A 61,402-nucleotide genomic window follows, 5' to 3' on the forward strand; every position below is an offset into this window, starting at 1 on the left:
ATACAAGAAAGAACTTGTCTCCATTTAGATTCAAACCAGTTATTATGGAGGTCTATAGGGCAAACTGTGAGCCAGATGTAAAGAAATTCGAGCACTACAGTTCTACCTAAAATTTGTGCTAGTGGTATCATTCACAAGAACGATGAAAGCTCCACAAAGGAACCATTCAGTTCAGAGGACAATACTACATAAAAACTTAACACATGCATGTAAGTGACTAGTCTGAAAATAAGGGAGGTTTTTAGTAGCTTGCTTAAAACTTTCATCAACCAATTACAAAATCTCAAAAAATCGATGTGAAACTAATCAGGTTGCACACAAGAAATACTGGCACACCAAACGATGGATATAAGGAGGCTTGTTGACATTATCAACGTCTAGAAGGGACTGAAACGAACACAAATAAAAGTGGCAAGAATGAAAATTGGATAGGAAAACATCCCATTATGTGGCAACGCATCATACTGCTGGAATGAGAAATAACATCAGAAAACTAATATTTTTGGTGGATGAGTTATTTCATCGAATGTTGAAAGATGTAAGTCGTCCACACAATCAACTCGCCACACATCCAGCTCACATTAACAGTGCAAATGTGGTGAAAAGACGTACTTCCAAGTTTTTCAAATAATAACAACTGTGACGAAACTGCAAGTTGGACAAAAGTAAGCATAGAATGTAACACGACATCCATATTACCAATTAGTGATGCTAGAAACGACACGTATCCCTCTGTATGAACACAGATCTGACTGAATAACAAGATAAACGATGGGAAAAATGTGACGTTTCTCCACTCACAAAACAGAACACAATAAAAATATCGAAGGTTTAGTTAATGTTACAAGAGTGAGTTTCTGGAAAGCCAAATTTATATCCGTCCACCATTGCAATAGTACCTCAGGTATTTCGGCCGATAACTATTTAGTGTACTCTAGTAACTAAGAATAGATCGATGAGTTGAAGCTGGATAGCGGCCCAGAAAGCATCAGAAACAACCAGATTGAAATGTGTGAATAATCTTTGCAATTATGTATAGATCGTTTAACTGCAAGTTAATGACAATCGACTGAGATGGTTGGGCCACGTGTTACATATGCCCGAACACCGACTACCATGATGCGCAATGCTGACTAGTGTTGCGGATGGTTGGAAGAAAGTTAGGGGCGGCCAAACCAAAACGTGGCATCAGTGCATGAAGTCACTAACTTCTAGTCTGAGCCATGTTGGTAGATGCAGATTATTTGGTTTGGGGTCAGCGTGACTGTCATAACCAATGGTTGGAGAGTCTTGGTGACATGGCTCAGAATCGGTCACAATGGCGTCGGTGTATACACTCTCTGTCTTAAACTAAGAGATTAAAATCTCTTCATATCTTTCTTTCTAGGAACTAATTCTTTCTTCCTGTACTATATACTTATTGTAATCTTTCTTTTATATATTACCACCACTGAATTAACTACTTTTATGAATCCGGTAACCATCTTGTTGTGTTAACGAGGTATGGCAATTTGGACCGATGCATATATGTGCCTGGTCCTACGTTGTAGCTGACTGACCGACCAATGACAATCATTGGTAAGTATATTAATCGGTCGTGTAATCTGAAATCCTTGTTACCTGTTAATTGTCGGTTTCACCTAAAAATCTTGTTAGTATTTGTTAGTAAACTATTTCCACATTCAGGTCTTTCCTATACAATTTCTTGTCTTGTGATCTGTCAAAAAGTTTGATATTTACTAGTAGTAACAAGAGGTTGATTAATGGCATCCAAAATATATGGCTACCGCATGTCTTATGACCGGATTAGAGAGGAGGATTAGTCATATGGTCAGCAACCCATCCTGTGGAAAACAAGCTACAAAATTTCTAACCAGAAACAAATTGTTTAAACCCTCTGACCTTTGTTGTGGGAGTTGGAGAGTATTCATTCGAAAGTAGAACGACACCTGGTGGTGAAACCGAGATTATTCGAACGTCATAGGACTGCTGTTCATTCTATCAACCAGAGCAAGCAATAACATAAATATATGGTAAGTACGGCAAATGAGAGAAAATATTAGGGCTGATCAGAATTCCAAGTGAAGTTGTCAAAGCGTTCGAATACTTCACACCCTATACATAGTTCAGGTGTTGACTCAGGACATTTCTGAAACAACGACTAGTATTTACAGGTAGAAAAACACATCCCAAACATCGTGGAATGGCTGATCAGTGCAATCAAAAGACAGGAACACAACAATAATTAATGTAGGTATATGGAATGTTCAGACAATGTGGAAGATCGAGAGGACTAATCAAATAGCTATGGAAATGAAGAGATACAACTTGACGGTACTACAAATCAGTGAAACTCATTGGAACCAAGCTCGACAGAAAACACGATCGATTCCGGAGAGATGTTGCTGTACTCTGGTTATGAGAAAGAAAGTGCTCCACACACTCAGGCAGTTGCTCTGATGCCGTCCGAACAAGCACGAAAAGCACTCATTGGATGGGAATCTCATGCATCCAGAATCACCAAGGCATCCTTCAATACAAATAAGGAGGCGATCACAACGAATCTCATCCAATGTTATGCACCCACCAATTATAGCAACGACAACGACAGCGATAAAGATCATTTCTACGAGAGGCTGCAATCAATCATAGCTAAGTGCCCAACAAACGACCTGACCATCCTGATGAGAGACATGAGCTCCAAAGTCGGAATGGACAACAACGGTTATGAAGATATGATCGGACGACATGGACTGACTGGGAGAAACGAACGACAATCCAGAGAAATTTGCAAATCTATGTACATTTAACAAATCGATTATAGGCAGCACAATATTTCCACACAAAGCTACATGGATCTCACCGGACAACACCACGGAGAACCAGATAGAACACATTTGCATCAGTAAAACATTCAGACGGTCAATGGGAGACTTGAAAACAAAGAGAGGAGCTGATATAACTCCAGGTCACCACAATCACCACCACGTGATTGTAGCCAAGATCAAACTGAAGCTAAACAAGCATCGGAAAATTGCGGAAACAGTATTATTAAGGTTCAATACAAACTCAAAGAAGATTATCAGAACTATGTGATATATTATCGCAATACATTTCGAAAAATCTAATCACACATACTTTTTAAGAACATTTATATATGAAAATAAAAGGTCAAGTAGACTGGAAATGAAGTAAGAAGAGACAAGGATAATAATAATAATAATAATAATAATGAGTGAACATAATTTGAAACCTATTCACTCTGGATAGTGAGTTAATATTACTAGGGTAGGTTTAAGGTGAGAACAAACTGTTTTTGAATACACAAAGGGGATTTGAGTTTTCGTATGGCTTAGGCTTAAATAAACCTTAGTATACACCCTTTTACACTTTTATACAACCCCACAAAAGCCGAGTTTAGGTCAATCTCATGGCCCATTTCAATTATATGTTTAGCAATTGAGGATGATGGATGCTCATACTCTGCTCTTATTGGGTCACTTGATTGTATTTGTTCCTGCAACCATTTTGGTACATGTTCACACACTAATTTTCAGATCACGATTGCTTCTCCCTATGTATGTGTGACCACACACATTTAAATTGGTAAACACAGTGGGATGTGATACAATCGTTTTCATGTCTTTTAGGTTTTGGATGAAGCATGCACCTTGTTTTTTTCTTTGAGAATGACCTTTGCTGCGCAATACGTTTTGTTGATGACTGATTTAAGCCTTTGTTTCAGTAAAAGGCTATTTGAATAACCTCTGAATGGTAAGGTGATATAGATAGGCTTTTTCTCTACCAAGGCTGCAGTAGGTCTCACTGTGCCATGGAAAGAAATGAGGACATGTACTGCTTATTGAATAAATTTAACACTCTCCAAAGCCATATCAGTCTCTCATGTGAAATGAAGAACGATCAGCTTCCCTTCCTAGATATACTTCTGAGTAGATGAGATGGCTCAGTCAAACGATCCATTTTTAGAAAAGCAACGTGGACAGGTCAATACCTACCCTGGTAATATTGACTTATTATCCAGAGTGATGACTAGGTTTCAAATTATGTTCACTCTTATTATTATCCTTGTCTCTTCTTACCCCATTTCCAGTCTACTTGACCTTTAATTTTCATATATAAATGTTCTTAACAAGTATATGTGTGATTAGATTGTTCGAAATGTATTGCGCTAATATATCACATAGTTCTGATAATCTTCGTCTTATTACATTATAAAATTTATCAAACGGACTAATTGATTAAAACTCAAAGAACTCTAGATAGCTCTCAACAACAGGTTCCAAGTCTTACAGGATCTACTCAAAGAAGAAGAAGAAAATACTATGGAGAACAACTGGAAAGGGATCAAAGTAACGCCAACTTCAATGTGTCAGGAAGTGCTGCACCACAACAAGCAGTATCATGAGGAATGGATCTCTATGGAACTCCTGTCTTGGATTCAAGAAAAGAAGAACAAAAACAATGCAATTAATAACAGTCGAAGAAGAACGGAGATGGTCAGGGCACAAGCTGAGTACACAAAGCAAACAAACAGGTGAAGAGGAGCATTAGAGTCGACAGGAAGAAATACATGGAACACCTAACAACGACGGTGGAAAAAGCTATAACACAAGCAAATATCAGAAAACCATATGGCGCAACCAAGAAACAAGCAGGGAAATAGAGTAAACCAGAGAGACTGATTAAGGACAAATAAGACAAGGCAGGAACAGATGGGTAGAACACGTTGACGAACTCTTGAATAGAACAGCTCCAATGAACACAACGGACATCGGGGCAACACATACACACATTCCTACAACTGTCACTCCACCGACGATCGAAGAAATCAGGATGATCGGTCATCAAACAAATCAACTGTGGGAAAACATCAACAGCAGCAGAAGCAGTCGAACCTGACAATTTACCAACTGAATCATTCAAGTCACACGTTGAAGTAACCACAAACATGTTCCATGTTCCATTCAGGAGGATTTGGGAGGAGGAACAAGTGACGACATACTGATAGACAGACAGACACTGGAAAGAAGGATATCTCATCAGGATACCAAGGAAAGGAGATCTCAGCAAGTGTGAGAACTGCACAGGCATCACACTAGTATCGGTACCAAGAAACGTTTTCAACAGTGTTGCCGAACCAGATGAAAGATTCAGTAAACGACCAGCTTCGAGATCAATAGACCGGATTCCGTGTACATAGGTAGTGCACAGACATTACGGATCATCGTTGAACAATCAATTGAATGGAACTCGTCACTATACACCAACTTCATTGATTATGAGAAATCATTCGAGGGTGGATAGGAAAACCTTATGGAACCTTCTTCCACACTATAATGTACCAGGGAAAATCATCAACACCATACGGAATTAATACGATGGACTACACTGCAAAGTTGTGTATGAAGGACAGCTCACAAACCAATTACAAGTCAGGACCGGAGTCAAACAAGGCTGCTTACTTCCTCCCTTTCTCTTTCCTCTGATGGTTGACTGGATTATGAAGACCTCGACATCTCAGAGGAAGCACGGAACACAGTGGACAGCTCATATGCAACTAGACGATTCGGAATTCGCAAATGACATGGTTCTTCTGTCCCCCCCCCCACACACACACCAACAAATGCAGGTGAGTACAGTCAGTGTGACAGCAGCCTCTACGTCAGTAGACCTCAACATACACAAGGGAAAAATCAAGATCGCCAAATACAACACGGAGATTACCAACCCAATCACACTTCATGGAGAGACTCTGGAAGAGGTGGAAGCTTTCGCTTATCTGGGCAGTATCGTCGATAAACAAGGAGGATCTGGTGCGGACGTAAAGGTAAGGATTGGCAAAGCAAGGACAGCATTCCTACAGTTGAGGGACATATGGGAATCAAAACAACTGTCAACCAATATCAAAATGAGAATCTTTAATACGAACGTCAACACAATTCTACTATATGCAGCTGAAACATGGAGAACTACTACAACCATCAATATAAAAAGGGAACATGTATTCACTCAATATCTTTTGACCGGATACCATCAGACGAAGAGGAAATTAGTAAAAGATGCTGAAGGTGGATGGGACATACATTGTGGGAGTCATCAAACTGCATTACGAGGCAGGCTCTGACTTGGAATCCCGAAGGGAAACGGAAAAAAGGAATTTTGAGCAACACTGTGCCGGGAATGAGACAGACATCAAAGTGATGATCAGCAACTGGAAAGAATTGTCCTTAAATGCCCGATGTCGTGGAAACTTTGGTCTGACCTTCGTCAGTCGGTTAGGTCCTCACGTTTAAGAATAATCTTCTTCAATGTGTAGTGAGGTTCCTAAACAATACTAGTAAGCAGACTAGTTGTGACGTACCTTTTGAATTCACGTAGTACTGCTTTCTTTACTGTGAGGAATTGTGTACATGATCCTGTAACGCCGCGTCGTGGAAATCGGCTTCTGCGTGGAAGCAATAGTAGTAGTATAGCACCTACCCTGCAATTAAGTTTGTTTAGGGTCAGTTTTGTTGGTCCATTTTGTTAGTTGTGTAACAGACAGTCCTATTCGAATGTAAAAGCCTTGACACTTATTTCTCTCTCTAACTTAAATGTTTCCCGCTCAAATATAGCTCGATGTATCACTCGCATTCCCATATATATATATATATATATATATATCGATGAATGACGTCTAAGAAGTTATTTGGAAGTCAAACCACTACAGCAGAACAAGGCTTCGATGTTATCGGGCTGGAATGGCATGAGTTGAAATGTGGGGGTTGAAAGATTCTGAATCATAAATAGCTTAGCCGTCTGTTCCGTCATGATGAAGATAAAATATAGAAATATGTGAGGAAAGATATCCGAAAATATAAAAACAGCATTACAATATGTAAAAATAAAAGTTAGAAAGTGATATATAATGTTACAACAAGGAACAGACTCACACTTTACTGTTTGGTGCGCTAGACCACGTCAGTATCACTACTAAAGATCCCACAGGTATTCAGAGTTTAACAATACCTCTATACGGAACACATTTATTTTCGCAGTATACCAACAAAGTCAAATCAGAAGTCAGAAATGAAGGGGTTCGAAGACATATTTCAAAAGTTATCGATATGTCGAGGAGCGTTCGGTTTAAGCTGGCTGATAGTTGTAAGGGATGAGTAGCACGATGTATCCACCCGGTGTCTGGTGTGGATGCGTGACCAAGCGCCTTCAGCTAAGTGTGTCCACTAAAATAGTGAGATAGCATCAATGCCGAAGACTTACAGAACTATTTATTTTATGAATTTATTTACCGCTACAATTTTCTGAAAATTAAACTTGACTGGTCATTTTGTCGACAATAAACTGAGACATCCTGGGACTCAATCGTGTTGTTTGTGTAATGTCTTCAAGATACATGACCAGGAATTTTCATTAAGATATTGATTAAATAAATATTTCCAAGGATGTCTTGATGTATCAAAAGATTCAGCAAACGTAAATCTTTAGGTTTGTTGCTTTTCTTGTGCAAACTTTATTTTCGATGTAAATCATATTTCCCAACATCAGGATTTATCGGTCAACAATCTAAACGCGTTTATTTATTTTGAACTGATTAAAATGGTATGTCAGTTTATTCACAAATAAGCACGTCTTCAAAAAAATTGTCGGTGATCCAATGTGTCAGTTTACTTGAATTAGTCTGTCCGATTGCTCCCAGAAAGTCATATCAATTAAATTTCTATAAAACGCGAATTTACGTGAGTGATTTTGACTTTTAAAGAGTAACTATGATACCTGATAATATCACATCCTTATGGGATTTAATATAGCCACGTTAAATTAACATAACTGTATTCATTTTGAAATATTGTTGTCAAACGCACTAGCTCAACTCGATTAGTTAACGTGTGCTTATTTCAAATGTCTTATTTCCGAATTTTACCAATATTCCTGTCTGGTTCCCTTTACGTATTTGTCAATCATATCCCATAACTATATTGGCATATCAACACTTGGGACATGCTAGTAAATTGATCATGAGCAGTTTGTATTCATTGCAATACAATGCAGATTAGACCTGTCTATTGTGGCCTTACATTTATTTCCCTAAGATACAACTGGTTAATATTTTATTGCCAGTGCCAATATAAATCCAAATCAATCACAAAGAGGTATAATTCTGGTGTTAATTCAATACGATTATTACTGCAGTCCAGTTGTATCCATTCAGTCCAATTACACTTGATTCATTACCAATATATGCTATGGAATCTAATGACAGATATATATATATATTAAAGGATATTTGTATTCCAGTTCTGAATTAATTCATTTTCTTCGGTTATCGATTATACGGATAACGAATATAGCAATTATTCACTTGTTCAAGATAGCTAAATGTGATAATTAGGAGTATTTGAATTATAGTACAGACTAAGAATCCCAGACATAACGCAATTGGATCAAGAAGTACTAGATATCCACAAACGAATGTACTGTATTTGGAATTCGAAATCAAGCATTCAACAAGTACAAATGAATCGTTAGTTCATACAAACACCACACTAAATCAGCTGCTAATTGCGAAAATATTATTTAGTAAATTTATAAGGCTATTGACTATTGAGATTAAAGAAAGCGTGTGAATGGTGAATAAAGTTCTGATGTATTATTCAAGATTCTAATCACAATTTCTAGAAAACGTCAATCAGAACTACCAGGCTATTAATGTTATTACACAGAATCGATGAACAAGAATCAAAATTCATATATAGCCTTCTCAATGACACTTAAGAATCATAAGAGTAAAGTGAAGAATTATTCATTACACTATGATCATCTTGAATCTATTCATCTGTTAATTACATAAGTAACGCAAACATACTGTTCTAGTCGAACTGTTAGTATATAAGTATTTATTTTCCTACAACGTTTATTCAATCGGCTAGTGGGAATTATTTGGTTGGAATCTATGGAAAGTTCCCTGAGAACACAGTTCAGCCCATTCCTTCTATCTAATATTTGTATTCATTGATTTAAGCTGTCACAACAAAACCATTACTTGAGATAAGAAAGCTTGATCCTAGTACAAATAAGCCCATCGCCAGGAAGTATATTATTTCGTCCAAAGATTAGATATGTAGATGTGTTGATCTGTCAATTATTTATTCTTGAGGAAATCACCGATATAGAGACGTATGATCTGTATGTATTTACATCTTTGAATTACTCTTATGTTAGGTAAACACCACATCAGTCATAATTTCTGTTTGAGATTCATATCATGTTATACTTGGTGAAAATAGTAAGGCTCTAAACGCAGTGACAGTGAAAACTGACTTTTTCGATCACTTATCTTTGTTGTGTTATTCTTCTTGAGAATCCATCATTCCGATCCATACAAACCAGTTCTGATGTAGAAGTGCTTCTTTAAACAAATGTCTATTGTGATTAAGGCTATACAGCTTTTTGGCATAAAATACCTTAGACAATAGGATTCAATATATCAGTTCAATTGACATAAATCATTAGGCCGTGTTTACGTAGGCAATTGTTGAGACCATAACGCAACTTTGAAGATGGTTACATCATTTTAGTAGTGACCGTACCCGGCTTTCGTGTTTGTACGATATTGATATTATTAATGCCATTCTCAATCATTTATTCATTCAAGTTCTTTACTTGTTTCGTATTGTATCGTTCGGTGCTAAGATGTTAAAGACACAATCGGAAGTACGGCCAATGCTAATATTACGATAATAGAACGTCATCTAACTCAATGCTTCAATGTACTTGAGACATCATTATGATAATAGCACATCTCTACCACACTTGCCAGCGGATTTCACGTTAATTTGCAGATCGTTTTGTTACCTAAACTGTTAATTCTGAAGAAACACAACTAGTTTTCGGAGACTACATTATATCTAGTTAACAATCTGAACAATAGAACCATATCAACGGTGAAACAAACCTGAATAACACCATCAACATAAATAACTCCATTGAAACAAGAAAAAATACAACCAAGCTCCTTTCATTTAGTTAGATAAAAAAGTATTCCAAATTGGTCAGTCCTAGTTCAATTTCTATATTTAGCAACATGGTTGATAACTTTTCCAGTTCGTACATTTCATAATAAAATCGACTAGTAACAATTTTCCCCTCCAGAATGCACAAAAAATGTTAGTATATCAAATGACCAGAAGAAATTAATTCTTAATCAAGACAAAAATGAAAAATCTAACTGGTTATGTACATTTACAAAGAGAAAACGTCACGTCCATTTAGTCAAAAGAACTTGAAAAAGTGAATAAACACTAGTTATTAGAAGTTCCTGTGAATTTATTATTAACTAGAAAAAAATTATTTTACGCTTCGGAAAATGAGGTATGATGGAAAAATACATTCTTGTAGATGATACAGCATTGATTTAGAAGTGACGCATGGCAAAACATGCATCAATGCAAGATATATCAACTGAATTCTCGAATTCCGTCAGTAATTCATGAGCATTTATACGTTCTGGTGCACCGATCATAGCCTAATTGCAAGTACGAAAAATAGTCTTTATTTATTCATATTTGAAAGATAAAACAACGCATTACACTAAAATCTGAATAAACTTTTTAGGATATGCGATATGGAAAACGAAATAGCATCTAGAAAAACGTTTCATCTGTGTTCTCACAGGAACAAATAAAAGAAAGTTCCATCAAGGTTCATAGTACCTTAATGAGAAAAAGACTACAGCATCAAAAGATGTAAAAGAGTAGCAATGGAGATACAAAATTCCTGAACATATAGTATACCCAAAGTTGCACTGACAAAATTATTGACATTTAATTACACAAAACAGTATGACTGTACCAGATATTCAACCCTATGTGCAACATGTAGTTAGATAAATTATCGGAGTAAGCATTGTGAATTTTGATGTACTGTCCAAGCGCTTACGATAAATACATAAGTTTTCGAATACTCATAACTGAACATTATCAAGAAACCATCATGAAAATCATGAAATTAAATGGACACAAAGTGGAAAATTACTAAACATCTGACTAATTTTTCTCAATAAGTGATACCCTAATAGAGGGTTTAGTTTCAATACCGTAAGGGAAATTCCAAAGAAGAAAACTACCCAGTGCAAAAGACTAACACCCTAAATTATATTTGCAAACTCAGAATATCCTAATCTGAAAAACAATCTACGTTGATACAATTTCATCCTGCGGTAATTTGGTTCAAAAAGTAATGCTTAAGTAGACATTTGCAAACTAGAATTGATCTACAAGTGAAATGTTTCAAGACCAGCTTAATACGTGGTTACGATTAAGCACGAACTTTTTGATGGACAGCCCATATATTGAGTGAGATAAACAACACACAATAGGTCACTACTTACAAAATTAACAATAAACCCCATGATCAGCATACAACCAGGCAAACCAATTGCACAAGTGAAATTAATGGCCGTTTGCAAGTTCAATCTAAGTGAAGAAGTGGATAGAATCTTTCATTTCCAATATGAGTATATTGCTTGACAAAAAGCAGATAATTTTGAGCTAAAAGCTGGCTATTATTAAGACTGACTCGCTGTAACCTACTCAATACAGATAAGGATCTCAGAAACCACGCTAGCAGATGTTAATTTTAATAACAAATCCAGTCGTTTCACTTCTTACGTGAATCGTACATTACCATAAAAATAATACCTAGTTCTATTAATGTGTGGTTTATCTCCGCATATAAACGATGGTCATTATTTCCTTTCCCATAATAAAGTATGTTCTACAACTCTTCACTTTAAATTAATATTGTGTACAAGGTAAACTATGACTAGACAATATACGAACAGCAATTAAAACATGACCCAAGTAGTGTCTCCCAAACAACCACATACTAACCTTACGCTTTGCAATGTCATCACGCTTTCGAGCTTCAACAAGAAGGCGCTTCTCCTCCTCAATACGGCGCAATTCCTGTTCTTTCCTCCTTTCAGCTTCTAAAGCAAGTTCTTCTTCCTGACGTCGTCTGTCAGCCTCCTCGCGTTCACGAATAGCCTTCTCTTCAGCCGCGCGAGAACTCCATTGAGATTGTCTGCGAGCTTCGCGCATTATTTGAAGAGCCGCGGCCTGTTTTTCTTTTTCCTCGTTTCTACCGGGCTGAGAGTTAGGTAGCAAAATGTCGTTTGCTTCAACAGGATCGGGTAATACATTAACCAATCTAGCAGCCACAACTGTTGAAGAAACCTCAGAAGCTGATGTAGCTGTGCAGCTACTTGTAAAAAGGGGTTTGCCTAACGTACCATCTTCAGAAGATGGCTTTTTGGAAAACCCTGAGATGGCCCACACGGGTTGAGGTAGCTGGTGAGGGGAGTTTGGTTCAGATTCCGTATCTGAAGATTCATTTTGTTCAGTCTTTGGTTCAATACATTTTTCATAAACGACATCATCATTACAATGATCACTTGCAACAGAGTTAAGTGCAGAAAATGTCGGTGGTTGATTGATCGATGTCTTATTTGTCACAGCACCTGAGTTCGGGGATAAAAAAACAGTCGATTTAGAACAACTCTGTAGGCCAGTTGAAGATACCTGGTCATGCGACTGTTTTTGGTCTGAAGCTGCTTCTGAAATTATAGCAAGAACACCAGGAAGGCAGGCCTTAAGATATAATTAAATCAACCTAAACTACCACCCAATGTGCTAACATCAAGAAGACTCTCACTTTAGTAGCAGATAATTTATCAAATGAAAATTACATGCTAAGTACTGTACAAAAATGCATTCAATGATCTTTTTATACACAGGACCACAAACAATTAAAAGAGAATTAGGTACATATTTCTCATGAAAACAACGCCATGTGTTGGAGACATAGTGGTGTATAAGAAGAAACCAAGAATTGATGTACAAAGAATAGGAAAGCCACTGAGGCGAAAAAATCAAGTACTGAATTATTTGGTGCTTGATTGGAATCTTACGACTTCAGTTTGTAAAAAAGTGAAATTCTTGACTTGATGTTAGCACAGTGGCTGGCAGTAAAAAGGTGTGTGTAAGTTTAAAAAAAAGAATGATATACGTTGAGTAAATAAGGATTTAAAGAAATTACAAAATGAAACCATACTGTGGTAAAGTTGTTTAGAAAAAGAAGGAATACTGGATGACAATAAAGAATGCAGCATTCAATTACTGGGAATAAGTTGCAAATGTAGCAATTCATCAGGACTCACTATAAGATTTAGAATCTGAAGAATCAGATTCACTTGAGTCTGAAGTACTCTCGGAATCACTTGAACTGGATGATGATGCGCTCAAACGATTAGTACCATCTGAAAAACAATGAAGTGATATGCATTATCTAAGAAAATCTTGTTATTGAAAAATACCTAACCAACAAACTTTTACTAGCACCGAAACGATTAGAACACAATAAAGTATAAAACAAACGATTAAAATACTTAGTTGATGTATAGAAAAATAGAAGAGATGAGCAATTTGCTACGTTATATCAAAATAGCCGAGTACAAATTAGTGAAGTCGACATACAAGAACTTTGAAAAAAAAAAAAAACTAAACAACTGTCTCATTTACAGCATAGGAAGCTGAAGTAGATATGAAGATTGGTCGAAAATCAACTGATTTAACTTTTAAGTCATTACCGGATTTTTCTGTAACAAAAGCATGGTTATCATTCCTAAACAACATTGTAATAAGTCACTAAAAAGATCACTTCAAGCATAAGCAAAGATAGCTATTTGTCAATATATATTCATTCATACATCATACCGAGGGTCTTTGGAAGATATTATGCAAACCTGTGCTTAATGGCTACGACGTTTGAGAAGATACTAAAGACTGAAAACAATACAAGGTCGGAAATACTAATTCATTAAAATGAATCTGACAGCAAAATAAAGAGCACAATATATCCTCAGTGAAAGTAACTGTTTGAACGTAAAAATACTAATTTCTAAAACAGTTAAGCTATTTAACCAACGTGTCTATGGTAAACCAGTAAACACTGTATATGGCAGTATATAACGGTTATCACGTAACACATATGAAGTTAATTCTTTAAACCTTATAAGATGACAGTAGGAAAATTTGTGAGTACATTTGCGAACACCAAACTAATAGTTCCATTGGACACAAGGAATATAAAATCATCTAGATGTTACCGTATTGACGATTAGTGAATAATTACTCACGAGCATCAACAAGCTAAAACTGTAATAAGTTTCGGCTCAAGATGACAGTAGTAACAGAGTAAGATTGGAAAACTAAGAGATTGATTTAAAAAGCTGAAAATGATAAGGATCAATGGTAATTGTGGTGATAGTGGACTTACGTGACTTTTTCGGATTATGTGCATTATGGTATCCAGGAGCACCTTGAGGAAGTCCTCCAATCTCTCTCAATCGATTTTCCAGCTCTTCCGTTTTTTCTTTCATGCATTCTTCACGAGTCTTGCCTGGTGGGACGCCACTTAACCCCTTCTTCACATATTTCCGGCTCCCGGATTTTGTCTTTTGCAGAACAGATTTTACATACTTCTCTAATTCACGCAAAGTTGTGTGTTGCAGCGTTTCGAAATCAATTTCGATTTCGTCTGGATTACAATCACGGTGCGACGGTTCACGTTGCTGGATGATTTGGACAACTCTACCTAATTTTTCACCAGGAAGCTTATTAATATCTAAACTTAATTGACGTTTCTCATCGTAAGTCATTGGACGAACATTGTTTTCGGACATCTCCTCATCTGTAGCATATCCAGGAACAGGTATAGGTTGGGAATGTGTAGAACTCATATTTACTGTGCTACTACTAACCGGAACACATGGTGTATTTAGAACGGGTGCTGCAGCAGATAGTCCTGTGTAAATAAAACGATGGAAGTTGAATACCCTATCTTGAAATGCATAACATACGAGTGAATGCAAGAACTTTAACGTACATAGCAACATAGAATATGTGGTAGTTGTGACAATAAGTTATTCTCTAGTTGACATTTAATTACTTTGTTAGACAATGATTACAGTTGTGATTATGAGTATTTTTACATTCAATTGAATTATTAAACAGATGGGTTGAGATGAAGCCACAGGTTTGCTTTGACCCAAATAATTTTGGCAACTTAACTAGTACTTCACTGGACAACCGGAGCTTGTACAAATTTCTGCGTGGGTGAGACATACATCTGGCGATCAAGGAGCAGGTATACGGTGCAGCAGATTGCTCTGTTTTAACATACAATTGGGAAGCGTTACCTTTAAGATCAGACGACATCGGAAAGTTACTGGCGCAAGATCATAGATGACCTCAAAGGAATGTTTTTGTGTCGGGGCTACAGAATGAACAAAACCGAGATTAGAAGCAGAGTACTAAGCTATTCCGTTGATGAGGCTGCCAATCTTCATTAACTAAGTGGTAGTCAGAACATCCATCAAGTATGACAAACCAACCCCGACCTTTACCCCTGGTGTTGGATGGGGCAATATTAGATGGGAAGAAAACCAGGTGTGTCCAAACTAAAACAAGGGATCATTCCAAACTACCATGTCACAGTCCGTGTGATTACCGTGACTAATCGTTAAAAACTTTGGATGACATGATTCGGAATCCTTAGCGGTACCGAAAATGAATTTACTTATACTTTTCCTTTGTATCCTGAGTTTCAAAATTAATTTTATTTCTTTTATTCCGCGAATTTATTCGTTTCTTGTTAAGTCATTATCTCTGCCAAACCCATTTTACTATAACAGATACTGCTAGTAATTCTACTATATTAATAATTTGATAATTTCATATTGCTGCGTTGGTGTGATGAAGCAACGTGGACCGATGTACAGTTATCCTAGTTTCTAACTGAAATTAACATCTACTAGATGAGGAAGAAACTGAACAGATGATTTGATGGGTTATGCTAAACACCCTTTGTAGCACTAAATACCTAAATCCAACACCAAAACTTAACATTCAGCTGTCAGTTGATTTTACAATCACTCAGTAATATTGGAAAAACTATGATCTTATTTTATCTTCCCTCAAGGTCCATTCAGAATACCAGACCATTATTGAGTGCCCAACCAGTAATCAAAGTGATTTTAGTGGGCAAACTCTAGATAAACATTTTGCAAGTGACGAGTTAACGATCCACTTTTCTAGATTGAAATCCAACTCTTTCAGCAACTGCACGGCATAAATTAGACTAGGTGTGAGCTAAATGATTGTTGTTAGCCTAAAGAAATGAAAATTGAATGTTCTCAACTTCTGATCGTTTTTGTTGGTTATATCTTCAGCAAACCATTGGAAGTTATCTTAACATCATTTAACTAGAAGTAATGTGGACATGATTAAACAAATTTCACTGATGGTGGGTACGTTTTTTGTCCATTAATTTTTGATAGAACGTCAAGTGACGTGATATGGCGATTTATTTAATAAGTATTCCAACATGGTATAGCAAGTACATCTTTGTATTTAACAATTCAGTAGTCGAGACTGATATAATTGATATTATGACCGTCCAGATGGTAAAAGCTTAGTTTGAGAAGTAAAATAAACTTCTAATAAAAAATTAAGAAGTCTAAAAGTTGATATTGTTGTTTGTTTTCCTTTGGGTCATAAAGGTGATTTATTAAATCCCCTAAACTTGTCTCATCAACTAAGGAATAAAGCGATATTTCTTACTATAATAACCCCCTTGATAATCGTAAACTTTTCTTGTTTATTTGTTGGAAATGATAGGCCCTTAGAAATCACTTGGCAAACATCTCATCTTTGTAATTTTAATTTGTGTTGACACAAAAATCCGAATTAGAGGCACTATTATACTGCAAATGAATGAAGATAATTTATTCGAAATTAAAATCAGTTAAAAACCGATAAGTTAATAGTTAAATTCCTTCTAGATTTTAATGCAAGGACACTGCACACACAAGCGATGACCGTTTTATTGAGTACTACGGATGATTCTTTTCAGTTATCTTTACTTCTTTATTACAGTGACACATTTCTTCAAGTAATATCAAAATGTGAACTATATGTAAGAACATTAATCAATGATTTCGATCCATGTAACAAAGTCGACTTCATAATTAAAAACAATCTAAAATATGTTATTGATTATGCCTAATTCGATGAGTTGTTGCACTTATGGTAAACAATATATCATATTTAACTCCAAGACAACGGTCCATTTTTGAATAATTATGGCCAAACAGGAATTTCCAGGAAAATGTCTTAACTATCGAATCGGAACAATTTCCTTCCCAAATTACTAATGCTTAGGTAGGTATGAATGGTTAAACGTAGGAGGCTAGGTAAAGATGAGAAATCAATTGAATCTTTGTCGACTGAGACAGTTAAGACAGATATTACGTATACCCATCGACCGACTACCTCGACGTGCGATAGTGGCTAATGGAGTAGGTTGCAAACTAGGGTTGAACAAACCAAGACATCGCATCAGTCCATGAAGATATTGACTGTTTTACTGAGCCATGTAGATAGGCGAAGAATAACTGGTTGGGGTCAGAGTGATTATCATAACCCGTGGTTAGAGACTTTGAATAAAACGGCTTAGAATTATTTGCGACGGTACAGGTGCATTCACACTTTGTCTCCTCCTAAACCCTAAGTTTCCAGATTATTTTGTAAAATTCTTTTTATTTCATGAATCCAAACTTTTTTCTCGAATCATATCTTTTGAGTTAGGGCACACAACCACTTCTCTTCAATGTTCCATTCAAGCAATGGGGTTACACAGGGTTGCCCAATCTCACCATTCCTCGTCACATTTGCTATTTATTTATTTATTTTATTTGAACACATAAATATTTGGTACAAATGGGGCACTATATATATATATATATATATATATCACCACACAATAATAATGAGAATGTGAAGATATAAAGAATGTAAGGTGCGTATAAGAAAAAAGAAGTACAACAATGAACAGTAATTAGTGTATGATAGTGAAATAATAATAAGTGGAGGGCCAGTTCAAATAGCAAAAGTACAGCCACAGAAAACTCTTTCACTTACGAAGGTTACGTCTCTTTTTTTGCGAATGCCCTGGTACGGTCGAGTGTGGAGAGTCAGCTCTTCCTCTCGAAATGCTCTCACATGGCCACGTGCATACAACCACTACCAGAGATGTTCTACTCAAGTTTACTAACATCTTAAAAGCACTATCGACAACCACCTCTCTCCTCTGTCCCACTCGAGCAGTGGGGTTAGACAGGGTTGCCCAATCTCATCATTCCCCTTCAACTTTTCCATCTATGACATTCTGGAAACAGCTCTGATGGATGCAAGTAATGGCGGTGTGAATCCGTTGCTGGAGAAAGACTTCTCGACCTTGAGTATGCGGACGATATTGTCTTACTGTGTGATGATGCCCAAGGCATGCAATCCACACTTAATCAGTTGGCAATCAATGTCCGTAGGTACGGTATGTGCTTTGCACCTTCGAAGTGCAAAGTACTTTTACAAGACTGGCAGGATCCTGATCCTGTATTCACCCTGGGTAATGAGCGCATAGAAGTAGTCGAGAGGTTTGTATATCCGGGTAGCTGCATAAGTGCCAGTAATGACGTGTGTAGTCGGATCAATTCACATATAGTGAAAGCCAAAGAGGCTTGTGCCAATCTGGGTAATCTTTGGCGCCTTCGTGATGTTAGTCTGGCTGTATACAACGCGTCGGTGAGAGCAGTTTTGCTCTATGCTTGTGAAACCTGGCCTCTCCGAGTTAAGGATGTTAGACAACTGTGTTTGATCGTCGTTGTCCCCGAAGGATTGCTGACATCCAGTGGCAACACCATGTCAGTAATGCAGAGGTTCGGCATCATGTGTTCGGGCGCAGAGACGATAATGCAATTGGTGTCACCATCTTGAAACACCGACTTCGGTGGCTTGGACATGTTCTCCGAATGTCTTCCCAGAGAATTCCACGTCGTGTATTATTTACCGACTCTGGGACTGGTTGGAAGAAGCGGAGAGGTGGTCAGTGCATGACATGGTGTCGTGGTATGAAAGAAAGCTGCAAAGGACTGGCTTCTGTTGGTCATTCACGACTCTATGTTTGGGATCCTAGAGATGGTGCAACACAGTGGCTAGAGACGTTATCAGATATTACTCAGAATAGAAGGCAGTGGCGATCCTGCTGTAACTTTTATTTACTTTCTTCATAAAAATGGACGTAATTTATTTAACTAGAAGAATCCTTTCTGGTTGTACCTTTGCTTTCCGAACTGGTTCTCCCATTATTATTATTTCACTATCATACATTGATTTCTGTTCGTTATTGTTCGCCTTTTTCTTGTACGCACCTTACATTTTCTATCTCTTCACATTCCCATTGTTATTGTGTGGCACATATATATGTGGTGCCCCCTTGTACCAATGTTTATGTGTTCAAATAGATAAATAATTTGAGCCTCATCTTTTTTGTTAATACTGATACTGTTAATACCTCCACTTGTGTGGTATTTGGTTTAACAATAGCTGTGCTAATTGAATGTAGTAGCTTGAATGGATGCACACATGTGCCAAGTTCGACTTTGCACACGACTGACTGAGTAGAAACTGAATAACAATGCTATTTAACTCACTCCCAGTCCGAAGAAATTTAGGTCAATTCGGAACTGCAACTTTCCGATTGATACTGTCAAAAAACTCCCCTAAACTTACTGTAAAAAGCGATTTACTATAATATTCTGTCTCAGAACAAAACATGATATAAAAACCAGACTGGTCGCAATGAATAATTGTATGTAATGACGAGAAAATGAGGCAGTTTATAGTTAGTTTAATAGTTAGGACCACTAACAGCTTTATAGAACAATACTTAGAATGTAAATGTGAGCCACATAGTAATGTCATTAGCTCAGTCACCTGGTATTTGGGTATGAGCCATACTCTAAGCTTGAGGAATAATTATACAACCCGGTTGCCCAAACTGAAGTAAATGGAGAGGGATTTGAACATGGGACATAGTAGCCCAAAGTCAGACGTCTTAACTATTAAGGAGTCGCTCTAAAATTACTCTATTACCTAAGCTGATAGTAAAGCAAGATTCGAAAATAAGGAGACTACGATCGCTTAAAGGCAAAAGATACAACAAAGTTATGAAACTAAAAGGCTAACAAGTTTACCATAAAAAACAAAGATGTAACTGACCTGATTGTCTGTATTTTGTTTTCGACTGAGATTGTCTGCCTCTCCTAAAAATAAAATAAAAGTTAGTCGAATATAAAGACCTACTTAGTGATATTTACATCTTCTATATCATTCATAGTAGGACGTGGAACAGTCGGAAGGCCAGTTTGAGTAGGGGGTAATGAATTAATATGGGGTGTGTTGTGACCAATAGGTGCTGGGAAAATAGATAGTAAAAAATAGACCTACCTTTTCTGACAGCCATACTTAAGGATGATAAGATAGAATTTAGGTTAGTTGTGCTTTTCAGCAAATCCTCGCTGAAACGCTGAAACTGATTGGTTAACTTCTGATGCTCTTTGATGGCGTTTTGAATTAGCTGATACATATTCTGATCAACAGGACGACCATCAGGGGAGGCAGCAGGATCTGACTCATCATCCGGAACTTTGGCGAAATTTTCATCAAAAATAGCTTGAAGTTGTTTCCCCACTCTAGCAACTTCGCTATCTTCACCATTATACTTATAACAATTATTAAACATCAGTCGAACATCGTCTGCGAAATCGTATTTGGTATGGTACTGACCACTTTCTAATTTTGTTTTTATGGTGCTGAGATCCATTGCTTTTTTGACAACATCGTAGTAATCATGAAGCCCGAGGGCTACGACATCCACTGGTTTTAAGAAAAAATGATTGAGATCCTATAAATAATAGCTCAAAATGCTACAAACGCATACCCGATATCTCTGAGAGGAAATATCCTTCAGAATATTACTGCAAGCTTTCAGTGCTTCGGAAAGTCGCAATCGTTTGCCAACATTACGTTCTTCATATTCACGCTTGGGCTTTTTGATTTGACGGCGGTCGCGAGATAGATCATCATATGATTGGGGAGTCGACGGCAATTCGTCTATCGTAGAATCACTTTTCTTTTTACTAGCCTTTTTGGTAGATGTAGAAGTTACTGATGGCCTGAAAGGTAATGTAGCCTGGTCGACAGAAACAGCTGAGCCATTTAACCCTTCAGTATGGTTGGTTGAAGCAGCTGTATGAATTGTTTCGACAGGATGGACCTGCAAAGGAGCGCCAATAGGACGGATAGACTTTGGGGTTTTTTGTGGACAGATTTCGGTCTCAGGAGTCGGCATAAATTTAAGGCGTTCTCTAGCAATCTGCTCAAGCTTCATTGCCATTGCAACTACATCATCACCTGGCTTGTTGAATATATAACAATTTCGGAACATAGTGAAAAGATCATCGAGACATTCTGAAGAGGAGTGATAAAATTTTAAATTTAGCCGCTGTTTTATCGTCCCAAGGTCCATTGGGTGTTTTATTATTTTGGGATAGTCCTAGGGATTATGCATATCAGAGAAACAGACTTACTGGAAGGTTTAGCCGCTGGTGATCGACTGGTTTTGTAAACGGCCATACAATCTTTTCTTTAAATAGTCGCCCAACAACTTCTTTTTTAATATACTCCAGCTGGTTGGTAGTAATTTTTGAAGAATGAGACTTAGCAGCATGAGGTTCTGATTTAATGGAATTAGAAGAATCGAGATTCGCTTCAGAGCTCATTGCATTGGCGAGAATCTAAAAAAATTCAGATATGATATGTACAACTCTGAAGGAAAAATGAAATATTCTTAAGTATTGTTCCGTACTTCGCCATAGCAACCAAAAACTAATCATCTAACTCCCTAAGCTTCATGTTAATAATGACCAATTTACAAATACTGTTGATATGTATTTTAAAAAAATAGGTCGATTGTGATCACGAAGGCATGTAGACCATTCAGACTTTATGGTAACTTAGTGTTACGATTTTTCGAACAATAAACCTTACTAATCAACGCATTTTTCTACAGGTGTATCCAAACACCAACCCGTATTTTATATGTGACATATATTACTTCATAAGCTGCATTTCTATTACAACTGCCATCATCAAATTACTGAAGTACTTCATGTAAAGAACGTAGACATTGTCTTGAAAGTTCGAAATCACTTACACGGCTTTCGCACACTTAATGTGGTCGTTCGTAATCAATGGAAACTACACATAAATATGTTTAAAATAATCCGTCGTTTACTAGCTTGAGCTCGTGAAAAGAAAACCCGAGAAAACCAAACTGATTCACTTCTCTGTAGGACCTAGAACATAAGCATACTTTTTGATGTCCTTGACAGTGTTCATCTCTGCTGATCGTGAGGTTCTGTAGTAGTGTCTGACACTGAAAGACGTACCAAAGTAAATTAACCTTGCACAGGCTCTCTGCTCGAACGCTAGTGATTGAGTAAGAGCTTATGGTGAACTCTTATAGAAATTAGTTCGAGTGTTGTTCGTCAAGAATGTCCGCTCTCCCTATTTTTACGTCAGGGACATGCTTTTACAGGTAAAACGTCCATCATTTGACTTCCTATGGGTTGATCTACTCCCAGGGGATCCACTTGTTGACTTAGACTGCACAGAAGACATACTTCTGTTTGGCGAATACGCTGATAAAAATGCAGTCTTCTGATCACCTTAAGCAGAGATTCAAGCATTTTTGGGATGTGATCTTCTCCCTTCAAATGCAAAATGTTACCTTAGTTATGGCCTGCGTCATCACCTGAATTAATGGTAGGGAGTGAAGTAGTTGAACTTATAGACCGTTTCATTTATCTTGGAAGTCTCATCATTACTGACAGTCTGGTGTCTGACGAACTCTCAGCACAGGTTCAGAAGGCTAGATTGGCTTTTGCCAACTTGCGTCACTTTTGGCGTAGGTGAGATATCCATCTTCCAACCAAAGAACGAATTCACTGAACATCAGTTTGCTCCGTTCTACTTTACGGATGTGAAACGTGACCATTAAGAATAGAGGATACTCATAGGTTGTCAGTATTTGATCATAGGTGTCTTCGAAGTATTGCTCGTGTATTTTGGGACTACGGAGTAAGCAATGCCTGGGTTAAGAATGGGATGCTTGTTAAAGATGGGAAATCGATTGATGAATTAGTAAATTTTCATCAACTGAGGTGGTTGGACATGTTATGTATACTCGACCACAATCTAACTCGAAGGGTGATGTTCTCTTGTGTAGGAGTAGGCTAGGATAAGGCTAGAGGCGGCATAACCAAACCATGGCATCAATCCATGAAGACATTGAGAATTGGACTGAGTCATGATAATAGGTGTAGATCACCTTTCTGGGGTCCTACTGATCATCGTAGCCGATAGTTAGAGACTTTGAATAGCATGGCTCAAAATCATTCGCGATGGCGCAGATGCATTCATTCTTTGACATGGCATTTAACCGGACTAGATTATATATGAACACGTGATTTTTATTCATGAAAGTAATCAAACAAAAACTTAACGCCAGCAGATACCTGTTTTCATTACCGCGATAAAAGACAAACTTTTCGGTGGAAGTAATTTTTGGACCGACTACCTTATAAATATCATGATTAAACTATGTGAAATGACAACCGATCTTTAATTTGATTACTGGTGTTGCCTGGTAATCAAATACAGGTTTAATTAATCAGTCTTGGACCATACTTTTTGTGTAGTCCAGTGATGTAACATAAATGCTGAAATAGAAGCAGGCGGAGTAGGGATGACAAATGCGATCATACAACTACATTAGAAGTATTTAAACAACTGCTCACTATTGGGACAAGATCAAAACTCAGTGCTCTGTAATTATCATAAAAGACATCCATTTTGGTCATAGTGGTATTGTTAAGGACTTAGATTCTGGATGGTTAGTAAATCATACTTACTTAGTAAACCATAAGTCGGATAAAAAATAACTGCAATGGTTTCAAAAATATGCCCGTTTGAGACTTCAGGTGGAGTTTTAAAGAAACATGGACTGCAGTCAGTGGAAGCAAAATCATAATTCACTGAACTTACTATTAGATCTAAGAAGTATAGAGGAGAACGTGAACTAAGAAGTAGTGGTTTAGATGTAAAAAAAAAATCTAGATACCGAAATTAGCGTCAACTTCACACAAGCGAATTTCTGCACAGATATCGACCTAAAGAGACTTGAATCAATGATGATTGAAGTAAATAAGATTATCAATCTGACAAGTATCCAGCAGGTTACATATCAGATAGCTGATTTTCGCATCGATACTGAAAAAGACCAAAATTGTAAGTCCAATAAATAAAATAAGCTTTGGTTTTTAAGTAATGGAACATAGCCATGTTCATTTTATAATAACCCTAATTATAATTATCTTAGAAGATAACCCTACGCAGATTAATGGGTGGTTGCTCACTGTATTTAAGTTTAGCAATCAAATCACGACCCTGAAGACCACAATAAGTGATAACTCCGAACCAGCAGTCGAAAACGCGAATCGCTTAAACCACTGGGGGTACAGCACAATGGTTTCCTTATCTGGGTTGCGTTAGAACGTATAGTGACCACCGGTTAATAGAGCTGAAAACAAAAAAACTTATGCACTATTAACACGCTTCCCAAGGGTGATGCTATCAAAACATAACTTCAGTCGTTACAGTCTTAGTTCATTTACTATTTTTATAAGGTCGGTAAATTTTATTTAACGAATTGTTGTTAATTGATTTAAAACCCTTTACCAGTTTTATATTTAAACAGCTATCACTAAAAGAACGACTTGTGAATTCAAAAACCAGATGCTTTGTCTAATTTATTTTGACCTTTGAAGAAAGATCGGAGATTAGCCCACTTAAACGAGAATCTAAAATTTGCGTTAACGGTATACACATATACAACCAGGTAGCCAAAATCAAGCAATTTGACATTGGGTCGCAGGTCTTATTTTAAAAAGTGATACCTGTCTGTCAAGAGGTGAGAGTTTGAACACGTGGCCCAATGATCTTGGAGAGCTTTAAACACTCATTTGTTTATCGTTTCAATACTGTGTAGTGATTAGAATAAATGTGTGCTTATTTTAAGTATGGGATATTAAATTAGTCCAAACAAGTTGGCCAACTTGATACTTGGCTATCACTAATAGGAAACCTTTGAAGGTTAAGAACGTAAGTTTATAGAACGTGATTGTAAGCTGGTTAATGTGACTGTTAACTTTTATTAAATGGACTGGTTTGAAAAATATCTTAGGCATCTTTGTCACAACCTATTCCGAATGGCAAAACTGCCCACCGCGTATGACCGGACTGGAGAAAGGCTAGAAGTAACCAAAGGAAACATCATTATGGAGTCACTAAATATTGAACTGAATAGAGTATGGACATAGAAGTCTTACATGAGGTCAGCCTAATAATTGTAATAAACAGTGGGCTCTAGAAAGCATAATTTAAAACCATTCCCAATGGTGAAGATATATTGATTCACAATCGCTGAACCTTGAGTATGTCAACACTATGTGCTTTATAAACTATTTTTCACAATCAGTAACGCATCACTTTCAATGAAACCACTAATTTAACCATTGACTTTTTTAATTTCTTTTTTGCTTAGTGACAACCTGGACTGACCCACATCTTTGTCAGGTTCTGGACGTTTATCACTGATTTCGTTAACGACTAACCAAATTACTTTCACTGACAAGTGTGACTACTGTTGGACATCGTGGTTACAGAACAATGATAACTATGATGGTCTTTAAAATGCATATTCTATTACGTGCACAGCCTTTCGTAACCGTTATTCACCTGTTACTTGTGTTACCTGATTTCCACCTACATTTCATCCAAATAGTAATCAAATAGGTACATTAAAATACGATACAATAAAGTATGTACTTTGATGTATCAAGAATACTTGACTGATAAAAATTTAAAAGTACACGCAATTTCACCAGGAAGTGTAGAAAAACATTGGTTTTATTCTCAGTAATGAAAAGTAAGCTCACCTCAAATGTATTTGTAAGACATAAAAGATTATGTTTTATACGCGCCTTACTAAAACTACCAAACCGTATGTACGCATCAGAAATGAAAATAGGAACCCCGATGCCAATGAATCCAATTTAGGTCACTTATGCTATTAATAGCAAGCAGACTGACACCAGGGAATTCGAATTAGGTTGGGCCAACTGAATACTTCAAATACAATCTATACAACATATTTTAGGTTTTTTTTAAATATAATACTTTTGTTCTTCTTGTGAACTCCCGTTTAATTATCTAACTACATTGGATTAACTCTAGAACTTGGATAACCAGGAGTAGCGACCTACGATAATTCACAGTTTATTGGATTTTACTTCTCCAAGATAGCGATAACAACTGTTTTGCGAGTACCCAGTGGGATAAGGTTTTAAAGTGTTAAAACGCTTAAATCAAACAAGCTTAAAATGGTTTTATGGATAAAAGCATATTTCCCACTTCCTACTCATAGTTTCTGTAAGTAATATTGGTCATTGTTTAAAAACGATGCTACTTTAATTACGACTAAATCCGCTATTAAAAACATACTTAAGTTACATTCAACCCACAAAGTATGAGCAAAGTACCATCTATTTGAAGATTTCACATCACTTGCTATCAGTTTACGGTTCTTCTAACTAACCGAGAAGCCTCGCTAAATTACAAGTTTTCCGACGTTGCGACTCACTAACTCTCTGCTTCGGTTTGGGCACGCAAGCAGTATCACAGCCCTCACACATATCAAATGAGATCTGTGTGGCGCATATGTATTTGAGGTCTCCTTGTGCCAATATTTGTGTTAAAATACATAAATAATAAATAAATTACTAACTAACTACATCCGTACCAAGTCGAGGAACGAATCTTGTAGAAGTTAAAAGTAATATTTAAACGAACAAACACGACATAAGGGCAAACATAATACTGATTAAAACGGTCGGAAAACAAGCCACTACCTGATTTAGAAAGATTCATTGTAATGCATGAAAACACGAAATTACCCGCAATAATACAGTTATTTACTGAGAGTAACCACAAAGCAACTCAATATCCGTATGAGACTAATCATATGCCACAAACTAACAGAAAAAACACATCCGCAGCTTCCAAAACATGTAGTACATGTTAGCGTACATAAATAATGAAACCAGGTTGATTCTCTATACTTTAAATCATTATATCGCATAACGTTAAGTCGATGGTAAACGAGCCGAAATAGTACTACAGATAATGAACTAAATTAGTGTACTTCGAAAGTAACTCTGAATGCTTCGTGACATTTAATTGTGTGAGATGTAGACATGAGAAGAGATGGACTACACTTTATCACGCATAGCGATTTTATCTAGGCATTAGAAGAGCGTGCCACTACATGATCACTCGACATAGGCAGTAATTAACATCGAGCCTGGCAGACATGTGTTCCAAGTTCCTATAACATGTTAGCCCGGGATGAAATTTAAAGGTCGAGTAAAGAAAGACAGGAATATTACAGTAGCGACGGCGAGGAATGAGCGTGGAAGGTGTGGTCCAAGACGGGTGAAGAGACAACTATGAGGGGATGCGGAGATCTAAGAGGGCGAAAAAGTGCGTGAATCTGTACCGTTGGGTTTTTACTACATAAGTAGTGCCGCTGGTCTCAGTGGTTGGTGCGATTCAGGTACGAAATTTGACCATAATCAATCAACTGAATAAACCACACTATTTATATTCTGCAACCCGAAAACACCGTCCTAGACACTTGGTTTCCAATTCGGTACCTCAGGAATCACTCACTGAGCTTTTTACTTTGATTATCATTAGTCCATAACTAAATGCCAGAAAAATTACATGACGAACAATCATAACTTTTAAGATGGTCAAAGACATCCAACTGTTAAAACGCGCAGAGTACCAGCAATGTGTCCTCTGTAGCCCCACCAGAAATATTCAATAAGATACAAACTGATAAATACTTTTTGTTGTGTTGTACAAGCAAACACAAAAATTGGAAGCTTATGGTAGAGTACTTAACATGGGATCCGAACATCCTACAACGAGCATACCTTTAGTCAAAGACATACTCATTATAACTCTAGGCGTCTTCTAGGAACAGCATACAACACGACTTACAGCGAATTTCGCAATGATTCAAACCTGAAGACGGTGTCAGGGAACAGTTAGAAACCCCTCAGTCCGTTGACAGTTAAGTCTGGGGAAAAGTAGCAGACTATAACTGCTTTAACTGGTAGAAAATTTATAAACGAACAGAACACAAAATCAAACAAGTGAATCTACCACACTTACCTACCTAAAAACTAGAAACATAATCCACACAAAAGCCAACAATGGCGAAACGAAAGTAAACCGACCGGACTTAAATCAGGTGGCTAAAACAAAAGAAAAACACAAGATTTAAACTGCATCACTATCATTTGCAACTATTTACATCGACGTTTTACTATTTCACAAATTACTCTTGCTAGTTGGTTTTGAAGACTTACAGAAGCTTGGATGTAGAATGAATTTGATAGCGTGGTCATAGAAGCTTAGCGGTAACAAGAGGTTTTAAAGTTTAATTTTAGTACGAAAATGTGTCAAAACATACTCGCTACATCTTGCACAGCTTTACATACATACACACGAAAAATTACTTGCCTATCTCAAGCTTAATTTTTGAAAGTTCACAGGTCTATCGGGAGCAGTTCAAAGAAATATTATACATGTGATTCCTCAGACACTGAGTTTTTAGTAAAGAGAACAATTATGGAGGCCGTGATTTTATTTGCCTCATCTTATCGTAAATCAGGCGGTGACTAAATTATGTTTGCTCCTGTGGCGGTAAATAAATCCCCAAAATAAATAGCATTAAGTTTTCGACATTGGATGCTGACCATATGTTTTAGTGTACTCATCTAGCTAAAGGCGCTCGGTCAGGCATCCGCACCAGATCACGTGTGGTAACGCCGTGCTCAACATCAACCGCAATCGCTAGCCAGATTAGATCAGAGAATTCCGATATATTGGTCATCGCCAAATATACTCTTCCGATCTCCTCGACTCTGCCTATTGATTTCTCTTGGTGGGAACGAAATACATAAGAAGGTGTTACTGGTAAAAGCGTTGTCAAACACTGGATACCTGTGACATCATCATTGGTGAGACCGACGTGATCTGATACACCTTATTGCAACTGTGAGTCTGTTACTTTTTGGGATTTTTATATATCATTGCCTTATTTTTTATTTTTTTTTAAACATTGTGATTTTTTTCGTGTTTTTTCTTGGATATATATATATTTTCCCCTCGTTCATTATCGTACTTCATACTTCATCATGACTGAACAGACACCTAAAGTACTCAAGCTTAAGACTTTGTCCCCACCTTCGTTTCAACTGATGCCTTTCTGGCCCGACAACATCGAAGCCTGGTTTTGCTACGCAGAAGCCGACTTCTCCGAGCACGGCGTGATCGACACACGTGCACAATTCCTCGCAGTAGTCAAGGCACTACCGCGAGAATTCAACAGGTACGTAACACCTAGTATGTTTACTAGTGATGTTTCCGATCCTTACGAAATCTTAAAACGCTCGATTCTTAAACGAGGAGATCTAACCGATCGACAAAGGTTAGATCAACTCTTCAACAACATCGACCTGCAACACGGTTCTGCGACAGACATGTTGCAGCGGATGAGAGAGGTTGTAGGCCTAAGAACTTTCGACGAAGGTTTATTCAAACAACTCTTCTTGTCAAAACTTCCCCAACAGGTGCAAGCAGTTCTGGTCTCGTTCCAGAACAACGCCTTAGACGAACTAGCTGCATCTGCAGACCGCATTCTAGAAATTACGAAACCTTCTACTCCGAGGTATTTTCAGTCAAAGAAAAACTTCAAACGACTCAGAATGATATAACCGACTTATGTCACACACTCACGCGTTATCTTAGTCTTCGTACCGACCGTAAGAGATCGCGCACACCACGTAGAGGCATTTCACGTAAGCGATCTGTCTCTAGACCACGAGAGACGGATAATCCCGAGTGGTGCCTTCATCATAACCAGTATGGAAAGCTTTCCAGAAATTGCAGAAAACCCTGCAATTTTCCCAACACGAAACCGACTGATTCGAAAAACAATTCGGGAAACTTCCAGGCCGGCACGCGTTAACAGCAACCGTAGCCGGCGAACAAAGCCGTCTGTTATTCGTCACAGATGTGACAACGAGAGTTCGCTACCTCGTCGACACTGGCGCAGAAGTTAGCGTTCTCCCAGCAAATCCTAACGACCGGCTTCAGGAATCGGCTTTAACTTACAGGCGGCAAACGGAAAACCGATCGCTACGTATGGCAAAAGGTACGTTTACCTTAACGTGGGTTTACGCAAACCCATTCACTGGGTCTTCGTTGTTGCAGATGTTTCTATGCCAATCATTGGTATGGATCTTCTACAACACCATAATCTGGTCATCGATACGCGCAAACGGAGACTAGTAGACGGAAACACCAATTTATCCGTTTGCGTAACTTCTTTTACTGGTTGTAGAGTATCCCCAGTCACAATTAAGCATATGATAGACCCACTCTATCAGCCACTTCTCGATAAGTATCCTGGGATACAACAAACGCAACCGAGATTACCGTGTGTAACCAGCAATGTTACACATCACATCACGACTACAGGACCACCTGTATTTTCTAAAGCACGACGACTAGCTCCCGAAAAGCTAAGGTTAGCGAAATACGAATTCGATCACATGATAGACTTAGGGATCATACGACCGTCAAGTAGCCCATATGCATCTCCGTTGCACATGGTCCCTAAAAAGGACAGCAACGATTGGCGTCCAACTGGTGACTATCGGCGATTGAACGCGAAAACCATTCCCGATCGTTACCCGTTGCCTCACATTCACAATTTGACAGCTACCTTGAAAGGTACAACTGTCTTTTCGAAAGTCGACTTGGTTAAAGCGTATAACCAAATCCCTATGGCTACTGACGACATACCGAAAACAGCTATCATAACTCCTTTCGGACTCTATGAATTTTTGCGAATGCCTTTCGGTCTAAGGAATGCTGCTCAAACATTCCAAAGATTCATGGACGACGTTTATCGAGGTCTCAACTTCGTACACGCGTATGTTGATGACTGTCTAATCGCAAGTCCGGACAGAGAAACACATCTCAAGCATCTGGATCTTGTTTTCGAACGACTTCAAAAACATGGCATTACTGTAAACGTTCAGAAATGCCAATTCGGAACCGACTCGTTAGACTTTCTGGGACACACTATCGATGCTCAAGGCATTCGACCTCTTAGGACCAAAGTGGCGGCCATTCTGGATTACCCAGAACCGACCACCGTCAAGCAATTACGCACGTTCAACGGCCTCGTAAGTTTCTATAGACGTTTCATACCGAAATGCGCATTACTTATGAAACCTCTGACCGACCAACTTCGTGGAAATGCGAAATCCATTAATTTGGACAACACCGCACGAAAATCATCCTCCACAGTTAAGGAACTGATTGCTAAAGCGACAATGCTCGCATATCAGGACACCCGAGCACCCATTAGCATCGCAGTAGACGCATCCGACTCAGCAATCGGAGGAGTCTTACAACAATGGGTTAACAACTCCTGGCAACCCTTGGCATTTTTCTCTAGAAGGTTGCTAGACACCGAATCGAGGTACAGCACATTCGGTAGGGAACTCCTAGCTATGTATTGTGCTGTACGGCATTTCCAACACTATATCGAAGGTCGTGAATTCACTCTTTTCACGGACCATAAACCGCTCACTTTCTCGTTAAGCTCTCCTTCTGACAAGTACTCTCCCCGTGAGTCTCGACAACTGGACTACATTTCGCAGTTTACTTCGGATATTCAACACATCTCTGGAGCAAACAATGTAGTTGCAGACGCCTTATCTCGTATAACTTCCTTGAACAGTTTCCAAGGAATCGACCTTCTGAAACTCGCCGAGCTTCAAAAAGAAGACACTGATCTTCAGCACGAGTTATCGTCCACAACCCTTAAACTACGCATCAAACAGATGGGAACGGGTAAAGAAACCTTACTTTGTGACACATCTACAGGTAGGGATCGCCCAATCGTGCCGAAACATTATCGACGCAATGTCTTCAACACATTGCACAAACTTTCTCATCCAGGTGTTCGTGCAACCATCAAGCTTATAGCAGAACGGTTTTGCTGGCCTGGAATGAATAAAGACGTGAGGGAGTGGGCACGCTCCTGTGTAAGCTGCCAAAAATCTAAGGTTATCAGACACAATAAATGTCCCTTAGGCTCGTTTAAAACTCCCGATGCTCGTTTCGACCATGTTCATTTGGATTTGGTAGGACCTTAACCAGATTCAAATGGATACTCTTATCTCTTAACCTGCGTTGACCGTTTCACTCGATGGCCAGAAGCAGTACCTATTAAGGACATCACCGCTGAAACAGTGACCCGCACTTTCGTCGAACGATGGGTAGCAAACTTCGGTTGCCCTTCAACCATCACTACAGACCGCGGACGTCAGTTTGAATCTGATCTTTTCCGTCGTCTGACCACACTTTTAGGAATCACTCGCTTCCGAACGACCGCCTACCATCCACAAGCAAACGGGTTGGTAGAACGTTTTCACCGACAACTGAAAGCTTCGCTATCAGCAGCAAACGTTTCACAGTGGACCGACGCTCTTCCACTCGTCTTACTAGGTATCCGCAATGCAGTGAAAGCTGACATTGGATACACTGCGTCTCAACTCGTTTATGGAACGACACTTTGACTTCCAGGAGAATTCGTGGATCCTTCATCCTCTTCAATGAACATGGATCTAACCTCCTACACGAACAGGCTTACAAACGCAATGCGTTCAGTTAAACCTGCTTCCACTCGACCTCAATCAACTGATGTTTTCGTTCAACCTGACTTACGATATAGTACACGTTTTCGTTCGTCGAGACTCGCATCGACTACCATTCGAATCAGCATACGAAGGACCCTTCAAAGTTCTTCAACGTGAATCTAAGTACTATATAGTCGATAAGAACGGAACCAACGATAGCATCAGCATCGATCGCTTAAAAGCAGCGTATTTAGAAGGAAATCCTATCTACGTGGATTTTCCTTCGGTACAATCGAACGACACGACTCCGACACTTATAATACCTCATCCGACAACCAACACACACGATGATACTTCGACAGTATCCGAAAATAAACTTAAAACGACGCGTTCTGGAAGAAGGGTGAGATTTCCAGAACATTTAAACGACTATTGCACGTAAGGCACTTCTCGACATTTTATATTATTTTAAAAAAAAAACAATTTTAATATGCTTATATATTTTTATTTCTATTTAAAAAAAAATAAATAAACAATTTTTTTAACGCTATTACGTGTTCATGAGTTTATTTTCCATTTTTTTTTCTCTGACATTGTGCTTTTACACACATACGAGTGTATTTCGACATGCACTTACATTTTATTTTTTCTTTTCCAGGACAGCTGGAAAAGAACGATGACGTTTATGAGGATCCGAATTTTTCATTGTACATTTTCTCTTTTTACTATGTTGAACCTCCGTCCCATATAGTAAGGAAAGACGACCAGACGCTGCTACACTTAGTAAGCTATCAGAAGAGTGTTTACCAACGACAAACTCGTTGGGTTTAAACTTCTGGCTGGCCACGTCTTAGGGTCGTCACTGCCCCAATAGGGGGGGAGTGATCTGTAGCGGTAAATAAATCCCCAAAATAAATAGCTCTGTAAGTTTTCGACATTGGATGCTGACCATATATTTTAGTGTACTCATCTAGCTGAAGGCGCTCGGTCAGGCATCCGCACCAGATCACGTGTGGTAACGCCGTGCTCAACATCAACCGCAATCGCTAGCCAGATTAGATCAGAGAATTCCGATATATTGGTCATCGCCAAATATACTCTTCCGATCTCCTCGACTCTGCCTATTGATTTCTCTTGGTGGGAACGAAATACATAAGAAGGTGTTACTGGTAAAAGCGTTGTCAAACACTGAATACCTGTGACATCATCACTCCCATCTCCTTGGGAATGCTATTATTGGTTTTATGGTACTGAAGACTCATTAGTTAACGATTTCTTTTACTGTTAAGTATGCCAATTTGTGCTGTAGCAAACTTTGTCTACAAAAAGTACAGTTTGAAGTGTTTGTGTGCTTTTGGCACAGTTTATTTTCTTCGGTAAATTAAAACCGATCATTATTCTTTATCAACAATTTCAAAAGACACTGTAGGGTCATATAGCAGTTCAGAGTTAAGTGAAACTCATAATCTTTGCGAGACAACGGTTTCTAATCAATCAACTTATCAGATTTCTCTTGTTATTGTACCACATATGGCTTTTCCTAATGATTCATATATTTCTGACGAAATTCCTTGCAAATCTGAAGAAAATATGTTGAGTGAACCTAGTCATGATCGAAAACCTGATACAGTCTTGATAGATGATGATTTTTCTAATGATCCTTTACTCTGCAATGACATTCTCAATAAATTTGAGAAAACTATTTCAGAAGAGTCAAATCTTGATGTTCTATCAAATATTATTTGTCCTCATAATGCATTTGTTTCTTGTGGGAAACTTGTTCAATGCGAAGCACGAGTACTAAATGAAATCGATTTTTATTACAATTCGGATGATTTCATATCAACTGCTGTTTATCCTTATCACAAATTCACTTCTGATGTTTACTCTAGTCAATGTGTGAAAAATGTTTTAAATGAAGTCACATCACTCATAACTTGGGGATATAAAGATCCAACATTATTTCGTGGGGGAGGATAGTGTTGAAAAATCTGTGGTTTAAATTCTAGATATTAATGATTTCAGTACAAAACCGACATGCTGATTGTATACAATTCCAGGTGAGTCTGTTCCGATTTCGGTTGTTAATTCCAATACTAATGAGCACATTCTATAGATAATACAGAGTTTTTATCTAATACAATGTCGGACAGACACAGGATGAACTTAAGAAGACGTACAAAACCGACATGCTGATTACACAATCCCAGGAACCAGATAATCTGGTCTTTATCCAATGCAATGTCGGATAGATACTGGATGAATTCATGAAGTAGACGGACAATCAGTTATAGACACCTGGACTCCAATTTAAGCTGTGGCGTATGTGGTGTTTGAATGAACTGATGATTCCATTGTACTTGTTGAATGCTTTATTTCGAATTCAAAATACAGTACATCCGTTTGTGGATATCTAGTACTTCTTGAACCAATTGCGTCAACTCTTGAATTCACAGTTCATACTATAATTCATTTACTCCTGATTATCACGTTTAGTTTTACTTTACATATTGACATTTGGAGACTATCTTATTGGGCGGCCGTGCTCTTGATTGAGTCCGTTTGATATGATCGATCAAATCAATTTCCAAAGAGTAAAACGTTTGTCAGAAGGATTTGTTATTTAGAACAGTAAACAGTCCTCAATTAATCTATTCGATCAGCTGCACTCTTCATCTTCAGAGAAAACATCGGATGGCTAGGATCGCTTTTCCAACTTGATGATTGGTCTTACTTGTGTTGTTGTAATTAGTGGCTATGACTATCAGGAATATATTGCTACACGAGAAGTGCTGTTACCTATCGTTCTATGGAGTCCGTGAACCGTAGTGCATTATTCAATCATTGACAGGTATAACTATATGAGAATTATTGGAATTTCGGATTTACAGGCTGGATTCAGAAACAACACTAATAAGCCTGCTCTTCATTACGAGCTTCAAATAGGAATAGTTAGTGAAGATATTAAGCTGTTTTAATACGTGAAAATCAACAGCATCAGATAGATTACATTTTATAATCTGGAGACAGGTTGCACTGTACATTACTGTCTCGCTTACCACGATACTCAAGACGTTACTCATTCAGATTATGTAGTGGACAGTAAGGATACGATCGTCACTCCGATTCACAAGATAAGATCAGGACGATTTTTGGACCACAGATTTGCAGGCCCCATTTGTGTAATAGTTAAAATGCCGAAAATGCTATACGCTGATTCCATTGAAGTATTTGATACGTTTTCGCACAGTAGGCTATTAATGAAACCGGAAAACCTAGTTATCTCCGAGTCTGTGCTGTAGTGGGTCAAAGATTTTCTGGTGGGTGGTCTACAGAGAATATGGGTAAATCCCAAATGTTCTTCATGGAAATCAGTACTCAGAGATTAAGTTCCGAGTCCTCTACTTGTTAGACACTATGTGAAGAACTGTTGCCTATCATTTAGTCCACAAAGCTACACTCCAGGTCAAACTAGACGTTCCGTTAAATCTATGCAAACTGATATCGATCACCATCAATTCACCCAAATGTATTTATATGCATGTTGAACACACTAATGTAAGCGATTGCAGGATAAGGGAAGCACCACTGCCTCTGATCCTTCCTTACAATAATCTTAGTGTAATTGCACATCTGGATCTCAGAACCACGGCTTATTACTGTGAGGCCCTTACTGTGGGGTTTAAAACATTCAAAGAGGAAAAAGATATTCGGAATTTGACAATGCCTCTGTACGGAACACGTTTATTTTTGCAGTATACTGATAAGTGTTGCTAACTGAACACTATATTCGGTTCGTGAGCTCTTCTAGTAACCCTCAAGCTGGAACTACACATCTACTTGAACACGAGAGAAAAGGCGCAAAATATGCAAGAAACGCTTTACTCCGAAGGTTCATTTGTGTACAGAATATATAGGGTTTTTATGGTATGTCCCTGAGTTTCACGAAAATTCCAGAGTGCTACTTAACATTGAAGCAGTGTGGTAATCATCCAATCAGAAACTGGAAATGTGACTTCCCAATTTCTAGATGTTTCTGGCAAAACTTCTAGCGAACGCTGATTGGATAAGATGCTTCTCAGTGTTTTTACAGCCTTTCTTGGCTTTTTTCGAGAGGTTTTCTGGATCTCCCCAACCCAGTCAAGTCGAAAGTCAGAAATAAAGGGGTTCGAAGGCAGTTAAAAAGTTATCGATGTGTCGAGAAGCATTTGGTCTAAGCTGGCTGGTATTTGTAAGGGATGCGTAACACGACGTGCTCACTTGTGATCCGGTGTAGATGCGTGGCCGAGCGCCTTCAACCAGGTGTGTCCAGTAAAATAGTGAGATCAGCATAAATGTCGAAGACTTACAGAACTATCTATTTTGGGAGATTATCTAGCTATACGCATTTACAAAAGTGGATGTAACTATGTTCATCACAGTATGCACAGCCTAAGTGATGCCTAGACTTAGACATTATGTTCAGATGTTATTTGAGTTATTTGAATTGTATTATGAACTAGGAATCCCAGAATTGACGCAATTGAATTAAGAAGTAAGACACAAACACAAACGCATGTACTGTATTTGGAATTCGAAATCAAGCATTCAACAAGTACAAAGGTATCATTAGTTTATTCAAACACCACATTAGCTTTTAGCGAAAGGACTGAAGACAGCCAAGTATGAATTTTCAGGATTCTTAAACTTTTTATACATACTCCTGTTGGAGCAGTTAGATCTTTATACTATTTCCGCAGGTTGAGGTGACCTAGTATTAGTGTATGGAATATAAAGAAATGTTTTTTGACCTCTTTTTTTCTTCGTAATAGATTAGGACAACGCAGAGGACACAGAATAAAGTCTCAAATTTCAAGGTTGAACAAAGTGCCAGTGACACAGATTTTCCCAATGGGTTATCAACGCCTGAAACATGCTACATTCAAGAGAAACCTAGACACTCAGCGGAGCTTATTGGAAAATGACTAACCCAGACTTTCAGCCTTCTGTCTACAACACACAAATTTGATATATAAACTATTTACATCTACATCACATTTGGTACAAGAAATTCCTTTAGTTTTGGCAAGAGATGATGCTGAAAAAGCTGTAGCTTTATCGGAATATTCGGGTACGGTTTTTCTTATCAGCAATGAGGAAGGATCAATGAATATTTTTGATAGTTACTGAACCTATAGCCGTACTGTCTTATATGTTTCTGCGGCAGCTCAGATTGTCGAGAGAGTGGAAAACACAATAATTAGTCCGGTGTATAAGGCGGGATGCAGAGACTTAGTAACTATCGATCCGTTGGTCAAATCATTAAAGTTGTAAAACTAGTGGAAAAGATCATTCGGAAGGCTGTCATAAACTATATGAAAGGGCATAATCTTTTATTCAGGGAACAATATGGTCTTTAAGAAAAATCCTAACGTGCTTGACAAATGTGCTCATCTCAAGAGAAGATTGGGCTGCAGCAAAAGATCGAAAAATTACTGTAGATGTGATCTTCACAGATCTAAGTAAGACCTTCGGTAAGGTCTTTTTTCGGGTCATAAATTAAAACCGGAAAGTTTTGTAATCCATCATAAGGTCACAGAATAAGTGGTTTTCTCGATAACAGGAGACAGAGGGCAAGGCTAAATTGAGCTCTTTCAATAAGAGAACTTGTAAAAAGTGAAGTTCCCCAGGATGAAATCCTTAGTCCCCTTCTCTTTTTACTTAATGCAAATGAGTTACCAACTGCAGCTAAACCATCCGTTCTATTAATTGTCGATGACATAAAGATTTGGAGACTCATATACAGTATGTCAGATAGAATAGTATTACAGGATGATCTCAGTTCATTAATGGCATGGATGGGCGGATGGTCACTTGAAGTAAATCCTAACGAGGCTGTGGTGATGCAATTAAAAAACTATGATGCTTTATATAATTTCACAATATGTGGAGTTGTGTTGCACAAAGTAATGGATTACAAGGACTTAGGAGTTATAATAAGCAGCGACCTCAAAACGAGGTGCAACTCCAAGGCTGCTGTTGCCAAAGGCTTTAGTGTATTATGGGCTATTAGTTGGTCTTTTCAGTATTTGGACGAAAAAAATGTTTAGATTATTATATCCGACTTTCTTCAGACCGTATTTGGATTGCGGGATTCAAGCAGCAAGTCCATGTTTCAAGTATGAGTCGGATATGTTGGGGCGAGTCCAACGACAAGGGACTAAACTCGTAAACGATTTCTCTGGTCTATCTTATGAAGACAGACTTTACGTACAAATTGTACCTAACTGATTTCCGTTATCTTACTGTAGAATACGGAGTATTTAATATTGGTTTATCGTATACTGAACGGAGAATTCGGTGTTATTATGTCTTGTCTTTTTCTCCAATCTAGGATTGATCGTTTGAGAGAACATTCCAAGAAAGTTCAAATACAGAGATCAAATTGTCTACGTCTGAAGTTTCGTTTCTCGCACCAAGTGGTGAATTACTGGAATTCTCTACCGGAATACGTAATATCAGCACCTTCTGTTGGTATATTCTAAACGAGAATGGAACTCAACAGTGTTGCAAACTTCAAGGATTAATATAGGTCTAAGGACCTCCTATCCTTATTAATGAAGACTGATCTCTTTTAAAGTACGAAAACACAAGTTAAAGGAATGTGGACCTGAATATTAATGAACCAATTATGAACAATCAAAAAATAACTTCGAACGTAAAACTATGCATCTACAGGATTAGTTCCGCTGGAATTGCCCAATAGTGATGGGATCCAACATCCACAAAACGGCGCTAGGCTTAATGTTTGATTGTTACTGCGCTAATTACGTATCTACCAACCTACATGAGTAGTTTGTGACCAAATTTTACTTTCAATCGACTTTTCTTTGTTGCGTTTTTAACTTTAGCATTTCGTAACATTTTTAATGTAGCATTAGGAACGCTGACTTTGATATTAAGTAAAAGATTCGTTGGTCCAATACGAAACAACCGTCAGTATAATTGGAGTAAACAATGTCGTGGTATGCTAACAGTTCTAATTATTCTTCTCTGTAATCTATATTAAGGAAATCTTTAGGGCGTTTGCTATCAGGAATTAAAGGAGCTTACAATGATATAAACCCTGCGACGTTAACTGGAGCCATTGATGTGATTGTTGTCGAACAAAAAGATGGTTCTTTCACGTGTGGACCGTTTCACGTTCGGTTCGGGAAACTAACAGCTTTCTCTCCAACGGATAAGGCTGTTGAAGTCTATGTCAATGGTGAATTTGTTGACTTTCTACAGATGTCTTTAGGAAGTGCCGGTGATGCATACTTTGTAGACTCTTCCGGTTCAACAACAGATGAATTCTTAACGGCAGATCCCAATGACTGTCCAGGATTCACATATGATGACCCATGGTCTGAGATTCCCGTGCGGCGTCATTCACGAAAGGTTCGACGGGACTCTGCAATGAGTGAACCGGGTACAGAATCTAACTCAATAAAAGAGGATATAGATGAATTATGTGGGACAAGTTACGAAGTTTCGTCTGATTGTGAAGCCTCAAGTGATAGGCTTAGAGACTCCCGAAAGTGTCGGAATTCTGTTGGTGATAAGTTTGGTTCTGACAGCCAGTTGGACGAAAGTTTAAAGGATACTGTAAGCAATTATAGTTACGATTGGAATCTGACGAAATATCAGCCACGTGGTAGCAGTTCCTGTGTCGTTAAAGATGTCACAAAAAGTGATGTACAAGACCCTCATCTAAAAAACTTTACACATGAAAAAGAAGTGTACCTGGAAGAACTAGTTACATCGGAAGTCGATCAAAATATTAAAGAGGTGTACATCTACCCCCCATCTCACGGAAATTTTCCATCTCAGTGTCAAGGATCATGCAACACTACTGACAGCAACTGTGTTGACTATGGTTATCGTTCCGACAACGAACACTCTCCGAGAAGCATGTCACCCATCCATCCCTATGATTTAAGTTTAAGACTCTCGTTGTGTGGTGGTTTATCTTCAGATAATCCTTGTTCTGAGGGGAAGTTTGTAGAGCACATAGTTTCTTATGAAGAATTTATACGTGACCCTAACACTATTTTATCTAATCCCAATCTTGTTGTTTACTTCAATGGACGTTATTGCAATTGGCAAGTAACTGCTCCTTCTATTGTCAGTTTACTTGCCTTTCAAACACAACTACCTTATCTGACTTTACAAAAGCTAGAAAACCAGTACCTACCCAAAAAGCAGTCTCGACGTACCTCATGGTTCAGCTGGGGTGCAAGTCAAACACGAACTGTTGCTACAAACTCCGTAATCCCTGCTAAAGAAGTCGATAATGTTGAAGAAAAACGGCTTGATTCCAGCTCACAACCACCTCAGGTAAGCTTGTCTTTGAGGTTAATTAATACTTCTAGGTACACACCACTCACAGAGTTACTAAAATCAACAGACTTTCTTCAAGTGAAGTATCCAGATTGAAACTCAAACCTGGACGAAATGATATTGAGTTTCGTGTCACCACAAAGTATCAAGGGACTTGCACATGTTCAGCTTCTATTTATTATTGGCATTGGTATGACAAAATAGTTGTTTCTGACGTTGATGGAACCATTACACGTAGTGATTTACTTGGACACTTGCTTCCTATGGTAGGTCGTGATTGGACACACTCTGGAGTTGCTCGACTGTACAACCGAGTTAAAAATAACGGTTATCAGTTCCTCTATCTTTCAGCCCGAGCTCTCGGACAAGCAGGTATAACTAGGAGCTATTTGAGACAAGTCGTTCAGGATTCATCATCCAGGTTGCCAGATGGACCAATACTATTGTCTCCGAATTCTCTTCTCCATGCCTTCCACCAAGAAGTCATTATTAATAAACCAGAAGTGTTTAAAACGAAATGCCTTCAAGATGTATGTTGCCTTTTTCCGAAGGGATCCTCTCCACTGTATGCGGGATTCGGTAACAAGGTTAACGATGTTTTCGCATATCAGAAAGCTGGGATCGAGCTTTGCCGAATATTCACAGTTAATCCACGAGGAGAAGTTCGTAATGAATATCAGTCCTTAAGAAGTACAAGTTACCATGAGTTGGGAGATTTAGTGGATCTTCACTTCCCACCTCTTTGTAAGTACCAGACTACGCATATACCACATCCTGTTGACTATCATTCTAGTTGTGTTATAAAGTCAGAAAATTCGACGCCAGCTGTTGCACATCCACCTGACACATTTGACCCCGTACTTGTTGATTTAACCACGTTCTCTAGTTTTTCGTTTTGGAAATCTAATTACGAATTATATTTTCCTCTTCCGAAAACACTGGAAAATTCTTGATATATATATATATATATAATGTCTGAAGTACATTTTCAAATCGCCTTTCTTGTTGCTCGCTTCCATTCTAGTAACATAACTAATGTAGTATTTATCTTGCAAACAGACACCCACATTTTTCAACATATTTGCCTTTCTATTTTATTAAGAATGTTACAGAGATTATTATTTTCTACTTTACGTACAAATTGTACCTAACTATTCGTAAAAATGAACTTTCTGAGATCAATAAAATGATAACGAACTATTTGTACTTTTCATACTATTTTTCAATAAAATAACTGAATACACACTAGTTGGAACTTTTAGGCTCTATCGGAGAACCTATCAATAGATAGTTGTTTTGAACAGGCCGCAGCGCATTTGACCGAAATAGCTTATTCTCTGGACTCCAACACGTTACTCTACTTCTACGCTAGGTACAAACAGGTCAGTTACCGTCTAAAATTTTGTAGTTTGGCTTGTGTACAAATGGTAACAATATTTCCGCAGCACATTTACATCGATCCAGCCCACCGGCAACCTAAATGTGTCTTTCTTAGAATCATGTCCTGAAGCTGAATGTGTACGCATAAAAAATTCAATTCTTTGTTCTTAATAAGTTACTAACTTGCGCCTGTTACGCCTCGTGGAGGAGCATAGGCCACCCACCAGGATTCTTCATCGAACTCTGTTCCATTTATTTATTTGGACGCATAAATATTAGTACAAAGGGGCACCGAATACATATGCGCAACACAAGTCACTTGATTTGTGTGTGGACTGTGATACTGTCTGGGTGCTCAGACTAAAGCAGGTGGTTTTCTTAGGGGACCACATCCGGAGCCTTCGATCTAAAGGTCTGATCCACAAGGCAGTGGAGCAACATCAGGGATGCAGTCCCACGGTAGCCGATGACCATTTGTTCCTCCAGGATACTGGAGCCCATGTGCACCATTGGTTTGTAATCATGGTTTCCCAACTCTCCTAGATGGATCCTCCATATCCACCAACTCAGTCATTCGATTTTCGTTCTCTCAATTTCGTAAACCACCCCCGCCGCGAGAAGTCAGTGAGTAGGACTTTCCTAACAGTGACTGTATACGTGTAGCCGTGTGAGAGCATTTGAAGAGGGAGCTAACTCTCCACACCCTTGGCCGTACCAAGGCATTTGGGAGCAGTTTTTTCCAGTTGCTGATCATCACTTTGATGTCTGTCTCATTCCCGGCACAGTGTTGCTCAAAATTCCTTTTTTCCGTTTCCCTTCGGGATTCCAAGTCAGAGCCTGCCTCGTAATGCAGTTTGATGACTCCCACAATGTATGTCCCATCCACCTTCAGCATCGTTTACTAATTTCCTCTTCGTCTGATGGTATCCGGTCAAAAGATATTGAGTGAATACATGTTCCCTTTTTATATTGATGGTTGTAGTAGTTCTCCATGTTTCAGCTGCATATAGTAGAATTGTGTTGACGTTCGTATTAAAGATTCTCATTTTGATATTGGTTGACAGTTGTTTTGATTCCCATATGTCCCTCAACTGTAGGAATGCTGTCCTTGCTTTGCCAATCCTTACCTTTACGTCCGCACCAGATCCTCCTTGTTTATCGACGATACTGCCCAGATAAGCGAAAGCTTCCACCTCTTCCAGAGTCTCTCCATGAAGTGTGATTGGGTTGGTAATCTCCGTGTTGTATTTGGCGATCTTGATTTTTCCCTTGTGTATGTTGAGGTCTACTGACGTAGAGGCTGCTGTCACACTGACTGTACTCACCTGCATTTGTTGGTGTGTGTGTGGGGGGGGGACAGAAGAACCATGTCATTTGCGAATTCCGAATCGTCTAGTTGCATATGAGCTGTCCACTGTGTTCCGTGCTTCCTCTGAGATGTCGAGGTCTTCATAATCCAGTCAACCATCAGAGGAAAGAGAAAGGGAGGAAGTAAGCAGCCTTGTTTGACTCCGGTCCTGACTTGTAATTGGTTTGTGAGCTGTCCTTCATACACAACTTTGCAGTGTAGTCCATCGTATTAATTCCGTATGGTGTTGATGATTTTCCCTGGTACATTATAGTGTGGAAGAAGGTTCCATAAGGTTTTCCTATCCACCCTCGAATGATTTCTCATAATCAATGAAGTTGGTGTATAGTGACGAGTTCCATTCAATTGATTGTTCAACGATGATCCGTAATGTCTGTGCACTACCTATCTACACGGAATCCGGTCTATTGATCTCGAAGCTGGTCGTTTACTGAATCTTTCATCTGGTTCGGCAACACTGTTGAAAACGTTTCTTGGTACCGATACTAGTGTGATGCCTGTGCAGTTCTCACACTTGCTGAGATCTCCTTTCCTTGGTATCCTGATGAGATATCCTTCTTTCCAGTGTCTGTCTGTCTATCAGTATGTCGTCACTTGTTCCTCCTCCCAAATCCTCCTGAATGGAACATGGAACATGTTTGTGGTTACTTCAACGTGTGACTTGAATGATTCAGTTGGTAAATTGTCAGGTTCGACTGCTTCTGCTGCTGTTGATGTTTTCCCACAGTTGATTTGTTTGATGACCGATCATCCTGATTTCTTCGATCGTCGGTGGAGTGACAGTTGTAGGAATGTGTGTATGTGTTGCCCCGATGTCCGTTGTGTTCATTGGAGCTGTTCTATTCAAGAGGAAGGGCAGCTGGTCCAGATGAATTGGCTCCAGAGGTCTTTAAGGATGGTGGTCCAATTTTAGCGATTAGGTTGACTAATATTTTAGCTAAAATCTGGGAGTTAGACGTTATCCCATCTAACTGGTCACAATCACTTATCGTCCCAATATATAAGAAAGGGTCAAAATCATCCTGTGACAACCACAGAGGGATTAGTTTAACTAATATAATATCTAAAATACTAGCCTCGATAATTATCAGACGCCCAACTAAGACTCGTGAACTGCAAACACGAGAGAACCAAGCTGGCTTTAGACCTGGTCGTGGCTGCATCGACCACATATTCACCATTCGTCAGATTCTAGAACACAGGCATACTTATCGGCGTCCGACAATGGTGGTCTTTCTCGACTTAAAAGCAGCATTTGACTCGGTAGACCGCGAGATTCTGTGGCAGTGTCTGTCATTGAAAGGCGTACCCCAGAAGTACATAAACCTTGTAAAGGCTCTTTACTCGAACACTACTAGTCGAGTCAGAGCTTATGGCGAACTGTCATCTACTTTTGCAACCTCAAGTGGTGTCCGTCAAGGCTGTCCACTTTCCCCATTTTTGTTTAACTTCATCATAGATCTGCTGATGGAAATAACTTTCTCGTCGACTGAATTCTCGGGTATTGATCTCCATCCAGGAGGTCCACTTATCGACTTAGAATACGCAGATGACATAGTCCTGTTTGGTGAAGACGCTGACAAAATGCAGAACCTTTTCATAGCACTGAGCAACAATGGCAGGATGTTTGGAATGCGCTTCTCTCCCTCGAAATGCAAGTTGTTGCTCCAGGACTGGTCTGCGTTAACACCTGAACTAAGAATAGTAGGGAGTGAAGTAGTCGAACGCGTTGACAACTTCACTTATCTTGGAAGTCTGATCAGCCCTAATGGGTTGGTGTCTGATGAAATCTCAGCACGGATTCGAAAAGCTCGTTTGGCTTTTGCCAACTTGCGCCACCTATGGCGAAGGCGAGATATCCGTCTATCAATAAAAGGACGAGTATACTGCGCGGCAGTCTGTTCTGTTTTAATTTACGGAAGCGAAACACGACCATTAAGAGTAGAAGACACTCGTAAGCTACTAGTATTTGACCACAGATGCCTTAGAAATATTGCTGGCGTCTGCTGGGATCACCGGGTAAGTAATAGTGAGGTTAGACGCAGGGTATTAGGGATTGATGGTAAATCAGTTGATGAGGTTATGAATCTTCATCGACTGAGATGGTTGGGCCACGTGTTACGTATGCCTGAATACCGATTACCACGACGTGCAATGCTATCCGGTATTGGAGATGGTTGGAAGAAAGTTAGGGGCGGCCAAACCAAAACGTGGCATCAGTGCTTGAAGTCACTAACTTCTAGTCTGAGCCATGTTGGTAGATGCAGACTACTTGGTTGGGGTCCGTGTGACTGTCGTAACCAATGGTTGGAGAGTCTTGGTGACATGGCTCAGAATCGATCACAATGGCGTCGGTGTATACACTCCCCGTCTTCCCTTAAACTAAGAGATTAAAAACATTTCATATCTTTCTTTCTACGAACCAATTCTTTCTTCTTGTACTATATCTCTATATGCAATCTTTCTCTTACATATTACTACCTTTGGCCTAACCACTGCTATGAATCCGGTGTTCATCTTGTTGTGCTGATGCGGTATGGCAACCTGAACCGATGCATATATGTGCCTGGTCCTACGTTGTAGCTGACTGACTGACTGATTCAAGAGTTCGTCAACGTGTTCTACCCATCTGTTCCTGCCTTGTCTTGTTTGTCCTTAATCGGTCTCTCTGGTTTACTCTATTTCCCTGCTTGTTTCTTGGTTGCGCCATATGGTTTTCTGATATTTGCTTGTGTTATAGCTTTTTCCACCGTCGTTGTTAGGTGTTCCATGTATTTCTTCCTGTCGACTCTAATGCTCCTCTTCACCTGTTTGTTTGCTTTGTGTACTCAGCTTGTGCCCTGACCATCTCCGTTCTTCTTCGACTGTTATTAATTGCATTGTTTTTGTTCTTCTTTTCTTGAATCCAAGACAGGAGTTCCATAGAGATCCATTCCTCATGATACTGCTTGTTGTGGTGCAGCACTTCCTGACACATTGAAGTTGGCGTTACTTTGATCCCTTTCCAGTTGTTCTCCATAGTATTTTCTTCTTCTTCTTTGAGTAGATCCTGTAAGACTTGGAACCTGTTGTTGAGAGCTATCTAGAGTTCTTTGAGTTTTAATCAATTAGTCCGTTTGATAAATTTTATAATGTAATAAGACGAAGATTATCAGAACTATGTGATATATTAGCGCAATACATTTCGAACAATCTAATCACACATATACTTGTTAAGAACATTTATATATGAAAATTAAAGGTCAAGTAGACTGGAAATGGGGTAAGAAGAGACAAGGATAATAATAAGAGTGAACATAATTTGAAACCTAGTCATCACTCTGGATAATAAGTCAATATTACCAGGGTAGGTATTGACCTGTCCACGTTGCTTTTCTAAAAATGGATCGTTTGACTGAGCCATCTCATCTACTCAGAAGTATATCTAGGAAGGGAAGCTGATCGTTCTTCATTTCACATGAGAGACTGATATGGCTTTGGAGAGTGTTAAATTTATTCAATAAGCAGTACATGTCCTCATTTCTTTCCATGGCACAGTGAGACCTACTGCAGCCTTGGTAGAGAAAAAGCCTATCTATATCACCTTACCATTCAGAGGTTATTCAAATAGCCTTTTACTGAAACAAAGGCTTAAATCAGTCATCAACAAAACGTATTGCGCAGCAAAGGTCATTCTCAAAGAAAAAAACAAGGTGCATGCTTCATCCAAAACCTAAAAGACATGAAAACGATTGTATCACATCCCACTGTGTTTACCAATTTAAATGTGTGTGGTCACACATACATAGGGAGAAGCAATCGTGATCTGAAAATTAGTGTGTGAACATGTACCAAAATGGTTGCAGGAACAAATACAATCAAGTGACCCAATAAGAGCAGAGTATGAGCATCCATCATCCTCAATTGCTAAACATATAATTGAAATGGGCCATGAGATTGACCTAAACTCGGCTTTTGTGGGGTTGTATAAAAGTGTAAAAGGGTGTATACTAAGGTTTATTTAAGCCTAAGCCATACGAAAACTCAAATCCCCTTTGTGTATTCAAAAACAGTTTGTTCTCACCTTAAACCTACCCTAGTAATATTAACTCACTATCCAGAGTGAATAGGTTTCAAATTATGTTCACTCATTATTATTATTATTATTATTATTATTATTATTATTATTATTATTATCCTTGTCTCTTCTTACTTCATTTCCAGTCTACTTGACCTTTTATTTTCATATATAAATGTTCTTAAAAGTATGTGTGATTAGATTTTTCGAAATGTATTGCGATAATATATCACATAGTTCTGATAATCTTCTTTGAGTTTGTATTGAACCTTAATAATACTGTTTCCGCAATTTTCCGATGCTTGTTTAGCTTCAGTTTGATCTTGGCTACAATCACGTGGTGGTGATTGTGGTGACCTGGAGTTATATCAGCTCCTCTCTTTGTTTTCAAGTCTCCCATTGACCGTCTGAATGTTTTACTGATGCAAATGTGTTCTATCTGGTTCTCCGTGGTGTGGTCCGGTGAGATCCATGTAGCTTTGTGTGGAAATATTGTGCTGCCTATAATCGATTTGTTAAATGTACATAGATTTGCAAATTTCTCTGGATTGTCGTTCGTTTCTCCCAGTCAGTCCATGTCGTCCGATCATATCTTCATAACCGTTGTTGTCCATTCCGACTTTGGAGCTCATGTCTCTCATCAGGATGGTCAGGTCGTTTGTTGGGCACTTAGCTATGATTGATTGCAGCCTCTCGTAGAAATGATCTTTATCGCTGTCGTTGTCGTTGCTATAATTGGTGGGTGCATAACATTGGATGAGATTCGTTGTGATCGCCTCCTTATTTGTATTGAAGGATGCCTTGGTGATTCTGGATGCATGAGATTCCCATCCAATGAGTGCTTTTCGTGCTTGTTCGGACGGCATCAGAGCAACTGCCTGAGTGTGTGGAGCACTTTCTTTCTCATAACCAGAGTACAGCAACATCTCTCCGGAATCGATCGTGTTTTCTGTCGAGCTTGGTTCCAATGAGTTTCACTGATTTGTAGTACCGTCAAGTTGTATCTCTTCATTTCCATAGCTATTTGATTAGTCCTCTCGATCTTCCACATTGTCTGAACATTCCATATACCTACATTAATTGTTGTTGTGTTTGTTAGAAGGGTCGTCGTCTTCATGACTTCCGAGGAATCTTGGGTTTCGGTATGAGGCGTCATAATTCTTCTGAATGAAGATGCTTCAACTGGGAAGTTAGAGTTTAGATGGTTTAACTTGTTTATTGTGGTTAGTGATTTTTAGCAAGGTTGTTTTCTACATGATAGGGTTTCTGACGCTATTTTCGACCCTCCTCCTATGAATGTGTCTGGGATCGGAACAATCGTAGATGCATACATACGGGGTTTCTATCTCAGACACCACAACAAATGTACAGAAGAGTTTTGTTCTATAGGACCTAACTACTTCGTTTCACGAAGAGCCAGGAAAACTAAGTTCTATTCGACTCGAGAAATTTTATCGTTATATAAGTCACTGGATGATGATGCGCCACAATGATTAAATAAATCCTCTGAAACCTTTTTACTCGACCAGTATTGACTGAGTCATTACTGTCATCGAAACTACTAACCTCAAGTAGTATTCATTGCTTCATCAGGGCGCTCATAGACGTGAATATTCTGTTTTTTCTGTGATTTTTGTCGTACATAGAAATTCAGTCACCAAATAGAACTACATTAATGACATGGTTTTTGTTAACGAAGACGCTGACAAAGAATATTAAGGTTACATAGAATGAAAATAAAATGGAATAAAAAGTAGAGAAATATGAAAAGCTCATTTGTAATAATCTGATTTCGAATATCTTTTAATTAAATAATAAGGCTAAATGAATAAAACGTTTTCTCCTTAATTATTCACTACAATCTTTGTGTGTGAGCTGGAATATTACACAAACCCTTAGACTAAAACAGGTGATTTCTAAATGGATCACCTCCCGAGCTTTGATTTAGAGGACTAATCCATGAGTCAATAAAGCAGTCACGAGATACAGTCCCAAATTAGCATCATACGTCCTTCGTCTCTTTCGGATCCTGGAGTCCATGTAGACCATTCGTTTGGGATCAAGGTCTTCTAACTTCCCCAGGTGGACCTGCTCTACTCACCAACCCGTTCTGAATGCCATGTCGGGTTTTCAGGGGCACGTCCTCGTCACATCAAGGCAATTTGCAGGACTTCCCTGACATATTTTATAGACGTGTGATCGTATGACAGCGTCTCGAGAAGGCGAGCAGACTTCTTTCCATCGCCCATACCTAGAAAACCAGTGCACTATAAGCTTATCATTTCAATTTCTACTTATTTAATAATAATAACTGACAGCATTTAGGATTGTCTTTGAAATGAACTTATGGACATATTGTTTTTTCTGACTTACGGATACATTAACCCTACCATACATTGGGACAACATAAGTTGTCCGGATGCACTCAAGTTGTTTCCCAGTGTCATTTCGAGAAAGGATCCCGTTTTTGTTGTGATTGAATAGAACAGATAACACAGGCTTGTTTGGTTTGTGAATGTTTTGATTGAAAAATTAACTTTTCAACATCTGTTCATTACTCTGATTAGCTTATGTTGCCTTTTCTGGATCGACTACATCCATATCAACATTACATTGATGAAAGTGTTCTGCAACCTATAGGAGTAAAGCTTTTAGGTGTAAAACCCGAACCCCCTTCTCTTGTTCTCTACCTCTTTCCCTCATTGATCAATGTACAGCGTAGTTCCGAACGGCCAGCAAAAAGCCTACTTTCGAACTAATAAAAGCAATGGCTTTTGGATTTGAGTTCTAGTATACAGTTCTTATTACCATAGCCATCTCATCCCATGTCTATTTCAGACAGCGAGGTTGATACTATTTTTTGAGAGATGTTTGTGAATCACGGATCTTCTAAGAAAGAAATTTGTTAAACAATTAATAGTCGATGGAAAATAAACTTTCTGTTCTTTCATCATCCGTGACAACCATCGTTAAGTAAATGATTTGTATGTGACATAACTGTACAAAGTCAAAGGTCATTCATATTGACTGAAAACATCGTTAAGATCAGTTTCCCAAAATATCCAGCATGTAATAGTTTGGAGAAGCTATCGGTTGTAGATACGAGTCCTCCGTGTCCCAATGGTGGTGATATGTCTATGGATTGTAACCATAAGTTGCCGCTGGTTGTTTATAGGGGAAGTCCATGGTTCTCTTGTTTGATAAAAGATCAAACAAAGAGGATCCATCCTTTATTGATTTGCAGACCTGAAGCCTCTGTCGTAATTGAATTCATGTACTCGACTTCGTTTAAGAAAACGGTTCCACAGGACGCCTTCTACATACATCTCACGGTGTTCAAGCTTAACTTTTATCATTAACTTCGTTTAATAGGTAGTTTTGAAATATTGACAATACATAGTCGATCTTGGAGACGAGGTGTTAACGCGTTGTGATTGAGTTGGTGACCTAGAGTGCTGTTTCTTTCCGACGCGTGACTAGAAGAATGTTATTCTTGAGGGTTGCATGATGCACATTATAGGACGTACTGTAGAACTGCAGGTGTTTAAGTAAAAAAAACTCCAAAAAGAACGTAGTCAGTTGAGTATACTTTCGGGTCTTTTCTAAAGAATCGATCCTAAGATTGCTAAAAGCGCTCATTTTTCATTTATCTCGGGAAAAGTTATTACCTTGTAAATCTCAATTAAGGCAACAGTCGGTATCTAATCCTCAACTCGTTTATTGACCACTAACTATCCACCACGATTCATTGTAATGTGCTAGCATAGGTCCATAATGACCGTGAACTTCAAAGTTGTGAAACTTCTACACAGTTCAGAGCGTAAGGGGTTACAGTAATAATATATTAAGCCGCTTTTCACTTTTATACCGTTTGCTGTGTTAGGTTACTAACCATTTTCCATCTTTTATTAGTTTCACCAACCCTACTATCTCTTGATCGTTTCATTAAGTCCTGAAGTCTTTTGTAACTCTTTATACTATTCGTAAATAATATGCACAATCTCCATCTCTTTGAACATTTTTTTAAAAGTTGGATCGTCATATGCGGCTTCATCTAGATGGACATCCATCGTTTGGGTAAATGTACTGTTATCTCTGTCATACTCAGATAACTCCTAATGCGGTAACTTAAAATAACTCAGTCACATTTATTTCTAATTTGGAAATAAGCAGGCCTTTCAATTTTCCACCTCCAATATTTTACACAAATATTTCTTGTTCTTTAGTTGTCTGATCCTTCCATTCACAACTGTAGTCTCATATTAGAACCCCACCCCACCTGCTTCTGCTTGGAAAATTTGTGATATCAGTGTCTCAAGGCCGAGTACATGTAGACTTGTTTTAATGAGCTGAATTACATTATTATTCACTTTATGTCAAGAATAATATAATGGCTTCAATCTTGTCGCAAGCTTAGGTTTCTTCGGTACGTTAATATTGTGTGGGGTGTACAAAAATTATAGTGATAAAAGCTATGTATTCTATACAGATAGTAGTGAAGTACTGACGCATTTAACTTCATACCAAAAACTAAGCACTATAAAACTGCGAATTCAGCATATATTGGTTTAGAATCTATCAGTCAATACTGCCTGTACTTGAGATTACTGTTGTCACATTATATTTAGAACCAACAGAAGGTAAGTAATTATTATTGATGTGAAAACTTGTTTTCTCTTCTTATACATTGAGTAAAAATTAGTTGTACATGTTAAAATTATGAGTGAACATTCAGGCGAAACATAGGACGTACAACCGTCTTGCCATAATCTGATCATAAATACTATAGTTTGAGTAGCCTGGTCACATTGCTAGCTTTCATAATATGAGTATGACATATAACCTTCATACGTAGGTCTTTGTATTGTTTTAAAAGTACGTTGATATTGACGGGTGCAACGTCTGATCGGAATATTTTTTGTGTTCCTTGTATTCACTTAAGAAACCGTTTAATCTATATTAATTGCTTATGTCTAAACGTTACGCCTTATGAAGGTAATACGAACTATTAATTCACCATTTAGCATCCAAGTTTAGAATCATTTTCCCTTATTTCTATTACAGGCCACTGTTGGCCCATGCAATGTATCAAAACCAGGAATTTTCGATGTCAGTGGTCGAAAGAAATGGTAAGTATGCTTGCGATTCAATAGTTCACATTTTACTGTACAAATTAGATCTGTTAAAAAATAATTAATGATAATTTACTAAATAGTTTTAACAGGTCCTGGATTGTTACCATTTGTCTGTTTGTTTTGTATTTATTGACACCCATCAAGTATCTGTGTTTTCAGCAGATATTTTTTATCTTCCTGTTATAACTTGTCAACTGAATGCTGATTGTCTTGGCTCTTTTAATGCTAATTTTTATATTTGGTCGTTGCTGATTGTTGTGTCAGAAACGCTTATCACTTATACTTGAAACGAGGGACCTGTGCAATTGCCACGACGTGAAAATAAGAACATAAAGACTAGTGTAACTGATGGTGTATTAACTCCCAAAACACGACGACTTTAGTCGAAAATACTCTCATTTATCTATTGATTGTACACCCATTTTGATTAATAATTGGGATGAAATCCCATATATGAAAAATACTTAGAGTTATAACAAATCACTTACTGAGCATAGTTCATGTCCATCGAATACAAGAATATCGCATATTATACAGAATAAAATATCATACGAGGAAACAAAACCGAATACTACACTGAATAATCATCACATTGAATCAAAACGGAAGTAATGTTGGACAAAACTCATATGTTTTCTTCCCGTCATATCACTTCCACTTAACTCATGAAGAGAAAACTCATTTTTAGACTATACTTATAAACAAAATAGGACCTGATATAAGTATTTGCTGGAAAAAAAATACTGTTTTTCATATCAGAACGTTATCGGTTGATCGGTTTTTGTTACTAAATATGTTGATAGAACGAAAACAAATGGGCAATAAAAAAAACTACATTTTAAAGAGTTGAAATAGGAAATTCTTATGACCTTATTAATTATCAGAATGTGTTTTGTGGAGATTTTTAGAAATTTTCACAGATTGAACTCATGAGTCAGTTGAAGCTAGACCACCATTGAAAACCTGGAATCACTGGACGGCCGTTTCGTCCTAGTATGGGACTCCTCAGCAGTGCGCATCCACGACCCCGCACCACCCGGGGCTCGAACCCATAAGTTCAATCTGTGAAAATTTCTAAAAATCTCCACAAAACACATTCTGATAATAACAATCACCTGCTCACTAGTGACTGACTTCAGGAGACACTTCTGGAGTTCTAGTGAGAAGTCGTTACCAGTGGAGTTCAACCAGGTCTGTTGTGAGATAGGAACTCACTGAAGACAATGGTGTACGGTAGCGCAACTTCGTGGATTGGTTGAAGTTAGACATTAACACCGTTGGATGCCGGCTCAGTGGTCTAATGGTTAAGTGCTCGCGCGCGAAGCCAGTAGGTCCTGGGTTCGAGCCCCGGGTGGTGCGGGGTCGTGGATGCGCACTGCTGAGGAGTCCCATACTAGGACGAAACGGCCGTCCAGTGATTCCAGGTTTTCAATGGTGGTCTAGCTTCAACTGACTCATGAGTTCAACCTTATTAATTATCAAATCGGTGTTCCATTGATATACTGTAGATTTTATAAATTTTTTAAAACTGTGTTTATCTATAAATAACTTTTATCAATATTTATGTAAGTTATGTTTTATCCAGGTTAATGGGGATTCAACAGTTGTTACTTTGCAACTTTAATCAGTTTATTTTATATGCCTTACTTTTATCACGGTTAGAGTTAAGTATCATTTGAATTGGAAATCTAATTTCTCTCCAAGTTGTTGTTAAGAGGGAAACAAATATATAATTTAGTATTGTTATATTTCTAAATAAAATCAGTTAATTTATTGATTTCATAAATTATATACACACATGAGATTACTAATTACCCACCAATTCAATCCATTCAAATTTATTAATTGACTGAACATTTAAAATGACATGTAAGTTTCTACTCTTGTGGATGTCGTTTAATTAGTGGTTAGTGAATAAATTAGTCTTCTTTTTCAGTCTCATTTTCTTCCTTTCGTCAGCATAACAGTCTCGTCCCGTTGAAATAAGTTGCACGTAGCGGTTATTCTGTCATCATAGTAAAAGGTTGTACCCGTAGTATTAATCAGCACTTAGCTCTAACTACAATACTGACAAATCGATCTTGCTTCAGGTCATCACAGCTAGTGTATTGGAGGTATTTTCACCAGCTGTAAAATCCAGTTCCAGATAATTTAATGTCTCCTCTACTTTAAATTAATAATATGTGTAAACTAAATAACATCTGCCTGAAAATACTAGTAAAATTCTTTCCTTTTTATTTTAAATTCATACATGATCATTGAATTTATATATTATAATCACATGTACAAATTTAGCGTGTTAGCAAAAACTTGACTGATGTCAGTAAAGGTTATATAACCCAAACTTTAAGCGGTAGATATGTAGAAAAGAATATTAAACAAACATTATATTGACGTTATTCTGTATCCCTTCGAAATCACCCACTTGAAATATGTAAAAAGATACTACCAGTAAAAATTGTGTTGAAAAGGGTTCTTTGTATTCGTAAAATAATTCCAGGATAAATTATGTGAAAATATAAATTAACCCATTCACCAGGTACGTGGATATAATCAGGTACTACTCGGTTGGGCAAACCGAGGTAGGTGGGGCTTAATTCGATTTTAACATAATTCAAGTAAAAACGATAAATGAACATGTTTGGATTTTTCATGTGTGTCTTGAAAATGCAACTCTGTTTAGCATAGTGTTAAAATTTCCATTAATAGAGTTTATTTTTCAATTGGATTTTAAATCAGGGTCTTATAGAATTACTTGAAATTGGAATAAAAATTGGTATTTTACATGATATTACCCGTGGATGTACAATTTTAAAAGACCAAGAGAAATAGGGTTCAGTGTAGTTACACACAACTTAAATTTTTAAAAAAACTGAAAGGAAGCGAAAGGGTTGATAACAGTTATATGTATGATTACTGTACTACACAAGCAAATGACATGTTTTCATGAATCATGTGAAGTAAGCTAATATCCCAACTAAGTCCCCGTAAACCGGTGTTTTAACCCAGCAGCCCAATGGAAATCTCCAAAAATGCTTAGAGCTACCTATAGTTTGGATTTTCTTCGTGTTTCTCTACAAAAATACATGACAATCTACATTTTCTGTAAAAATTTCATCCCGAAGATTTAAAGCAAGATTCATCAGAGATGCTACTCATCCCTTCGATTTTTATATTACAACTGGTACCCGAATCCATTACCTATTTTTGCAATTCACAGGGTTGGTTATCCACTGGATTACTAAGTCCAAAAAGGCATTCGAAACATCCTCAGAGGTGTTAGTGGTCAGTAGGAGCCATAAAGTTGAGCCTACGTTCTAACCCCAACTGTAAGCTAATATCACAATACAATCGCAATTCATATTCTGGTCATATTTTTTTGTGAGTTTTATGTTGTTGGTCGATTTCAGGTGGGCGTGGCATGATCTTGGGAATATGCCTATCGATGAAGCACAAAAGCAGTATATTGATAAGCTACAAGAACTGAATCCTGAATGGAAACCATCGGTAACTTTGATTTATTTCCATAACCGGAATTGTTAATTCATAAAACTATATTTTCTTAATTACCTTAACAATAGTTTCAGACAGAACGTTTTTGGTTCTTGAATCAATAATGTCTTTCCAAATTGTGTTTCTCAACTTAAAATTCCAAGGATTTATAGTCTCTATGGAAGCTGATATATGTTAAAACATACAAAATATATGTGCATAATATTCCAGTTCATGCTTGTAATGACTTTGCAGTTCAAAAGCCAAAATTCCTAAAACTGACAAGCAGTTTCGAAACCCGCTCAATATACTTTGGTCTGTTTTAATTTACGGCAGCAAAACACGACCATTAAGAGTAGAAGACACTCGTAAGCTACTAGTATTTGACCACAGATGCCTTAGAAATATTGCTGGCGTCTGCTGGGATCACCGGGTAAGTGATAGTGATATTTGACGCAGGGTATTAGGAAATGATGGCACACAAGTGGGTGAGGTTGTAAATCTTCATCGACTGAGATGGTTAGGCCACGTGTTACGTATACCTGAATACCGATTACCACGACGTGCAATGCTATCCGGTGTTCGGGATGGTTGGAAGAAAGTTAGGGGCGGCTAAACCAAAACGTGGCATCAGTGCTTGAAGTCACTAACTTCTAGTCTGAGCCATGTTGGTAGATGCAGACTACTTGGTTGGGGTCCGCGTGACTATCTTAACCAATGGTTGGAGACTCTTGGTGACATGGCTCAGGATCGGTCACAATGGCGTCGGTGTATACGCTCTCTGTCTTCCCTTAAACTGTGAGAATAAAATTACTTTACACCTTTCTTTCTACGAATTAATTCTTTCTTCCTGTATTATATTGTTATATGCAATCTTTCTTTTATATATTACCACCACTGAATTAACTACTTTTATGATTCCGGTGTCCATCTTGTTGTGTTAATGAGGTATGGCAACTTAGACCGATGCATATATGTGCCTGGTCCTATGCTGTAGCTGACTGCCTCTGGTTGACACAACCAGGTAGCACCTCTAGCTGTTACACAAAAGGTCTCGTTCTGTATCAGCTACATGAACCTGTATTTGATTACTCACTTAGATGAAATGTATAAACAATTCAGAGAATAACCGCTATTTGAATCCATCATAACATTTCAGACATTTACATAATTGATTAGTTTATATACTGGTTTGTAGAATATGTTTTCCTTTTTAACATGTAATCTGGATTATAATATAATTACCACTTGACGTTAAAATATGATAGATTTTCAACTGGAATAGTCAATAAATTAGCTACAACATAAGACCGGGCATATACTTGCACCGGTCGAAGTTGCCACACCTCATTAGCACAACAAGATGAACACCAAATTCACAGAAGCAGTTTCTTCAGTGGTAGTAATATATATAGATGATTGCATATAAGGATATGATACGGGAAAAAGAATTGGTTGGTAGAAAGAAGGATATAAAGTAATTTTAATCCTACAGTTTAAGGGAAGACAGAGAGTGTATGCACCCACACCATTGTGATCGATTCTGAGCCATGTCACCAAGAGTCTCCAACCAAGTAATCTACATCTACCAACATGGTTCAAACCAGAAGTGAGTGACCTCATGGACTGATTTTACGTTTTGGTTTAGTCACCCTTCGATTTCTTCCAACCGTCTCCAACACTACTCAGCATTGCGCGTCGTGGTAATCGGTATTCAGGTATACGTCACACGTGGCCTAACCATCTCAGTCGATGAAGATTTACAACCTCATTCACTTGTGTGCCATCATTTCCTAATACCCTGCGTCAAATATCACTATCACTTACCCGGTTACCCCAGCAGATGCGAGCTACATTTCTAAGACATCAGTGATCAAATACTAGTAGCTTACGAGTGTCTTCTACTCTTAATGGCCACGTTTTGCAGCCGTAAAGTAGGACAGAACGTACTGCTGCATGGATATCTGGCCTTTACCATATGTGACGTAAGTAGGTAAAAGCCAAACGAACTTTCTGAAACCGTGCAGAGCTTTCGTCAGACACCAACCCATTATAGCTAGTCAGACTTCCAAGATAAGTGAAGTTGTCGACACGTCCGACTATTTCACTCACTATCCTTAGTTCAGATGTTGACGCATGTCAGTCCTGAGACAATAACTTGCATTTCGAGGTGGAAAAACACATCCCAAACATTCTGGCATTGTTGCTCAGTGCTATGAAAAGGCTCTGCATTTTATCAGCATCTTCACCAAGCAGGACTATGTTATCTGCATATTCTAAGTCGGTAAGTAAACCTCCTGGTTGGAGATAGATTCCCGAAAATTCAGTGGACCTGAACGTTGTTTCCATCAGTACATCTATGATGAATTTGAACAAAAATGGAGATAGTGGACAGCCTTGACGGAGACAACTTGAGGTTGTAAAAACAAATGACAGTTCGTCATAAGCTCTGACTTGACTAGCGGTGTTCGAGTAAAGAGCCTTCACATGGTTTATGTACTTCTGAGGTACACCTTTCGATGACAGACAGTCACAGAATTTCTCGGTCTATAGAGTGGAATGCTGCTTTTGAGTCAAGAAAAACTATTGTTGTCGGACGCCGATAAACATGCCTGTGTTCTAGAACCTGACGAATGGTGAATATGTGGTCTATGCAGCCACGACCAGGTCTGAAGCCAACCTAATTTTCTCGTGTTTGCAGTTCATGAGTCTTTGCTAGGCACCTGATAATTATTGATGCTAGTATTTTAGATGCTATGTTGGTAAAACTAATCTTTATATGGTTATCATAGGATGATTTTGACTCCTTGTATATTGGGACGATAAGTGATTGTGACCAGTCAGATGGAATTACGTCCAACTCCCAGATTTTAGGTAAAATATTAATTAACCCAATTGCTGAAACTAGACCACTATTCTTAAAGACATCTGGAGCAGCTGCTCTTCCTCGTTTGAGATTAACTGTAGCCTTTTGAACTTGAACTAGAATCGAGGGACCTACTTCAATGTTCCATTCACTCTGTCTTGGAATGGTGGGTAGTTGTAGAGTAGCTGAAGACTAGTTGGACTGCTCCTCAAAATGTTTCGCCCATCGTTTTAAACATTTAGGCTGAGAGCAGATAAGAGTGTCGTCTGTTTCCGAGGTAGTCTCACTTACACCTGACCTATTAATATCGGTTTTTTATTAGTCTGAAGAGCTGTCTTGTATGACCTGAAACCGCTGCCTTTTCCATCTCTTTTGCTTTCGTTGCCCACCACTGCTCACTGTCGTTCCTTAGACTTTTGGTTAACTTAGGTCTGATTCGTTTTCGCTCTTCATCGTGTTCAGAGCCTGATGTGATGAATTTACGAGAATCTATCAGTGAAATAGACTTAGAAGAAATCCAACGGTTTTTCATAACCCTTTGATTAAAATCACTAGTAGATGTCACTGCTGTTTCTACAGCTGTTCGTATATCTTTCCAAGCAGAAGCACAATACGATAAGTCGTATCTCATTTTTTCCGACTCCGTGTTTCGATGGGGAATGTTCGCCCCGAAATGCCCTGGTACGGCCGAAGGTTGGGAGAGTCAGCTCTCCCTCTCGAAATGTTCTCACATGGCCACGCATATATAGCATCTGCCAGGGAAGTCCTACTCACCGTCTACTCGTGGCGGGGTGTTGTTTACGAAATTGAGGGGACGAAAAGCGAATATTTGGAGCTTGAACCGAGCCTGTGGACATGGAGAGTCCACCTAGGGGAGTTGGAAAACCCTGATTCCAAACCAATGGTGCACATGGGCTCCAGTATCCTGAAGGAACAAATGGCTAATGAACCGATCGTTAGACATTGGCTACCGTGGGATTGCATCCCTGACGTTGCTCCACTGCCTTGTGGATCAGACCTTTAGATCGAAGGCTCCGGATGTGGTCCCCTAATAAAACCACTTGCTTCGGTTCGGGCACCCGGACAGTATCACAGCCCTCACACAAATCAAGGATAGCTGCTACTGGCCTCATTGTTATTGTGTGGCGCATATTTATTTGGTGCCCCCTTGTACCAATGTTTATGTTTTCATATAAATAAATTCTAATAGTGCTTCTCCTGCTCTCATGCTTAGCGCTATACCTACATTCGCCAGTCCACAAGAACTAGCCATCGGGTCGCCAGACAAACGGAAGGTGTATCTCGTCGACTCCCCGTTTTGGTGAGTTGAGTTCAAGTGAATGACCCCACTAGGATCCTGTATGTGTGTTTCGGAGACAGCGTACATCAACGGTACAAGATTCTACTGTCTTAGCCAAAGAGACCTGTTGGCCGATTAGACATAGGGTACGTACGTTGTAGACTCCAATGTGTAGTTTGGAGCGAGGTTTCAGTATACAGTGTTTCGTGCACTAGAATCGTTGTCCATGGTGACACTTGAGGAGTAAGTCGAAAACGAAAGTGTAAAGTTGATAGTCGAGGTAGGTGGAATAATAGGAATTGAATAGGACAGTTTTCACTTCTCGGTTGCCCACACCGTGAAAGGGTTCTTTTAGAGGCACCTGAAAAGGATTTTGTATAAATAATCTTATCAGTCAAATTGTATACTTTTACTCATTGACTCGAACTAACACCGAATTCTTAAGTCTAACAGTTATAGCGATTAAGCTATTAATTCATAATAGCAAGATCGATGTTATGCCTATATTAAGGATTAATTCTGTAGTCATATCAATGTTATTGGTGAAATAGCTTGTAG

At 38.4% G+C, this 61,402-nt stretch overlaps 2 protein-coding genes across 5 annotated transcripts in view; one reads left to right on the forward strand and one right to left on the reverse strand.

Moving 5' to 3' along the window:
- Positions 1-8,382: 8,382 nt before the first annotated feature.
- Positions 8,383-28,637, reverse strand: BRD2 (Bromodomain-containing protein 2). 2 transcript variants are annotated; one of them, XM_012944260.3, is made up of 10 exons: positions 28,342-28,637; positions 21,566-21,772; positions 20,917-21,531; positions 20,424-20,880; positions 20,280-20,391; positions 20,196-20,239; positions 14,356-14,883; positions 13,238-13,336; positions 11,910-12,634; positions 8,383-10,543 (listed from the first exon to the last, which is right to left on the reverse strand). In XM_012944260.3, the coding sequence occupies exons 2-10, from the start codon at positions 21,755-21,757 to the stop codon at positions 10,433-10,435; spliced, it is 2,883 nt and encodes a 960-aa protein (XP_012799714.2). In that variant the 5' UTR covers positions 21,758-21,772; positions 28,342-28,637; the 3' UTR covers positions 8,383-10,432. The 2 variants fall into 2 exon arrangements, with proteins under 2 accessions (XP_012799714.2, XP_051074910.1); XM_051209454.1 differs by adding exons at positions 23,951-24,117; positions 24,160-24,308 and having other exon boundaries at positions 11,910-13,336; positions 14,356-20,239; positions 20,424-21,531.
- Positions 28,638-39,646: 11,009 nt separating this feature from the next.
- ANK2_1 (Ankyrin-2) overlaps positions 39,647-61,402 on the forward strand; it is a gene marked incomplete at its 5' end in the record, with an annotated part of 25,936 nt that continues 4,180 nt past the window's right edge. Inside the window, 5 exons of one of the 3 annotated variants that reach the window (XM_051209455.1) lie at positions 39,647-39,888; positions 39,934-41,242; positions 41,278-42,627; positions 53,116-53,180; positions 56,597-56,693. In XM_051209455.1, coding sequence (XP_051074911.1) covers positions 39,881-39,888; positions 39,934-41,242; positions 41,278-42,198 — 2,238 coding nt within the window. In that variant the 3' untranslated portion in view covers positions 42,199-42,627; positions 53,116-53,180; positions 56,597-56,693. Of the gene's footprint in view, positions 39,889-39,933; positions 41,243-41,277; positions 42,628-53,115; positions 53,181-56,596; positions 56,694-60,516 lie in introns of those variants that run through there. The other 2 variants (XM_051209457.1, XM_051209456.1) reach the window with 2 other exon arrangements.

Source organism: Schistosoma haematobium, chromosome 1, assembly GCF_000699445.3.
Source record: "Schistosoma haematobium chromosome 1, whole genome shotgun sequence".
Taxonomy (NCBI): domain Eukaryota; kingdom Metazoa; phylum Platyhelminthes; class Trematoda; order Strigeidida; family Schistosomatidae; genus Schistosoma; species Schistosoma haematobium.

Coding starts and splice junctions, on each gene's coding strand:
- BRD2 (XM_012944260.3), bottom strand. CDS start 21,757: ATGAGCTCTGAAGCGAATCTCGATTCTTCTAATTCCATTAAATCAGAA. Junction 14,884..20,195: donor AACAAAATACAGACAATCAG/GTCAGTTACATC, acceptor TTATTTACACAG/GACTATCTGCTGCAGCACCC. Junction 10,544..11,909: donor ATGACATTGCAAAGCGTAAG/GTTAGTATGTGG, acceptor ACTTGCAATTAG/GCTATGATCGGTGCACCAGA.